Consider the following 71158-nt stretch of genomic DNA (forward strand, 5'->3'; position numbering starts at 1 on the left):
CTTCTTGGCCACTGCGGCCTATGCACAGTCTGCCGAGGACCACCAGCATCTAGTCCTGGTCCTTCTGGCGGAGGCAGAGGCAGCTCCTGCTGCTCTGTTCCTGGCGGTGGAGGTGGGAGCAGCGTGTAACCTCTTGCAATGGAGATCTGAGCTGCATGTAGTTTCCTGGTGAATGAGGTGGGAGCAGCGTGTAGTCTACCCTTGTTACAGGGGAGTGGTGTGACTCTCCCTCACTTGCAGGGGACTGGTGCAGCTCTCCCTCACTAGCAGGGGATAGGTGCGGCTCTCCCTCATGTGCAGGGGATAGGTGCGGCTCTCTCTCATTTGCAGGGGACTGGTGAGGCTCTCCCTCACTTGCAGGGGTAGGTGATGGAGGCAGAGGCAGCACCTGCTCCTCTCGTCCGTGTGGTGACGTTGGGGGAAGTGATACCAGCAGGCACTCACCCTCTGCTGGTGGAAGTGGGAACAGCTCCCTCTCGGGATTTGGATTTCTGCACTCCCCCCATCTGTGCGCTGGACTCTCGCGGTCCCCCCTTCTGGGCGCTGGACTCTCATGGTCCCCCGGCCTGGGCGTTGGAGACCCTGCTACCTGGGCTGCTGTTCTGTCTACAGCTGCCTCTAGGTAGCAGAGGACCAACTCCACACCTTCCTGCAGGGAGTTTGGGGTGAGTTCCCTCTCATAAGCCTCCCATCGCTCCCTGTCCATCAACCTCAGGATCCGGATGGCTAAGGGCATGGACTGGGCCTCCAGCCCAGCATTGTCCTGGATCCAGTCCCTCAGCCTGATGGTGTCTTCTGCCATTGCCCTTTAATATTGATTTTTTTTTTTTTTTTTTTTGTAATCCAAACACTACACTACACACTACACGCAACATACAACATAGAAATACACAGGGGCGGGTCAACATTGCCACAAGTTCTCAGAGATATTTTTAGTTTTTTGCTCTACTTTTCCCCTCGGAATATTGTAACGTGGATGTAAAGAAAGCAATCGAGGCGGGCTTTCTGGTTTCAAAAGCATGGTTTATTACACACGACAAAATAAACGCAATAAACAATAACAAACACAGGATAAATAAAGGCTTTAACAAACAGGCAGGTAATGCACATAAAGCGAACAGTCTCTATGGGTCTGAGTTGGTAATCACAAAAACAGACTCTCTATCCCATAGCTCCAAAACTCACACTCTCCAACCAGCCCCTCCCTCTGCCAGGCTTGAAATCACTCCACTCTGCATTTCGTGCAGTCATGCAGTCCCGTTGTCTGTAGGCTGAAACTGTAGGCTGTGTCCAGCCAATCCTGGAGCCATCTGGCGTACTCAGGACCAGATTTGCTGTCATCATCCAATGGCCGGCCAAACACTAGCTGAGCAGGGGTGCGGAGCTCTCATCCACACAGATCCCCTCATTGCTGGCGTCGGTTTCCAGGGTGAACGGGAGACTGATATCAGGTGGGGTGAGCACTGAGGACTGTCAGGGATCCACACAAGTTGTCAAAGGCGGCCTGCAGCTCCTGAATCCAGTCGAACGGCTCTGCCTTGCGTAGCAGCTGTTGCAGGAGGGCCGCGATACTGGCAAAGTAGGAACTGTCTTATCTACCTGTCAGTGGGTGCGACCAGTCCTGGACCGCATTGCTCTTCACCGGCTCAGTGCTGGTCCCCTCTGTGCCAACCCGATGCCCCAGGAAGGTGACCTTCCTCTGCAGGAAACAGCACTAGCCAGGTTGCAGCATGAGCCCAGCCACAGCCAGTCACTGGAACACCAGGCACAGTGATCGAGGGCAGTCTGGAGAAGGTCGTCCAAGTAGACCAGGCAGCTTTGCAGGGAATGCTGCCCAGGACCTTCTTCATGAGCCACACAAAGGTGGCCAGAGCGTTGCACAGTCCAAAGGGCATCACCTGCCATAGGCCCCTGACCATGGAGAAGGCGGTCTCAGATCGGGCTGCAGGAGTGAGGGCCACCTGCCAACACCTGGGCTTGAGACTGAGGGAGGAAAACCAGGAGCCAGCCACCCGGTCCAGTGACTCATCATTCAGGCTCCTGTAGTCCACACAGAACCGCCATTCCCTGTCCTTCTTTGGAAACGTCACTACTGGCGTTGTGCGTGTTCCCCCAATCACTGGCATGCAGTCCCGTTGTCTGCCTCGCCGTTAAAATATGAACCAAACCACGAAATGTTTACTTCCGAGCCAGGTTACTTTGTACAGTTTGTTACCGACGTGCAAAAGGACAGAGTCCAGCTGTTGTTCACAGAGAGGTTTAGCAAGCCAAAGACCGCGTCTTTAGGTGGAATCCATACAGTCAGTTTCCCAAGCGGAAAACGGAAAGCTTTGTTGTTCCCACTTCACACCAAATGTACCGAACCAACTAAACCAGGGGTGTCAAACTCGGTTCCTGGAGAGGGGGCCGCAGTGTCTTCCGGCTTTCTAATTATCTGATTAACTGGACACATTTAACACTTCTCTCCTGGCCTCAGAATGTTTCATAGGTCGTGTACCTTGAACCAAGTGCATGTTTAAAACCGTCAGCTGTAAAAGACCTTGAAAAATATTAAATATGTAAAATATTTAACAAATAACCTGATCAATTATGTGAATTGAGAGCTTAATTGGAATGGAAATCAGAAGACCGTAATTTGATTTGTTTTTTTAATCCCCCCCCAGCCCCCCCCCCGGCCGGGTCTCGCGAGACGTTGGGAGCGGAGATTCCCGAGACGCGGCTGCGGTTCAGTCCGGGGGAAAAAAGAAATAGGGTTAAGAAAAATAACAGAAAACTATTGAAAAATACGAGTAATTCCGTAATAGCGCTGTGTACACGAGTGGTCTCTGTTTCTTTCTGGTTACTGTAGAAAAATACGCCTAGGGTTTTAGTATTACTTTTTTTTTTATTATTTTGCTAGCGGACGGAGATTTATTTTGGTTCTTTTTTTTATTTTAAAATCTAGTATAAAAAGGAATCGCCCTCCGATGTTGAAGCAACAGCTGAGTGTTGGAGGCCGAAAAGCCCCTAACGGGACCGTCCCCACGGCGGGGTCGACCTCGTCCGCCAGCCCCGGGGGCAGCAGCAGGTCGGCCGCTGGAAGGTAAGTTAAAGCCGGCAAAAATGCTCGGGAAAGTCAGCGGCTTCCCGCGGCCTGGGAAGGTGAGGGGCGTGATCTGTAGTGTGTAGCTGACCAATTACAGAGCGCGTTTGCGTGACGACTATTCGTGTGAGCCAATCTGGGCTCGGGGCGGGTTTATTCGTGAGATTGCAACCAATGGTCTCCCGGGGAGGCGATCTTTCGCGGGTGGAGTGAAGAGAGAGTTGGCCAATGAGAGTGCGAGCGTTTCCTCCAGGAAGGCGTGATCTCCTGCCCGGGCCTGTGTTCACCTCGGCCGGTCCGAGTCGCAGAACAAACCGGCATTTCCTTTCTTTGTTTTATTTTTCGCTTCTTACAGGCTTTATTCTAGGGCGATGATAAGGTTTGTCGAAACTGTTTCAAAAACGTATTTTTGAAACGTGCAACACTTTTTGGTTGTGGTTGTCTAGTGTTAGAAGTGCGTTCATTTGCACAACACTGCAACCAAAAAAAAAAATACAATCTGCAGTTATTTTATTTAAAAATCAATGCTATTAACACATTAAATCCACGTGCAACGTTGACAGCGTAGTCGAACTGCCCGTTGTACAATGTCAATAATTTAAAACACTAATCACGTTGTTCACACGCTAAATGTGCCTTTAATGTATTGATTGCCGTCTTATGCATTGATTATTCGTCAAAATCTAACGTGACTTGTGCAAACGCAACGTTTTCCGGTGAAGCATTTCTCAATCGTGATAGATGGCAACACAATTAAAAGGCGTGTGAACTCGGTTACCGTCATCGCCGTACCTGCGGGCTCCGCTCCGGGTGGTGCTTATGATATAAAGTTAAGAAGCTATCTTGTTAAAAATGCAAGGATCTGTTCGGTGGATTGCGAGTACTTCAGTAGTGTTTGTATCCTGTATCAAGATGCTGGCATGCATCGCATGTTCAACACCTAATAAATAACTAACGAGGCTGAAATAGTTTCCTGGCACTAATCGGGATTGGGGTCAGTTCCCGTTACTTTTTTGATCAATTTCTATTCCTTCAAAAAAAAAAAAAAAATTCGTTTCAGTCTAGAGGACTTGGAATCGCGGTTGATTTAAAAGGGATATGGAATTGACCCAAAGCGTGACTGGGGAATGCCGAGTCACAGAGGTACACGTTCAGCACAACTATTTTACCAGTGGAACCAGTTCGGAACGTGTTTGGAAAATCCCATTGCCCTGCTGCACCCAGGCCTGATTCCATATAACTCTGACTGAGAACTAGAAGTTAGCCAAGAATCAGTTTTAACTTCAACCCATGACACTTCTAAAGAGAATCAATCAGAGAAGCGTTTCGGCCAATGCCCTGGTCAGCCTAGAGTGTGAGATGTGTGCATGAGTGGATGTCGCCGTTCTATTCTATTAACTTGATGTTTTGCAGTGAGAAGCAGGTGTCTAACGTGTATTTATTACTTTTTTTTTTCCCTAGGGGCAGAAACTCTGGCAAGGGACCTCCACAGTCCTCTCCAGTGAGTATTCCAGTCTTCAAACAGCTTCTGATGGTGTTTAATACACATGAGCGAGCTTCAGACTGCTGCAGTGTTTCACTTGCAGCGAAGCCCAGCTCGCAATTCTTTAGTTAAATGTTTTTCACATTGCTTTTATTACAGATACACATTAATAAAACTCAAATAGATTTATATTGTTAATAGTATAGTATACATGTTGTAAACAAATACATATTTTTAAATCTGCTTTTTTAAAACATTTTGACACACAAATAATTGTTATTTCTCATTAGCGACAGTAATGGTAGAGTACAGTCCCCCACTCTGACAGTAAATACTGCCCATGCCCTCTAAAAATACATTAAGATCAAATAAATATTTACACAGCCCTACTGTTGTGGGGCTGTCATAATAATTGCACATGTAGCAATGTACCCATTACAAACAAACAAAACAAGTTAAGAACTGTTTCAATCCCATTGCACTGAAGCAGTGTACAAGCTTGGGGTTTCTCAGTGTTTACACTGACACAGCAGATTAATTCATTCAAAACCACAACATTCTCTCCGTTGCAAAGTTTGCACCACTTGAAGTAAAACAATTGGCATTCTAAAACAAGCCATGTTTTCCCCCCCAAAAGGAACAAACCGCTAATGCTTAACGACGATATCTTTTGACTCCCATTCCTGCTGGCAGTTGCTCAATCTGCGCATCGTTGTTTTGTCAAAGTCTGCTGCATACATCCCTTCGTGCTCAGTCTTTGCAGTGTTGTTTAATTGTAATGCCCGCTTTAGGCATTTTAGAAACAAATGCCTCTTCTCTTGCATCGCAATCAATTTCCAAACGACTCGCTACTAATTATAGATCTACGCAAGTGCTAGTCAGAGCTTCCATTTCCCTTCAGACCGTGTCCATGGTAACGGCTGAGCCTTGACACCTACGATTGCAAGTGTGTATTTAAAGTATTTTTCTATAAACCACCGGATTTCTAAATGTCGTTCTGTGTTTGCTTTTTTTATTTCTTGTTTTATATTTTGTTTGTTTTATGTTTCATTTTAATTTGTGCTGTTCGTATTTGCTAAAGACCTGGGGCTGTCGCTATAACCCAAACTCCAACCTGTACAAACAAGGGCTTTAACCCTTTCTGTACCAAATGCATGCCTTTGAAAAAAAAATCAGAACACAAGCTGTATTTATGTAATAAAACTTTACATTTAGACATTAACTTTTGCAGTTAACAGAATTTAGAATAAGTTAATATAACAATAGAACGACAATTAAAATGACAGGTAGATGCCAATTAAAAATGCTCCCAAAAATGTATAAAGTTGCCCCTCCTCAAATGCAGAGGATGGCATTTTATGGGCACTTAATAATAATTAAAATGAAACTCGCATCGGTCCTGCAGTGCCCTTTCCCCTCCAGCTTTCATAGCGAATAGGAAATGTGATACGTTTCACCCACAGCTATAAAACACTCGAGCAAGAGAGAGCTGGAATAAAATTTTACCAGGGCTGTTTTTGACAAATGCTGTGTTTGAAGACGGCGTTATTGTTTCTTTTTGTAAAAGTTCTTGATATTTCTCTACTAGGTTTTGTGTGTCCATTGAAAAACCCTTTCTGGAGTTTGCTGGCTGTAAGAGAAAGGAATGGTTCATATTGATTTACAGTGCATTCATTTTAATTGCATGGAGTTGGGACTGGACAGATGCCGTGCAATAATACAGTGTGTGCAATTACCCGAAGTTATACTGATGTTAGTTCATGACTGTCTTTCAGAAACTAACAGTATATATTTATTACTTTAGAAATACATAAAGCGTAACGCACAGCATATACCAAAGGTTGCCGAACCGTGGCTCGCATGAACTGACGAAAGAACGAGAAACAAAAAGGAGAGAGAAAAAATAAACATGTTTTGTTTATTATTCTTGTTTATTAGTCTTTCTCCTCTTCCTTCAGTTTCTTTGAGTCTGCAAGGAGGCTGTGGTCCAGGGTTAAAGAAAAGGGCTTGTAACCAGGAGGTCCCCAGTTCAAATCCCAGCTCACTCCCTGTGTGACCCTGAACAAGTCACTTAACCTCCTTGTGCTGCATCTTTAGGGTGAGACGTTGTAAGTCACTCTGCAGCTGATGCATAGTTCACATACCTTAGTCTCTAAGTCACCTGGGATAGGCATCTGCTAAATAAGCAAATAACAACGTTCACTACAAGAACATTTCGTCACTTGATGACCTTTGGCACTGCACTGGCGCATGCTTATTTCGATCACCTTTGCATTGCACTGTTGGAAGTGAATTTCCTAATTTTGAATGGAGTGCTTGTTTGTTTCGTGGAGACAATGGCATTGAGTAAACCCTCCACATGTAATAAATGAAAGTATGAGGCTTTAAATCAGAGTGGATGGAAGAGTTTGCTTTCATTGAAAACCGTGGCAAAGCTGTGTGTCATCTGCAGGAAATCGCTTGCACACTGTAGCTGTACAAGGTGAGCAACCTCAAATATCAGTATCAAACATCGCAACAAATTTTCATCTGAGTATCCTCCTGGATCAGGCTTGAGGTGAAGCAAGCTGGCCTCTTTAAACAAACGCTTATCCTTTTCAGTAAAGAAGCTGATGTAACGACTCAAGCGAGTTTTGTATGGTATGGAATGTCGATTGTGCCAAACGTCTTTGTTCGGATGAACGAATCATTTTATAACATTGGAGTGTTGGCGCTAGAGAATGCATGTTTTAAATGTTATATTACAGGTCTAAAATTAATATTATATTTATCTTCTCGTCATGAGCAGGTACTGTAGTCCCTTTCAAAATAAATACAGTGCAGTTGTCATCCGTCAACAAGCTGTCAAATATTTAATACACGCTGCATTTTTTCAACAGACCATTCAGATCTTCAAAGGAGGAGCTTGCCAAAGAATCCTTACAAAAATATGTGTGGTTTTTGGTGGAATTGCTTCATATAACTGAATATTTTAAAGTGTTTGCTGCATACAGTATGAACAAATAGTGTTACATTTAAAGTTAATGCACTGTAGGTCTACAGTACAATACAAATGACACAAACTGTAAGGCACTGCAATGTTCTCCTTTGTGTGTTTTGCTGCCATTAATAGAACTACTGTACTGCACAGAGTGAGTGCAAAGATTCTGTTATTTTTGAGAGAATTAAAAAAAAGTTTAAAACAATGCTAGTATTTAAACGTCTTGCTCGCGCGCATCTCGTGTTTTGCAGTGTGTGTCTCGCGGCTCTCGGCCGTGTGAAAACGGTGGTATGTCATAGGTTCAGGAAGTTTGGCCACCCCTGGTATATCCATGCAGCATATTATTACTTAAGGACTTCATAACTAATGGTATGACGTCTTCTGCTATCCCAAATCTGTGTCATTTTCTGCCTAGATTTTGCTGTTCTGCCATTCGTCAATGTTCTCCTTGTACATTTGAATTGGGGAAATTGGGCTTTGATCAACATTAAACTCGGCTGCAATCGACTTCTGACTATTCTGATTTTTTTTATTTTTTAAACTCCCAACTTGGAGGTAAAGGAAGTGTGGTATACCTTCTCTTAGAGTTGAAACAGTCTCTGCTGATTGGTGGTTTTCTGCTTTTATGCAGTCTCCCAGGGCTATTGATGTGTGATCAGTGCAGATCGGGGGGGGATTTTTGTTTTTTTCTTTCATTTTTATAAGCTATTAACACATTTGTGACAGTTGAGGTTTATTTTTATTTTTTTTGCATAAAATAAGGCGCAGTTTCATGAAGGCGGTTGTTTTTACATTGCGTACCCAATTGGTGCTTGCAGACGGCTGTCTTGGCAAGTTGCTATTTCATTGGTCTACAAACAAGTACAGTTCTGTGAATTTAACCGTTTCGGTGCAGTTCTACAGTTCACATTGCAGAAAATGCCGAAAATAATAGAACGGAAGGAAGGTGCTGGTGAAAAATTAAGATATATATATATATATATATATATAAACAATTTATTAAATTTACACTTCGTGTTTCCCCCTTTCCCAGCAGTCAATGGGGGGGGGGGGGGGTTTGATTGGGGGGGGGGGGGGGGTTGATTGCGGGCATTGTTGACAAAGCCTGTAGACCCCCACTCTACTGGAATAATCCATAAATTAGGCATGCCCAGCTCGTCTTCACACCAGGAGCAGCGGCTCTGTCTTTAATGGTTTTCTGTTAAATATACTGACGCTACGCTTGTGTCTTCTACAGCAACCAAGTTTGCATATTTATTGGCCCGCCGGTGTAGCAGTTGTGAACCCCTGGTTAAGGAGCAAGAGGGTGCAAGGTGCTGGAAAGCCATATTCTCTGCAGAATACATGTAGACACATGTCAGTGTCACTAGGGCCTGCGTCGGCATGCTCTTTGTGACCTGACGTTGGAGACAAACATGGTGATCCAGCGAATTATAAAATGCACCCCGTGTTTAAACAAGGATCTTTAGAAAAATAACACTTTGCCAGACATTTGATTCCCATAGAAGACGGAGTGAAAAAGTCATTTTAAACTTCTTTTTATTATTTAATTAACAGGTATTTTGGGGTATTTTTTCCCATGGTTACATAAAATGAAGCAGCAAATGTCAGCTTTGTGCTTTTAAAGTAAACATTTACAATGCTTTGTGAATAAGGCCAATGTAGTGGCTGATTAGCTCAAGTTCAAGAGCTCTTGCCTTGTGTGTGCCCGCGCTGTAGTTTGTAAGTTCAGTGTTCTGTCTTTTTGTTATTTTTATTTTTATTAAAGCTCAAACAGGAGTGAAATGAAGGTGCAATAAAAATAGGAATTAACAAGAACAATTGAAAGTCTACATGGTTCTTCTGCCCTTTTTAATAATTGAGAGTGACTTTCTGATGTAAACAAGTTGCATTTTAGATACAAAGTAAACAAGAACATAAAGAAAACATGCTGTGTGCAACATTTATTTCAGCCCTTGTGATTTCACTTGAAACTTAAATATATATTTGACCTCAACTTTTTTTGGCAAGACACTTGCGTCAAGTTTCACAGACACTGTTTTACAGTCTTGACTTGACTCCAGTATTGGCGCCTCTGGGTTTGTGAAAGTAAAGTTTACTTTCTAATTTCCGGTGTAATCTGAATCTTAAATTCATTCATTTTGGGTTCCCGAGCAAAAAAATCCAACACGGCAGTGGATCCCAGATTCCTGCCTCCTAGCATTTTTTTTTTTACTTCTCCTCACTTTCCTCTCTGTTCTTAGAAGTCGCCAGAACTGCCTCGACAATGCAATTATCAGAACTAAATGAGCACGTACGAAATAAACTGGCTGTCTTTCATGCAATTGCCAGATCTTCGTTTGAACGGCGTGCAATATCATTTAAACAAGTCGTACATTTTTGGTACCCAGAAATTGAGGTGCAATTAAATGGAGTGTGCAGTTATCCGATGCGCATTTGAATGGAGTGCCCTGTATATATTTTAAAATTAATATTGTGATTGTTTTTGTGTTGGCAGGTCTTTGAGGGAGTTTATAATAACTCCAGAATGCTGCACTTTCTTACTGCTGTAGTGGTGAGTGACTGGCTTGCTATTAATAATACTAGTTTTATATAATATAGGCATGACTGGCTTGCTATTAATAATACTAGTTTTAATATAAAATGTGCATGATTGGATCACTGAGATTGTTTTGGTTAAAAGGTAAAACATCAGTGAGACAGCATAGGGTGAAGATGTGTTCTTACTAACTAGAAGCATTACAAGCAGGGTTGGGTGTCCTGTATTTCAATTCTATTTCCCAATTCCTTTTTAAAATCGGATCCCAATTCGATGGAACTGATATTTTAGAGACCTAATTGGGGTGATTTGTTCAACTGCTTTAATTTGAAGCTCATTTTAAACAGAATACTGCTTGTTGGAATTGATTTAAAAGGGAATTAAAAAACCAGGAATTGACCACGACCCAGAGTACCAGTAGCTATGATGTGGTCCTCTAGGTGTTATAGCTGTCATTTAATAATTAAGTGACTTGACTTTTTTATAAGTTTGCCGTGTGTAATTCAGAGAAAGATGTAGGGAAGCATCGTGTTTGATGGTCGATGCTCATTTTTTACGCTTGGAAGACTAATGTCTGGTGTGCTGTTTCTCCCTCAAGTCTCCTGTGCGCTTTTCTCCCTGTCCTCTAGGGTTCCACGTGTGATATCAGAGTGAAGAACGGAAACATTTACGAGGGGATATTTAAAACCCTCAGCTCCAAGGTAAGGGTCCGCACTGCACGGGTAATAGACAAACCGATTTAGGGATTGTGTGATTTCATTAATTGTATTCAATACTAGGGCTTGACAAAAAAAAAATATAGTTTAAAGATTTAGGGAATTAAGCGCAATGCCCTTGGTGTTCATGGTCTCTCCCTGTCTACCCACTCTTTCCACTCAGTGTGAGCTGGCAGTGGATGCTGTTCACAAGAAGCCCCCCGAGCAGGTCTCTCCGGGAGGGGTGGGGGTGCCCCCCAAGAGGGAGGACATCGTGGACACCATGATCTTCAAACCCGCAGATGTTGTCACCATGCAGTTCAAAAACGTGGACCTGAACTACGCAGCAAAAGGTACAGATAGAGAGAATGAGTATTTAAACGGGCGTATTTATATTGGGCTAGATGCAGGGCACAATTGATTATGAGTAATTAAGAAATTACTGTCAGACCCTGATTGCACTTCTCGTCACAGAATAAATAAGCTACCCCTGCGAGTTTACTAATAGGAGTTGCTCGTGTAGGACTGGAACATATATATTTAAAATCAGACTCCTGGCTCCTGATCATTTCAATAGTATGTTTAATCAAAGGTAGTTCAAAAAACCCGGGACTGGGTGCAGCAAAGCTAATGTGTGAGTTTCTACCCCTGCTCAGACTCCTGGCTCCGGATCATGTCAGTGTTAGTGGTATATGCTCCGATAATCAGTAGCTTATCGGCAATGCACCGATGGATAAGGGGATAAAAAAAAAAAAACGAATCGGTGAGCTACTGTTTTTGTTATTTTCACAGATTAATGTACACCGATGTTCATGCTTGAATTTCTTCCAGCAGAGAATTTAACTTTTGGTCAGGCATGCTTGTTATTGACACTGAGACTCGTTTTCCCAGTGCTGTGTAACGTCGATCAAAATGCAGTACATACGGCTCAAAATAGCCATGATTGGATTATTTTAATATCTGAAGACAACACTAGGACAGCGAGTTGTGTGCAGAACAGACTTGGTGCTACATTAAATCCAACGAAGAACTTCAAAGTAATTCACCCAAAGTAATGCTTTGTAGTTGGTTTCAGGCTGATAGAACTGTAATAAATATAGGGGTATTGCTGAAAAGCACTTTTTTTAAAACCAAGACTACAGTCTTCCTAACTTCCAAGGAGTTGTGAGCTCTGTAAACGTTAAGTGGGAATTAAAGTAATTTTTGCTTATCTTGCTGTTTGTCTTATCTGCATTGGTTGTGGCATTTTGAAGCTGGAATTAATTATTTTGCCGTCGCCTTTAGTAAAAACAATTCAAGTTTGATTACATATTTTTGCTTTTGATTTAAGTAACAGTTTAAGTTGGGCTGCATTTTTAAGCAGTGTATTCTTAAAATAACACTAACGAACGTTGTATTTGACATTGTGTAGGCTGTTTTTTTTTTTTTCTACTGTACAGTGTAGGTCAAAGTTATAATATGCAGTGTTTGACAGCAAGTGGCTATGAAGTCACATATTTTTGTTCTACAGAATTGTTTTTTCTAGTACAAATGCAAAGTTTTTGTGTGACTGTTGTAAAACGAATGTATAAATTGCTGACAAGCACACAACATACTACGTTATTCTTTCTATTCATTTTCTGAAGTAAATGCAACAAGTAAACAATACCTGTTCGTTTTTGTCAAATACAACAAGTGATATCCTGTTAATTGTTTAACATTTATAATTATAAAACAGTTTAAATATACGCCCTATGTCTTGTTCTAGTAGTTTACCTGCACTGTATTTATTATCTGTATCCCATTGGTATCGGCCAATATGGGTAGATAACCATCGGCTATTGGTATTGGCCAAGAAAATCTTATCAGTGTATCCCTAATAATATTAATAGACTTGATTGAGGGGAGTTCTGAAACTGAGTGCAGCAGCAGGGCTAGTGTGAGTTTCAAGCCCTGATTGTCCATTGAAAGATGTCATTCTGAATTTATGCGTTTTCTGTCTCTTCAGACAAGTTCACAGACTCGGCGATCAGCGGCTCCAAAGTGAACGGGGAGCACAAAGAAAAGGTGCTTCAGCGCTGGGAGGGAGGAGACAGCAACGGAGAGAGCTACGACCTGGAGAGTGACGCGGTAAGGAGGCTCCACCAGCAATGGAGACGAGACTCCTATTGCACAGCACTGTCACCCATAACCAGGTTTCATTACCAGCTTGGTTAGCCACAGGGTGAAACCAGGCATGGATCAAACTGCTGTGCAATGGGAATCTTATTTCCAGCCCAGGTTCACTACACCTTTACAGCTCTATATTCCCTCGCCCCATCTCTCCCCTGCTTTTTTATTCAGAACTCCCTCTCCCTTTTATTCATCTCTCCCCTCGTTTCCCTGTCAGGCGAATGGCTGGGATCCCAACGAGATGTTTCGCTACAACGAGGAGAACTACGGCATCAAGTCCACCTACGACTCTAGCCTGTCTCTCTACACGTGAGTAAAAGGCAAGGTCTTCTCAGACATTGCAGGGGCCAAGAAAGGTCTAACAAACATTGTGAGAACAATGTGCTGAAGCGCAGGTGCAACTCAACCAACCCCGGACACACAGGAGCAAGGATTTAGGTGGGGTACAGTTGACCTTGTGTAGAAGAGATGCAAGTTCTGTGTGTGCAACAGCATTGTAAACACACACCATGTTTAGATATTGTTAGGAATACAGTGCAAGCAGAGTTCACAAAGTTCAGCTTCAGACACAATTAGGAAAGATCTACAAGACTAGCACTAATGAGTGCCTGTGAGAAAAGCTGGCTCAGCCCTGTCCTGACGACGGACCATCACCGTCCCATGAGCTTTCTCCCAGAACATTCAGCAACTGATGATGATCAGATTTATTTTTGTAATTAGGTGCTACATTAATGATTTTGAAATAAAAGTAAACTTTCTAACATAGCAGTTGGTGTGCGCACTCATTTGCAGACATCAAATTAATTCTAACACAATAAGAAGGGAACATTTGGGAACAAGAAAAGGCCATACTGAGGTGGGAGGTTGGGACTAATTTTAAATCAGTCTTTTTTAAATGCATTTTAGATCCTACTACGTCACCTGCTAGGCTATTCCTGACCATGTCTCTAAATTCAGTCTGTTCAGTTTTGCAGATTTGTTCAAAACGAAGAACAGTCCAGTTCTTTCAGTGAACTCCCTTTAGCACATCCCTACAGAACAGGAGCTGGGAGCTCTTTATAAATATTGTGCGAAGTCACGTTGCACCGTGTGTTTCAGAAAGAACAAAGAGCATGCAGGCACAACAAACACCTTCCTCATCTGGGCTGCTTCAGTAGTTTTAAAACGTCACTGAACTCCTGTCTGCTTTCACTCTGTTCTTCAGCCAGTGCTCCCTTTCAGATCATTTTTGGTTGTCTTTTCATGAAGACATTTTAAATGCAGTGTGTTCAAACTAAATTGGCCACCAGGTTCCTAGATACAGTGTAACAGGTAGTGCATCCAGTAAGGCAAACGTTGGCGCTGTTTATTTACACTATTCTTTCAGAAATAGGAATTTTCACTGAGACACTGGGTACATTTCACGGAAATCATGAAATTTGTGTGTGGGGGGGGGGGGGAATGCAGCCTTAATAATTGGGCATTATGTCCCGTCCCCCGTCCACCTAAATCTTTCTTCTGTTTGTCTCTGTGTTCCTCTGGGGTATGGTGACTCGGAGGTTTTTAAAGAGTGAGTAGCGGGGTTCCGAAAATCTAGCATTGCACGTGCTGCTACAGCTGTTTCAATAACGGACTTGTCTTTTTTTGTTTTGTTTTAGTTTAGTAGTCGCCAGTTATTTGGATTATTTTCTCCCATTTTAGAATATCCAGTTTAAGCTCGGCTCACCACTACCACCCCTGCGCTGACTCTGGAGCGGCGAAGACGAACACACGCTGTCCTCCGAACCGTGTGCCGTCAGCCGCCCGCTTCTTTACGCACTGCAGGCTCACCGTGCAGCCTCCTCAGAGCTACAGAGGAGTCGGAGGGCAGCGCAGCTCTGGGCAGCTTACAGGCACGCCTGCAGGCGCCCGGCCTGTCTACAGGGGTCGGTGAGCCGATGACATCCTCGCCTACCTATTGATTTTGGTTTTATGGTATTTAGGGATGGCCTACCGCATTGTACCACTGACCTGTGCGTTGTGTGCTTACAAATCCAATCTAACGAGGCAGTGAAACCTGCAAAGAGGAAACGACACCTTGCAGCAAGGCACCTGGAGTATAAAGATAAATCCAGAGACTTTTTTTTTTTTTTTTTTTTTTTAATGTAAGAATACAATCAACAGAAAACTCAAATGACAAACATTGTCGGTTCCAGAAAAATGCTCTGAAAGTATCCTGACAGCTCATTGGATTGTAAAAAGTAAAAGATATCCCATACTATTGGAGAACTGATTCATCTAGCTAACGCCGAAATGTGCAAAGTGATGGTAAGCGAATATGCAGTGAAGAAACTGAAGGCCATATCACTTTCTAACGACACAGTTAGTAGGAGGATTGAAGAGCTTTCGAATTATATAAAATGCTAACTAACTGAAAGGCTACTTACATGCGAGCAGTTTGCAATTCAGCTTGATGAGACCGCTCATGTGGGTAATGCAGCGCAATTATTAGTTTGGCTGGGGGAGATTTTGGAAGATTCTTTTGTCAGGAGTTACCAGAACAGACAACCGTTCAGGAAACCGTGCGGCAATTAAACAGACAGAGCCTTGTAATCCAGTTTGGAACAGTGAACTTTTTATTCGAGGTCTGGTGACCTAAACAATAATCCCCAGCAATACACAACAGTGTGTAATACAGTGCGTCACCTCTAAACTTTTTGATTTGACTCATCACCTAGAGTACAAAGTAGTGACTGTCTCTCATACTATGATTGTCTTACTGACACACTTTCTGTGATAACTACGAGGAGAAAGTCGAAACCTCATGAAGTCACAATGAAATGTCTATTGTTGCTGCTCTCCTTTGGAGTACTTCAAGCCTTAGGCAAGACATAAAAACGAAGAAGTAGAATTCGGAATCTCACCTTTTCGTTGATTTCTTCATCGACGAGCTGGGAAAAGCAGACTGGAGCTGCTGAACTAAGTCCTTGTCCGTGGAACAGTGAAAATTGATTGAGGAACGACACCTCATTTTGGCGAATGTTCTTTGGTACTTTCACAACGGTGGAAAAGGGTTGTTGAATACATACACTCCGTAGTAAGAAGACGATACCGTCGATACTTCTGTTGAAGTCAGGGATTACCTCACACTCTTGCTAAATTATCAAAACGAACAGTTGGTGTGTGGTTCCTATCTGTCCCGAGACGTCATTCTTTGACCGTGTGACGGTAGAGTGTTGACATTTATGACTGACCGTCACAAAGAAACCCAGACTTGCACAACAACCATCCACTGACTGTAAATCACGCCGTTAATGGTCTGTTGTGGAACAAGGCACATTAGGGTCACAAAACCTTGTCAGTTATGAAAATAAGCCTTGAGGGTTGGAGTTTGTTTATTAAGCAGTCGTGGGTGTTATTGTGAGTATGGACGTACAACTCATCCCATTTGTTATTGCGTGTCCGGTACAAACAGTGGGTACTGCCATGGGGTGGGGTAAACAATAACGGGATTGCAGTCCCAACTAATAAATAAGATTCATATCTGACCCACAATAATACAAACATGGTCACCAGTCCTGGGTGCGTGCGGTAGTGCTCATGGTGGGTGATAGTTTATTTAGTGACTATTGCTGTAGTTATTTGAGCCATTGTGAAGACTTTCATCTAATAAGAATTGTTCTTCATGCATGGACAGGCTCTTCTCTTTTATATATTTAAAAAAATTAAGTAATCCAATTGTATTTGATAGAATAAAAGAAAACATTGACTGTTCTGGCCCTTGGCTACAGCGCCGGAACTGTGTTAGCTGTCTGGTAGTGCAAAACGAGACAATTGCATGACAAAAAAACAAAACGCTCACGGTACTTTTTTTACTTATGGAACAGGGTCTCTTACAGTCCTTCTTAGTTTATTTATAAAAAAAATGTGCAAAGGAAGAGATTCCGATTCTCCGCCCCTTTTTATGCTGTCACACATGACCCCTTGGTAAAGGAGTGCAACAGCCTCTCCAGTCTGCGGCTGCCACTTCGTTTCACTTCCGGGTCAATGCGTTATTGCAATGGAGTCTCGCTCTTCCTGGCTGGACGACTTCCCTTGAACCCTGGGAAAGAACTGTCAGGCTAGTCTGTACAAGGAACTCTGTTCTCGTTGCTTGGCGCCCTCACAGGTCGGAGGGAGATTTACAACCAAGAATCATTGTATTTCTGACACAGTATTGTATAGCTGCGTTGTCCTCAGACGCTGTAGCTCCTGGGCAGCTGCATAGTGAAGCCGCAGTGTGTAAAGAAGCGGGCGGCTGACGGCACACGCTTCGGAGGACAGCGTGTGTTCCTCTTCACCACTCCCGGTCAGCGCAGGGGTGGTGAGCTGAGTCTAAATAAATAATACTTGGGCATTTCAAATTGGGAGAAAATAACAAAAAATAATTGGCTACAACTAAATTAAAAAAAAAAAAAAGAAAAGTTTACGAACGAGAGGAGCCCATTCGGCCTATCTTGCTCGTTTTGGGTGTTAGTAGCTTATTGATCCCAGGATCTCATCAAGCAGCTTCTTGAAGGATCCCAGGGTGTCAGCTTCAACAACATTACTGGGGGGTTGATACTGGGGAGTAAGTATTTTCTGTTCTGAATGCCCTGTTATCTAATCTCCATTTGTGACTCTTTTTCAGGTCAAAAAAGTCCCTTGGGTCGACATTTGTCAATTACCTTTTAGAATTTTGAATGCTTGAATCAGGTTGCCGCGTCGCCGTCCTTGTGCAAGACTGAATAAATTCAATTTTTTAAGCTTGTCTGCATATGACATGCCATTTTAACTCTGAATAATTCTGATAGTTTGGATGTTTGCTCAATTTTAAATATTCGTTCATTTTCAAAAAGTAATAAGCCATTATATTGCTCAAAGATATCAGATAGCATACCCCAGGAGTAAAGAATACGTGGTGTAGGGCTTCCTTTACCCTGGTGAATTAACTGCAAAACAAAGGAGGCCAAATAGCAGCTCAAGTTAAACGCTGTTTTTGTTTATTTTTGAAACAAATAGTACATAAAGTTGACACTGCATTTTATTTAATTTTTACTGTTTTTGTTTTTTCATTCCTTCCCATTGGTCACCATTTACTGCAAGGAAATGGCATAGACATTTTCATAAAGTAATAACATGAGGTTTACTTCTGTCTTTTTGTATCTCAAACTGAAATCTAACTTTTTAACACTTCAGATAAAACAAATGTGGAAATGGCGTCGTAAAACGAAGGGGGGAAAACTCATGTTTGGTTCTAGTTTATTACATTCCATAAAGTCACAACAAAAGATACAATGAATAAAATGCTGTATAACAGTCACTACACATTTCCAGCACGTTGGGCAGGCACGGTGTTAGCTGGACAATAGCCTTTCTGAGGGGCGTTTAATTTTCCACTATGAGCCACGTCTGCAGTACATACTTATTTTCACGACATTTCGGGCAGGAGCCCTTCAGCTGTTTAAATGGCTGAAAAAGTGCTCTTTGTGTACATTTAAGAACCTTTTCTTATATAATTTTTTATTTTTTTTTTAAATAAAAAAATGAAGTGTGTATGTGTCTGTTTCCCTGCAGTGTTCCTCTGGAGAAGGGCACCTCGGAGCAGTTCAGACAGAGGGAAGCCCGCGCTGCGAAGCTGGCCAGTGAGATAGAGTCCAGCCCTCAGTACAGACAGAGGGTTTCAGTGGAGAACGACGAGGGCCGCTCAGAGGAAGACAAGTACAGCTCTGTGGTGCGGGAGAGAGACCGAGATAGGGACAGTCCCAGGGACAGGGACAGAGACAGCCCCAGCCTCAGCAGTAGCAGGTAGGTACAGGTGGCAGTCGGGGTCAGTTGCAGTCAGCAATATTCTGTTAACGAACCCTCTGTGGCAACGCATTACTGAACTGTTTAAATTGGTCAACAATTGTCAAATTTAAATTCAGTTCCTTCAAAGTATGACTGATTCATCATTCCAGGTGAAATGAGAAGAAACAGCAGCTTGGGTTTGTTTGCTTTACAACAGCAACACGCACAAACCCAAGCAGCTGTTTCTTCACTTTTATATTTGCACACTTAAAGTGTAATAGATGGATCTAAAATAAATGCCATGTGCAAGATATCTGTTTTCTGAGGCTGAAGTCTTTCTGAATTATTTCTTTTCTTCTCCTCAGGGAAGGCAAGTACACCCCCCTGCCTCAGCGGGCCCGCGAGAGTGGGGTTGTGAGGGGGTGTCTAAGGGGCTCCTCTGGGGGGGGCTCCCAGTCCCTGAGGGGGGCTCTGGGCAGCAGGACTGTGGGCAGCATGTCTACCCTGCCCCCCAGGTCAGGCTCTGCTCACCCCTCCACTGACAGCAGTGGCCAGTCCCAGCCACGTGGGGGCTCCTCCCTGACAGAGACCAGCCTGGCCACACGTGGATCCTACTCTGGCCACCATCTCCACCACGCCTCCGGCTTCCAATCCCACCATGCTGAGCCACGAGGGTCCTTGCACCCCCCTTCCACGGACATGGCCACGAGCCCCAGCCTTCATGGCTCTGCTGTAGAAAGTGGTGGTGCTTCCCCTCTCTCGGTGGCTGGAGGTACTTCAGGCCTGCCCCCTCTATCTGTTGCCACGCAAGCTCTGCCACGAGCCATCACAGAGCCCATGGCCCCCCAGTCCACGGGACAGCCACAAAGCAACCAGCTCTCTACTGGGAGCAGTGCAGGCAGCCCGGCAGGACAGGAGCAGCAGAGAGTGCTGAATGGAGGTGAGGAGAGTGGCACCACTGTGGCACCATTCATTGAGCGAAAATTGTAAAGGGTACTTTAGCTGAAACCTCCCGACCCAGAAGGGGTACAGTTTCAAAAAAAGTTAAACCCCCCGAGTTAAGAGAAGTAAAGAGTGACCTAGCAATAGCCAGTCGAGTGCGTTTTAACATGCAGTGCCCGCCCACTGATCTCTCAGCAGAGTGCAAAACTTAATGATGCCAAGACGGAGCCTGCAAAATTGTTTTTGGGACTGCATGTTTTCAATGGGAATAAAATTGGATTCATTTGAATACATAAAACCAAAATCCCTACAACACTGCAAGATGGTGACTCGAGGAGACAGCATCATCTTTACAGTACCGTTTTAAAAAATAAAAATAATACTAATGCCTGTAGAATCTTACTCTTGGTTATAGAGCAGTAAACTTTTTAGATTTTTTGATTTTGACTCAGATAATCTCATGCATGGCAGTTTTTAGAACTTGTCATTGTTCATTAGTTAGTTGTAATGAACACAGTGGCTCGCCGATGAACAAACCGTGAATAAAAAAAATTAAACCGTGTGAACTCTGTAATCGTGATCTAGAAAAAATAGGTGCGGTTTCGAAACCGTGGCAGTTTATACCGCGGTTTACTGTAAAACCGGTACACCGCGACATCCCTGTGAGGGGCACAGGCGACCGTAGTGGTCATTTGGTATAATGAAAATGCTGTGTTAAGTTATTTTTAATGAAGTAGTTTTATTGGCTGTGACAGTGTACTCTGTTTCTTATTAGTTACCAAATGGTCTGCATACAGTAATCGTATGGCATGCTGCAAACACTGTAAACGAGGGCACACACCTGCACTTAAATTAAGTGTCATGTTCTGTTAAATTTTTTTTTTTTTTTTATGCCAGTATGGTTAGTGCCTTCACTGTAATGCTTGTGAAGACAGAACATTGATGTGCTTCGCTTGAGTGGAGTTGGGTTTGTAATATTCTTCACCAGGTTCTGGTTTCTCTTCACAGGTGCATCACGCATGTCTCCCAAAAGCCAGAGAATTGCCAGTAGAACCATCAAACCTACCCCCAGCCCCACAGGAACCGCCACCAGCGCAGGTACAGAGATTGGGGGTTCGCTGGGGTTGGCAGTCGTTCATTTCTGCTGGTTCCATTAATCCTTTGCGGTCCATTTATTCAGCGCCTGTCAGGCACAACAGGTCCAATTTATTTTCACACGCGCTGTTTAAAGTATATATTTTTTCCAAGTAAAACTGGTTTAAAGGGCATTGCAATGCTAAGCGACATCAGTACTGCACCTCCAGCCAAGCCCCACCCCGTGTTCACTTTATTTTTCACATACCTCTTTATAGACGTGCATACTGATAAATCATCTCCTGATCACTCGTTTTATCACCAAACTCCTCAATAATGCGATCAAAGTCATTATTTTATTACTGTAACATTTCAAAAAGCTGCGATATTCTTTGAGCGCTGCATGCGGAAGCAGCTACCTCCTTTGTTTGGTTGTCTCTGTGGTGTAGCTGCTAGGGCTATTGCACACACGCCCCATTTTTTATTTTTTTTTTTTTCGGATTCACTCAGCCATTGAGTGGTTCTCTCGGCTTTTTCCGGAGAAAAAACGACTAGAGACCTGTACTTCACGTCTTTTTGATAATGTCGGACAGGATCCGACATTGCACCAGAAAGGGAAAATCAGAATATCGGACCTGGTCCGACATAGGACCGCAAAGGGTTAAAGGTGAAACAGCTTCCATGAGAAATTTAATTTTGGTGGTCTCTCATAAGCAGACATTCAATCTTATACACCCTCGTACTCCAGGGTTGGGGTCTGAGTTCCAATTCCCGTTCCTTCAACGGAATTGGAATTTATACTTTAGAGACACAGTTGTTGTGATTGGCTTCAAACGAAAGCAGTTGAACAATTTCATTGACTGTGTGGCTTCAGTTGAAGTAATTTGTTGCCACTGCAAGAAGGTCTTTAACAGAGTAGTGCTAATTGCAATTTTGATCAGTGATGTCCTGGAATTGATTTAAAAGGGACTGGGAATTGAAGTTGACCCTGACCCTGCATGTACTTTTAGCTTGAATTTGTGAGGTGAAGAAAAGTCCTATACTGTTGGAGACTTCTTTCTGTGAGGACAGTCTTTCAAATCTCTCTCTAGGTGTGGCTCGTGCCTCCTTTCCTCCCCGTTCCCTCAAGTCTGGCTCCACCCAGGATTCACCTTTGACCCCTCCCTACCTTGACAACACCCCCGTCTCCACAGTGACCAGCAAGCCCTTTGGCCCCTCCCCCACCCCCACCTTCAATGTTGACGGTAAAACACAAAATATATTGTTTACTTTTAAAGCAAAGTAACTAAAGACTTCTAACTTTGAGTGCGTTGCAAATGATATTCAGTCAAAATGAAGAAGTGCAAAAGCAGTCTGATAAGGGAACTTTGTGCTAATGAGGTGCATTTTTTAATATTTTCTTTATTGGCAAGTGTTTCTGTGTCTCTGCAGTTAATGAGATTATCAGTTCTGGAGTAAAAGACAGAACTCTGGACAGTCCTGGAAATGGCATTGACACCACGAAGCCCTGCGTGAAAGGTGAGCGGGGCCATTACAAGCACTGGGGCTACGAACAGGGCTGCAGTACCTACTGTTGAATTCGTGGCAATACCAGAGTCCTTCATCTCCAGGGTTCTCCCCAAGAATTCTGTATATCTGAATCGAAGAGCATTATAAACTTTGAATAATAAGTCGAGTGAGTAATAGTCCACCGTAATTCGTACACGGGCTACACTACTCCATTTACAACCAGATCCTTTAGGATCTTTTGTTTCTGGCAGAGCTTGCACATTGTACCGCTCAATTCCTTGTAAAGTAATCTCTATTTTATTTCCCACGTAGCATCACACGCACTATACAGATGTCTCTTTGAACACACTGTCCCCCTCTTGCGGTTCTTCTAATGTTCGTTGACTAAAGTCGGGTTGTTTTTCTTTTTCATTCATTTGTTTGGTAATTTCCACATTCATCGTCACTATTTTTGCTATGATAGTAATCGGTTATTTTTTATAGCAGTCTTTGTTTCAGCCTCAAGTGTTAACGGAAAACCCACCCCTTCAGCTCTCTAGTTAAATAGTGTCAAGAAGTAATACAGCTGTCACGTCCCCCCCTCCCCCCACCTAGTCTACGCAAGTCATCTAGTCGTCTAGCAGCAGAATCGGTCCTTATTGTTAAAGGCACAGTAGCATCTGCGAGACGATGGCTCAGGATTGTTCAGCTGGCAGGCCAGTCTGGCTAAAAAGGCCTGGGGAGAACCCTGATCTCATTTCAATCATTGTAGCTGTGGTCCGTTCTAGTTGGAAAAATGTCATGTTTGTGTCTGGAATAGATCCGTTCAAGTCTTGTAATACCTGGGACTGGGAGCCACAGTAACCATGGGTGGAAATGCTGTAAAACTACTATTGCACAGCAGTTTTACCCATAACCAGGTTTTACCAAGAGATTAGCCACAGTGTGTATAGGTAATAACAAGCTCAGGTGTCTTATTAAACTCCTGTAGTAAAACCAGGACTGGATCAAAGTGATGTGCAGTGGGAGTCTTATTGCCATCCATGTACCTTAACACTGTTTATAAACATGGCATCAGGGGTTTATTAATTTTATATTTTCTTTTCAGCCCCCACGGAACACCATCGGAACCAGTTGGAGGAGCTGAGGAAATTCGGTAAAGAGTTCCGGGTAAGATTTCGATAACTGCGCCCAAGGGCAGGCATGTCTTGCATGCTTCAGAGTTTACATTGTATCAGGTATCCAACTTCCATTGTAAATGTTACATTTTCGGCTGTCATTTTTATAGGCTGTGAATTCTAACTTAAGAGCATGTACCAGACCAAATATCTACTTCAAGTATACAGTATTGTACATTTTTAAAAAGCTGTTGCTGTGCAGATTAGTAAATCATGATGTCATTCTGTGATCAAGTATACCCACGCTGACCTAATTGGAATGTGACAAGTTTAAAAATCCACTTAAATAAATTTCTTTAGAAACGTCCAGAAGTGTAATTTACTGATCTCCTACTGAAAACATGTTAAGTTGTCAGTGGTAGCCACACACCGCAGGAACTAGAATCTGAAATCATGTATGGACTTGATTTTATACAAAATTGTTTGACAGGTGCTCATTTGTACCTGTTTGTGAAGTGACTGGCAAGGTTTTAACTTATTCGAGTTAATGTATATATCCATTTAAAGCATACAGTGTGATACCTTTTTGAAAAGCTGAGTGTCTGTAGAACCTGGACATAGCAAGGGTTACACTCTGACATTAAGTAAAATCTTAATTTAACTAAAAAGCAAAACCCAAGTAGAAAAAACACACACATCTTAGCCTTTTTTAATTAAAATAATTCATAACAAATATTGTCTGTATACTTATGTACATCTGTTAGAATATGCGCATATGAGCAACAGCAAATATATATAGAATATATATATATATATATATATATAAGTATATATATATATATATATATATATATATATATATATATATGTACATTTCTGATTTAACAACTTGTTTAAAAAAAATACTTGCAGTGCACTTTGTCTGTAAAATATTTAAACACATTTTCAATATAAATAAGTAAATACTAAATTTATAATAATTGGTCAAACCTGCTCATGCGACCACATTTATTCGGTGACCACCTGGTCTAAGTGACCACTGTTAATTTCCTCCCAATGATATTTGTGTGTGTTAAGCGACCACTTGTCTAACGCGACCAGGGACCACAATTCTCTTACCCAGCAACAGACTCAAACCTGTATAAAGCACCCTAGCACAGGACTGTTAAGAAAAATATGATTAAAAATGGTGCGTCCTAAACTCTTAAGTCTTATCCATAATCAATAAAACAGCGTTCTCCTTGAAAAAAATAAAAATAAACCACCCACTTCTCACCCACTGCTTAGTAAGCAATTGCATCATCTGTCGAATTCGATCGACGTTATAATGGGCCACCTGCAAAGGGTTAAAGCCCTTGAAAAATACGCAAATGTTTTGAGTTGTTTTGAATTGAGAAGAAAAGTATAATTCATACTACGTTACAGTAAATGTACAGAGTTACCCCATCAAATTCCCTATTTAAAGAAACACTGTACAGTGTTTTTCAGACTTCATTAATGCATTGGTTTCCTTTTGCATAGTATCTTAATACAGTAATTTATAAATTCTGTTCTATGAACCAATACAAATGTGGTCATTTTTGCCACCAAATGCACTTCAATGTTTCTTTCAATATTTTGAAAACTTCTGACCTGTTACTTTGTAGCATCTGAACTGCTGTTGTAATTCCAGTTGCAATCCAGTGGTGGTGCTGTGGATCCCGAGCCTGTTTCAAAGGACGTTGGCAGTGGTTCTGCTGACCCAAACCAGCAGAGGGATAGCAGTGGTAGTTCTGTGGAGTCGTTACCTGTCCAGGCAGTTGATCAACGGCAGCAGTCGGGCCTGTCTGAACCCCAGGCAGAGTCCTCTGCAGACAGGCAATCTCCAGGGACACCTGCAGCAGCCAGGACTCCGAGCGAGAGTGAAGAGAGACCAGAAGGCCTACCAGAGTGAGTGACAGGGGTGTACAGTATAGTGGAGCTTAAAACTCACACTCCCTGCTGCAGCCAGTCCTGGGAGTCCCCAATGAATTAATAATAATAATGAAATGATCAGGAGCCCGGAGTTTGAGTAGGGTTAGAAAGTCGCTCTAGTCCTGCTGTTGCACCCAGTCCTGGGGTTCAGAAATGTTTTCAATATAGTCTATTGAAATGATCAGGAGTTTGTTGATCTATTAATTGTTCTTCCCTTTTATAGCTGCAAATAAAGAATATTGTATGAGGGGAAGTCCTCTCTCTGTTTGGGCGACAGAACTGTGATCTAACTCCTTGCTCGCAGTGTCTAAACCAGTGTGTGTTTGTGTAGTCTGACTTGGCATTATTGTGTACGGTGTAGTTATAAAGTCACGACTATGCTTTGGAGCTCCAGTGGGCAAGCCATTCACCTGCTAATACACACACCCATCTCCTTTTCTGTTTTCAGCCAAGTGAAGAAATCCACACTGAACCCGAATGCCAAGGAGTTCAACCCCAACAAATCTGTCCTCCCTGTGGTCAGTCCTTTTTACTCCTGGCTGTCAGGTCTTAGCTTCAACAGTAACTTCAATGACTAACATTTTTAAATAAGTCTTTTCTAATGTTCAAAAGCGAAACATCTCAGGTCACATTATGAGGAATGTGTGGATGCTGACTGCATGCATTTAACATTCTTTGCACTGTTGTGAGTGGAGCTAGTTCTATTAGGTCATGTTCGCAAGGAATAAAATAAATCTTGGAAATGTTTTAAGAACATTTTAGAAATTCAAATTTTATTTAAGACTTTGAATATACAATGTTGTTTTTTATAGTATTTGTAACAGTGTGATGCAGCTGGCAATCTTGCTAGATAACTGGCAGCAGACGATTCTGTACTATTACTGTAATATAAAATTATATCCCGTTGTAACAAGTTGTTTTACTCGTGTACAATAGCCTTCGATTAGCAGGAATGCCCACTTAGTTTAGGCTTTTTTTATGTTAATTTAATGTACACGATGCATTTTCATTTGTCTGTTGGTTTAATTTATTTATTTTTGTTCTTCTGATTCCAGTCGAAGCAGACAAGCACCCCAACTCCCCCTCGACCCCAGACTCTGCCCAGCCCCTCGATCACAGTCCTGCCCCCCCAAAACCAGGGAGGCATCTACAACACCCCCTACATCTCCAACGTCTATCAGTTTCACATGGGACCTGCTGTCCAGGTGAGAGGCTGAGTGAGTGTGCAGGGTTAGAAACTCTCTAGTCCTGCTGCACCCAGTCCTGGGGTTTTGGTTTGAGAGAGGCTGTGACGGGGTGAGAGAACCAGGGGGATGTCTCCACCCCCTACTAGGGATGTGCTTTTGGTACGTTATGAACGTACAAGTGCTGTGCAGGTGTCTACGTACACGCACTCTTTTATACTATTTTGTGATGTATACTGACAGCCCTGGTTAGTATTTTCCAAGCAAAGAAACCCTAAATAAGCAAATAATGTTTTAACATTGCAAAGACTGAACTACAACGTAAAGAAAAACACGTATATATTGAAGTTAGGACTGTCGCCCAGTTTCTAATTTTTGATCGGTTAATTTTATTGGCATTAGTTGATTTAAATGGTAGTCACCCTTGCACGTTTTAATAAACTTAACGATCTTATAGTGGTGAATTGCTAGAAATATCACCAATATTTAAAAAAGCCATCTTATTTTTTTGAAACTTGAAAGCGGGTTACCTAAAACAGAAAAACTTTCGGTAAACTTAACATTAAAAATAGAATCATTAACAGGTAAACATGACTCGATAACTCACTACACATGGACACTATGTGATTTGTAAAAAAAAGAAATGTAAATATAAGTTGGTCTTGTTTTTTTGTACATTAAAGTATATTTTTAAATTATTATGGTGACGTCGATGTTACAATGGTTTTAGATAGCTTACGTGCTAAGGATGTTACAAAATCTATCGAATGCAGATTCCAATGCATTGTTTTATCAACTGTACTGTTTAGAGATCGGTGCTATAAACGGGGAAAGCAAATGAAGCATTGAACTTGTGTGGTGCAGCAATTTTGTCTGGTATAATTTTACATACCACTGTTCTCATCTGGTTCCTCAAAATAACTCAACGTGGCTTTGCCTCGTTCCATTGTTTAGAGATGCAGTTTTATTAAATATAATGTCTGAAAAAAATGCTTTCTTACCCTGTGTGGACTGAATACCATATCGTACCACGCTCACTACGGCATGAACACAGAGTGCACCAATGAAGGGCCGGTTCAACCAAGAATAAAACCCACCCCAATGTCAATCTTTCTGTTGCACCAATTAGAAAAACTATTTGAAGGCAATGCCAAATTCCTCCACTCGGTCAGATACTCGACCAACTCACTGTATGATGATAAATTAAAATTTAAAAATGTGTTTGAAGTTTGTCATGGGACTGGTTATACGTCTAGCATATTATTCAACATTTAACCACTTCAGAGTTTATACGTTTTTAACCCTTTGCGGGCCTATGTCGGACCAGGTCCGACATTACAATTTTCCCTTTCTGGTCCGATTTCGGACCCTGTTCGACATCATCAAAAAGACATCAAGCACAGGTCTATAGTCGTTTTTTTCTCCGGGAAAAAAAAGCGTAGAAAACTCTTCAATGGCCGAGGTGAGACAGATAGGAGCCGAGAAAAAAAAAGGGGTGAATCTGAGCAATACAGACCCTGTACCACGGACATAAGCAAAGAGAGCTGCTTCCACATCCAGTGCTCACACAAACACGTGCAGAGCTTTGAGATGTTATAGTAATAAAATGAGTTGGATCGCATTATTGAGGAAGATTGGTGATAAAACGAGTGATCAGGAGATGATTTATCAGTGTGCGCAACTATGAAGAGGTATGTGATAAATACAGCAAACAAGGGGTGGGGCGGGGCTGGAGATGCAGTACTGAGTGTCCTGTTGAAATGCAGTGCCTTTTAAACCTGTTTTACGTATGAAAATACTTTTAAACAGCGCGTGTAAAATAAACAGCGCTTATGAAAATAAATTGGAAACAACATGTCTGACACGCGCTGAATAAATGGACTGCTAAGGGTTAAACGTTTCAAATTCCCATCCCTACCCTTTGTGTCCCTCTCCTATCCCCTCCTCTTGTCTTTGTTTCACAGGGCCACCAGATGTACCAGTACACAGTGTCTGCGGTGAGCCAGGGGAAATACCAACGAGCCAAAGGTAAAGTATCGATGCAATGAGCCAGCGTCACCATCTCTGTTGTGTGGCCCTAGCTCGGTATTGGTGCCATAGACACCAATATTAACGTCTCTGCTGGCCCCTACTGGCTCTAGTGCTAGTTCCTTATTTCTGTAATGGGTTTAATTTCTGTGTTTTTGATCGTGCTAGTTCAGTACCAGTGTAATAGACTGCAGTGTTCTCTCGGCTCTGTAATAACTCCTGTATTATTGTAATGGACTCATTTCTGTGTTCAGTAGTGCTTATTCAGTACTACTGGAATGTTAATGCCTCTGAGGTAGCATAATGTGTAATAGTCTCCTGGACCAGTGTAATGCATTGCCATGTTAATGCCTCTCTCCTTCCCCCCTGCAGGCTCTGTGGGTCCTCAGCGCTCGGATCAGCACCACACAGCCTCTGCCCCACCCATGATGCAGGCAGCCACAGCAGCAGGGCCCCCTCTGGTGGCGGCTTCTCCCTACCCCTCCTCCTATATCCAGTACCCCCAGCAATACCCTGGACAGCAGGCAGTGATGCAGGCCATCCAGCACTACCAGTCTCAGGTGAAATGCACAGTGAGCTGTACTCTATACTGACACAATGCACCCTGCAACCACTACAGTGCACTGTACCATATACTGAATGCATTGTACACGCACACAGCACTGTCCCTAAAACCACTGCAGCAGACCCGGCAGTGACTAGAGCCGTCTCACACTTGCACACTGGAGTTTGAAGCCTGGTTTAGCACTCCTTTTAAAGGGGGGGGCAGTGATCCTGTTAATAAAGCTAGTAAGAGGTAAGAGAATGGATTTAAGAAGGGTCGTAGCTCTCATTTAAATGTGATGCCAGTGTTAAAGATTCTCCTGTATTTTAAAGCCCAGGCTTGGCACTCCTTTTGACTCCTTGTTCTTCCTCCCTGTTTTTAGCCGATGTACCCCATGCTCCAGGGAGGCAACCCCCGCATGATGACGTCAGGAGGGCACCCCCAAACCCTTGTTTCCTCTAGCACCCCACAGTACCCCTCTGCAGACCAGGGACCCCCACAGGCCATGTACGGTAAGGGAACAGCAAGGGGAGCGCTTGGCTTTCTCCGGCACAGTTGCAACCCCAGTCTTATGTTCATGTTTTTTTATTAATTTTGTTGTAATTTTTATTGATTTGTAAAGCTCTTCTGAGATGAATAAAAGGTGCTATATAAATAAATGAGCTTGCATTTTAACAAACCTCTCTCTGGCCTGGAACTCCATTCATTTGCATTGTCGTCTTTTCCACAGCCACCGTCCCCCAGCCCTACCCTCACCACAGCACTCCCCTGCACCCCCACCAGCCCCAGCCAGCCACCACCCCCACTGGGAACCAGCAAGGAAGCCAGCACCCGGCACCCAGCCCAGTGCAGGTGAGAGGGAGGGGCATGAGCAGCACTGACCCAGTCCTTATTACTGCAGCCTTCGTATTGCCTCTAAGCTGTGCATCTCCTATGTCTTTGTGCCTGTGCTGTGTGTATGTGTGTGTGTGTCTGCATCATATCTGTCTTTGTGTTAATAGATGTGTATGGTATTTGTCTACTGCTGCACTGTGTGTAATATTTTGTCTGTCTGCTTTGTGCATCGTATGTGATTTATATAAAATAAATACCTGTGTGTGTGTGTGTGTGTGTGTGTACTGTCTCTGTCTGTATGTGTGTGTCGCACTCACAAATAGTTATCTGTGTCTTTGCAGCACCAGCCTGGTCTGGGTTCAGGGCAGCCCCCTCAGCAGGGCCTGTATCATACGGGGGCCCTGACCCCCACACCCCCCTCCATCACCCCTGGACCAAACTCCCAGTCCCCCCAGAGCGGCTACAGCCAGCAGCAGGTCTACGCCATTCACACACAGCTGCAGCACGGCTACCCTGGCTTGGGGCAACTAGCGCAGGTAACCACACCCCCTACTCCCGCCCTGGAGCAGCTAGCCTGGGTTCACTGTTTGGGCTTGACTTGGTTTCTTTGAGTTTTGACTAACACTGATGAAGGCTGCTTGACTCTGTTTCTTCCAGCTTGATCCTTTTCTCCCTGTTGCTGCCTGTGTTGCTCTCCCTGTGTCTGACGGGTCTCGTTTTGTTCCAGGCTCATGTTCAGGGTGCTCTCTCTCAGGGTCACCCTCACCCTCACCCCACCGGCTCCCACGGGCACCCCCAGGTCATGCTGATCCATGCTCCCCCCCAGCAAGGGCATGGGGCCCCCCCCAATCACCCCGGGCAGGGGGGGCAACAGAGTGGCACGCACTACACCTACATGCACCAGGGTAAGAACCAACTCCTGATAATACAGCACTGAGCAGCTTTTTAATTCTCATTCCCTTTTAATCAATTCCAGCACATCAATGATTGAAATTACAATTGGCAGTACTGTTAATTAGCTTCCAGTGGCAACAAATTACTTTTGTCAGTTAATTAAATTTGCTTCAAATGAAAGCAGTTGAACAATCAGCAGGCTGAAACATTGGGTTTTAAATCTAAATTGAAAACCTTTTTTTTTTTTTTTTTTTTTAAATGTGCTTTTAAATAATTGGTTATAACTGGAGTGTATTGTATACATGAGCTGTTTTATTTTGTTTAACTTTGTACAGTGCTCTGGGATGCCTTGAAATGAAGTGTGCTGTATAAGGTTGTGTTATATTGATCTGTGTTGCTTGTTTTCTTGTTTCTCTCAGTTCCAGTGCAGCCTGTCCCCACACAGCAGCTGTCCTTCCATCCTCCTGGGAACTGAGGGTGAAGAGATAAGGGGGGGGTGATAGGTGTGGACTGACGAGAATGCGCTAGAGTAACACCCCCCCACACACAGCCAGCCTACCCAGAGACCTGCACCCAGACTGCTTAAGGAACAGGGACCCTCCCTGCTGAGGAAGGGAAAAACAGACTGTGCTGCCCTTGCAAAACTTCAAAGCAGTTTGAGATGACTTATTTTACTTATTTATAAACTTCAGACTCTTCCCCCCTCCTCCCCCTCCCCTCCATCCTTCTCTTGAACTTCCCTGTTTCGATCACCCCCTTCCCTTTCTCTCCTCATCCTCTTGAGTGAAGTTCTGGTCTGCAGACACCCAGGCGGATGGGAAAGACAAACCTGAAAAAAGGACTCGACAGAAATACAAAACTGACTTCTTTTACTTTGTTAAAATAATAAACAAAAAATACAAAAAAGGACAAAAAAAATAAATAAAGTTTTAAACTTACTAAACTAAAACCAAACAAACAGAACTGCCTTTTCATTCAGTGTGTGTTTGTTGAAGGACACAGGGTGGGAGGAGGTGTTGGAGATGCTGCTTCACACAGAGGGGATGAAATGGGCTACCAAGGACTACCTAGCTACGTTGTTGATACAGAGATCCTTTAACACTTGACAAAGATCAATCAGCTGCTAGGAACTGGACGAGCACAGATTGGGCTGAACAGCTTCTTCTCTCTATCGGGGAATTTTCTTTTCTAACCCTAGAATTATTCTACAGTCCCTTTCACACTGTCACTCCTACCAGTGTTCTGGCTACTTGGGTCACAGTCCCATGTAGTGTGAAACCACATACCTGGGTCGTACCCGGGTCCCAGCGACCCACCTCAGGATGTGGGTCGACACACTTTGACCTGGGTTGAGCAAGACAAAATGCGTGATGTCCGTTTGTGAACCGATGCAGTAACAAACGGCCATGCCTGTGTGAAGATTTCACTTTCGAAAGGAACATTTCTGTTTAGCCCTATTTTTGTTGATTGAGACACCGCGCGCGCGTGCGCATGTGAAATTAGGCAGTACAGATCATTAACCCATGCAGAGATGGAAGTGATTCTTTTTATTTATTTAAGAACACAATTTTGGACATAAATAGTACCAGGTTTTCAGATATTAAAATCCCAATGTCTCAGCGTTCACTGTATTTTATATTTTCCATTTCCAGGATTGTATAATTCTGGGTATTTAACCACTTCAACAATGATGTCTCCATAATTTATCTGCTCTGCTATCCGTCAGAGGATGGGGGAGATGTGCTGATGCTGCTTGCTTCTGTGTTCTCATTGGTTGAGACAGCGCAGCAACCAAAAAAAAAGCAGCTTGGAGCTGCAGAGCAGATTTAATCTGTGATCTGAGTGAGGTCATCAATTCTCCTGAGTCGCTCGGTTACTTAACGCACCCACTTTCTCATAATTATGACTTTGTCTCGTCATTGATTTTTATCTCGTAATTATGACTTGCTTTCTCACAGCCTACGTCTCCTACTGGCTTTCTGTAGCATAAAAATATGTTGTATGTGTGCAGTCTGTTACACTATTCAAGAAGCCAGGCAACTGATAACATTTGTGTTTGTTTGATTCTATTTTGTTCCACATCCCCAATTGGAAATATTATATACTCTGTTGCCCTACAGAAAAGTGCATCTGACCTCAGTCAGTATCTTTTATAGAAGACTGACAGATGCCGAGTCTGTCCCCTGGATGGCACCCTTTGCATGAAAGTGAAGACCTGCTGTAACCTGTAAAGTACAGGTACGGCGTGACTGGGGGTTGTTTGTGATTCGAAATCAAGACTTAAGAAGATGGCACAGCTGTTATAGTGCCTATATTCAGTCTGTTGCTATGCATAACTTGCATTGGTGTTAGATTTAGAAATGTCTGACGGGGGTGAAATATTCTGGGTTTAGTGTTGGGTCATTTTCTCCTCCCCTCTTGTGCTGCAGTCAAAGAATTGGAAGTGCTTCGATATCCTCCAATGTAGATTACTATGGAGGACCATTTGTGCCAAAACTATTTATCAATTAGTCAATTTGTGCAGAAATACGCCAGTTTAATTAGGCAATTCATAAAGGTGTCCATCAATTCATGAGTTAATTTGTCAGTTCTTCCATGAATTCAAATTAATTTGGCAATTCATCCATATGAAAGGCCTGACAGGCTTCTGGGTGACTCGATTGCTCCACAATTGACCTACAAATTAGTGAATTGAAAGATGAATTGCCAACTGTCAATCTAGCACCATGCCAAAAAGGTGTAACCGTTTCTAGCCAATTGGAGCAGGTACTAAAATTGCAACCAATGGTAATGCAGTCTCAAGCAAATCTTATTCAGCCAATAACCTTGCATCTTACTAGAAAAGGTGTTTCAATCACCTCAGCCACTACAGTAGCAGAAAAAGAAAACAAACACTTTGATGCCTACCGAAACTCTAAAATAAGAAAACAGATTATACTTAGTGATAACATACATGGAAATGTCTTGATGAGTATTATTTTATTATTATTCATACAGCAGAAGTATTTACCCAAGATTACTTTTATATACAGTAAGTTACAAATAAAATAAATAAACCAAATATGGTAGAATTACAATAAATGTATTTTTAAAAAAGCAATATTCTAATAGAAGTTTGCAGAATGCATCAGTCCAGTGGGGTGGCAAGATATAGCTTGTGATGCAGTGCTGGATCTAGGCTGTTGGGAATCAGTGTGCAGAGTGAGATCAGAGGGGTACGTACATCAGTACAAATTGAGATCAGAGGGGTAGATCAGAGGGGTAGATCATTGTGCAGAGTGAGATCAGAGGGGTAGATCAGTGTGCAGAGTGAGATCAGAGGGGTAGATCAGTGTGCAGAGTGAGATCAGAGGGGTAGATCAGTGTGCAGAGTGAGATCAGAGGGGTAGATCAGGGTAGTCATCAGTGTGGGTCTCCGCCCACTAGTCAACAGGGCGTCGGTCAACTCATAGTCAGAGTGAAGATTTCAGCAGTGTGCAGAGTGAGATCAGAGGGGTAGATCAGTGTGCAGAGTGAGATCAGAGGGGTAGATCAGTGTGCAGAGTGAGATCAGAGGGGTAGATCAGTGTGCAGAGTGAGATCAGAGGGGTAGATCAGTGTGCAGAGTGAGATCAAAGGGGTAGATCAGTGTGCAGAGTGAGATCAGAGGGGTAGATCAGTGTGTGGTGAGATCAGAGGGGTAGATCAGTGTGCAGAGTGAGATCAGAGGGGTAGATCAGTGTGCAGAGTGAGATCAGAGGGGTAGATCAGTGTGCAGAGTGAGATCAGAGGGGTAGATCAGTGTGTGGTGAGATCAGAGGGGTAGATCAGTGTGCAGAGTGAGACCAGAGGGGGAGATAATTATGCACAGTGAGATCAGAGGGGGAGATTAATGTGCACAGTGAGATCAGAGGGTTACATCAGTTTGTAGAGTTAGATCAGTGGGGTAGATCAGGGTATACAGTGAGATCAGAGGGGTAGATAAGTGTGCAGAGTGAGATCAGAGGGGTAGATCAATGTATACAGTGAGATCAGAGGGGGAGATTAATGTGCACAGTGAGATCAGAGGGTTACATCAGTGTATACAGTTAGTTCAGAGGGGTAGATCAGTGCCCGCTGTTGTCTGGATGACACTTGTTGCATGAAAGTGAAGAGCTGCTGTAACCTGGAACCTGTAACCTGTAAGGTACAGGTATGGCGTGGCTGTGGGCTGTTTGTGATTCTAAATCAGACTTAATCTGATGACACAGCTTTGTTATAATGCCTACAGACCAAAAAGCCTGACTTCTATTATATGTAAACTATAATAAGATCCAAAATGGAAAATTAGCCAGGTGCCACGGTGTTTAGGATAAAGGTCATGTAAAATGATACTGACAGCATGTCGAAGTCTTGACCCACATGTGTACCGTTAAATGACATTTAATAGAGAAAAGTGTAAGGTACTGCACGCAGGAAATAAAAATGTACATTATAAATATCATATGGGAGATACTGAAATTGGAGAAGGAATCTATGAAAAAGACCTAGGAGTTTATGTTGACTCAGAAATGTCTTCATCTAGATAATGTGGGGAAGCTACAAAAAAGGCTAACAAGATGCTCGGATACATTGTGAAAAGTGTTGACTTTAAATCAAGGGAAGTAATGTTAAAACTGTACAATGCATTAGTAAGACCTCATCTTGAATATTGTGTGCAGTTCTGGTCACCTTGCTATAAAAAAGATATTGCTGCTCTAGAAAGAGTGCAAAGAAGAGCTACCACAACTATTCCGGGCTTAAAAGGCATGTCATATGCAGACAGGCTAAAAGAACTGAATCTGTTCAGTCCTGAACAAAGAAGACTACATGGCGACCTAACAGGAAAAGTGTTGAATTTAAATCAAGGGAAGTAATGTTAAAACTGTACAATGCATTAGTAAGACCTCATGTTGAATATTGTGTGCAGTTCTGGTCACCCCCCCCCCACCTACCAAAATGACAAAGACCAGTGGAACGATGTTTTTCCTATAAGGACGAGATTCTTTCACCACGTTTCTCGTGACAGATTTGCTTGTTTTCGGTGGTAATAAGGTCTTGGGGACATTGTATCGTAAGATTCTTATATATATATGCATAATGAATTATATAAATATATTGAATCCACGACGGTTGTTCCACGATAGGAGCCGAGAGGATACGATTGACGCGTGGTCGTGGGGGACATCAGACAGGGCCCGCGGACGCCCGAACAGACATTCCGACAGGTTCGACGCAACAGGAGTCTTTTCTGGCCCGCCGACATCGAGCGACCCGACGCGACGTACCACCTTTGTGCGTTGCCCATTTCTCGCCGCCGACTGCGTGGTAGAGAAACCTTCCGTTTGCACACAGAAAGCGGCGGGCGGCATGAACACTAGGGGACTCTTTGGAGCACGTCCGTAGGTCTTTTTTAGTTTTTATGATGGCCAAAAAAAAAAAAAAACAAAAAAAAAAAATAAAGCACACTTCGGAGTCACTCGGGTTAACCCGTGAAAGGTAACAGGTTTTATTTTGCCGCGGTTTTGAGTTGGCTTGAAACTAAATAATAATTGGGCATTTCAAATTGGGAGAAAAATAACAAAAATAATTGGCCAAAAAACAAAAATAAGGTGCATGTAGGGGGAGCACACCGCTTCCTCTTTCCTGGCAGCCCCCAATTGGACTTGACCAGGGGCCTGCCATTCCACCTGCAAACCCTAGGCCCCCTCCTGATCTTTCAGCGACCTCAAAGGGTCAGATAGCAGCCTACATGGTTAAAGGGTTGCACAACTAACTGATAGATTAGGATTCAGGATTCACCTGTTTAGTTAATAAATAGCTGTTATGCTTTTAAGGACTGTCGTGGGATTCAGGACCAGGCCCTAGCCAGGTGGTTTGTGTTTCTGGCTGAAAGGCTGTAGAGAGAGACGGCTAAGAGAGTGTATGAAAAACACAATAAGATGAAGTTAACAGTTACGTCAGACTCCTGTGTTTTCATTATATCACAGGGCTGGTTCTTTATCTTCTCTGTGCTTTACTACACTGTACTAAGCTAACCAGTATCGCCATTAGCACACCAGTAAGGAATTAAACTAACAAACCACCCACTAAAAACAGGCCTCCCTGTATAAAGGCCACCTCGATATTAGGACCACAGGTTCTTTTTATTGCAAGGGGAAGAGAAGAGAAGAGAGGGGCAGGGAGTCGGGGAATTGGAGGAGAGGAGAAAGAGGACTGGAAATAAGGAGAGAGAGGAGAGACACTCCTTCTCTCTCTTGCTGTTCTGCTTGACTTTAATTTCAATAGCCTCTCTGATCAGTCTCCTTCTTGCTCGGTCATCCAGTTTGGAGGGACAGCCTGATCTAGGCAGGGTCTTGGTGGTGCCATATACCTTCCACTTCTTAATAATCATCTTGACTGTGCTCCAAGGGATATTCAAAGCCTTTGATATTTTTTTTATACCCATTCCCCTGATCTGTGCCTTTCAACAACTTTATCCCTGTTCTTTTGAAAGCTCCTTGGTGCTCATGGTTAAGTCTTTGCTTTGAAATGCACTACCAAGCAGAGGGAACCTACAGGAACTGCTGAATTTATCCTGAAATCATGTGAATCATTATAATTTAACACAGGCGGCAGCCACTTAACTTGGTGTGTGATTTTGAAGGCGATTGGTTACACCTGAGCAAATTTAGGATTGCTATTACAAGGGGGGTGGACACTTACCTAACCAAGCTATTTCAGTTTTTATTTTTAACTAATTTTCTACAAATTTCTAGAATATTTTTTTCACTTGAAAGTTGTGGGGTAGGATGTGTAGATAAATGAAAAATAAACTATTTTAATGCATTTTAATTCCAGGCTATAAGGCAATAAAAGGTGAACATTTTGAAAGGGGGTGTAGACTTTCTACAGGCACTGTGTGTGTGTGTGTGTGTGTGTGTGTGTGTGTGTGTGTGTGTGTGTGTGTGTGTGTGTATATATATAATATATATATATATATTATCTAATATCTATATCTATCGAACCATTGTCACAACAAGGACTGTTAGTTCTTTGGAAAAAATGCTTTATTGTGGACCGTAAAGACGGAGGAAAGGAACAAATTGAGACTAGAAAAAAATGTAAAGTTTGAACGGAAATTTTTTCCGCGGCATTTTTTTCCTTTCATTGTTAACATCCTGACATCTTTTTACACTTTCAAACTGCTTTAAAGCTGCGCTGCTTTCCTAGAAAAAGGAGAACATTTCGGTGTGACGTTTTCAATCTTTGCAAATTGAAATGTCTGTTGATACTGTACCAAAGAAACAAAAAGCAGCACATCTAATGGTGCCCCTTCAGCTAAGTATTTGACACTGTATTTGTTTGTGTTCCCTGAAAAACGGACAAGAGTTTGAGCAACAGAATGAAATAAACCGATATCTGCCACACTCTGTTTAACTGACACTGCAGCCAACATTTTAAAGGGTTGTAAATGCAAGTAGAATAGAAGATAAATATGCTGGAATGCAGCAGTACAGAGGAGGTAGAAACTGGTGGCTCCTACACCCAGAGCTTCACAGCAGATGTAAGCTCCTGCCCCCTAGAGGACAAAAGCTAGCCTGTAGGTGTTTGAGCTCAACAGGCCAATAGTAAGCCAGTCCTCAGCCTCCCTAACCCTAATCCTAACATTCTCTGAAAACCAGGGCCTGCCAGCTGTCCAGGTGAGCTAGAATACAATTAAGAGGCAGTTTTACTTTTTAAAACAAGGCACGTTTTATTTATGTGTACAAAAAGAACCAACTTAGTTAATCTTTTATTTTATAAAAGCATCTTTTTTTTTTCAAAGCAAACAAGCAAATATGCTTTTTTTTTTTTTTTTTAATGTACCAAAGTAAATAAAATGAAATAAACATATCTCTTGGTCCTAGATATACAAGTTTTGAGGTTAATGGTTAAAAACATTAAGGCTAGACCCAGATTAAACTTCCCTATAGATTTTTTTTTTCCTCATATATCTCACCTTAGCACCACCTTCTGGCTAAATACTGTTACTGCACTGTTGTTGCATTTATTAAAGGGAATGTTTTTCTTAAGGGGGATGTCGTCACTGTGCTTGTAAACCCTGATCCCCTGTTCAATCTGATCTTTGGTTAGATTGCATTCCAGTGTATTACCCAAGAAAATACTTTAAGGCAAATAAAATAAAATAAAATAATTCTTTAATACTGCATTATATATGATACTAGCTGCCTTACACAACAGTTCTACCCATTCAACTGAGTTACTACATGGTTACTCCAGTATTGCTATCACAGTTGACATCCTGTACTTTGAAAACTTTCTGCTCTAAGACATTTAGTTTGAATTTACTTCACACTGAATTTAATACATGAAATGGCAAATGTTTTGCCTAGAAGTCTTTGCAATGAATTCTGTTTATTTCAGCATGTCTGAATTCAGCACTATTTAGTGTTGAATGGTTCTGGATGGATTTAATTTGAATCAGAGCTGCTCTAAAGAGCCATGCTGATCACCTGAGAGACCAAGAAATATTAATAAAGACAAAGACCCTCGATAGTAGTGACTGCACTGAGAATCTGCAGTGTTTCATTGTGAGTTTAAACTGGGATCGCAAAGTCTTTTCAATCTGAACCCTTCAATAAGAGAGCTGATTGGGAGCTCTGTGGGGTCATGGCGCTCGAGAGCCATTCGCTGGATAGTTTTAGACAGTAACTCAGTCAAAAGTGTAGTAGCACAATTGTGAAGTGCTTTCCTTCCCCCCCATCTCTATTTCTCCACTTTCTTCTCCAGTTCACAGATTCTCTTGTTATGTTCCTCCACGACTGTCTTCAGCTTCTTCAATTCATCAATCACACTCTGCAAGTCCTGGAACAGAGACAGAGGTCAGGCAGAGGTCCAGGTGGGGTCTTGTTGACCAGTGTGTTACTGGTTTTACTGGACTGTTACTGGTTATACTGGAGTGTTACTTGTTTATACTGGCATGTAATTGTTTATACTGGACTGTTACTGGTTATACTCACGCTGGCTTCGATGCTTGGCCGCGCGGTAGTTGTGGTTTTGGCGAGCAGCGTCTTGTTCACTTTGAACTCGCGTGTTTTCGTCGCCACGAAGCCGTCCCTCAGCGAGATGAGAATCCTCCCCCCGTCCCGCCCAGCGAACCAATCGTCTGCCTCGACCGAGGGCTCCGGCCCGGCCGTGTCGGGATAGAGGTCCTCCTGGAACAGGTCCGACTGGAACGGGACAATCAGTACACCATCAATACAGGATCAGTACACAGTCAATACAGGATCAGTACACAATCAATACAGGATCAATACAGAGTCACTGTCGGGATAGAGGTCCTTCTGGAACAGGACACAGTCACTAGGGAGTCCCTACACAGTCACTAGAGAATCGCTACACATTTACCTTGCGAGGGACAGTCATCACAATAGGCTCGCACTTTCTCTCATGGAGTTTGTAAAACCTGCAGAGAGAACAGATTGAACTGGGAATCACAAATCCACAAAAACACACATTTAAAGCTCACTCTCTCTCTCTCTCTCTCTCTCTCTCTCTCTCTCTCTCTCTCTCTCTCTCCTCTCTCTCTCTCTCTCTCTCTCTCTCTCTCTCTCTCTCTCTCTTTCTCCATGTTCCTCCCTCTTTCTTACCTAGCAATCTCACACTTGTTGACTTCTAGCCCTCTCTTGGGCATGTACCCCAGGCCTCTCTGAGACTCCTTGCTGGTGTACATGGAGAGGTAGTGAATGTAGGGCTGCTCGTCAGTGATCTCAAAGTACCGGATACTGCTGTCCCCCTGTGAGAGGAGAGAGAGAGAGAGAGACATACATCAGACTTTAATTAACAATACAGAAAAAAAAAAACTTTTTACCTTCAAACTGTCGTGTGTGTGCTTCAGTGTCAGTGTATCTCAGTGTGTGTGTCTCACTCTAACTGTGTGTATCTCAGTGTATATATCTCAGTGCGTGTTCGAGTGTTCTTTTAACCCCTACCTTGCCACACAGATATACGATGCCAGTGTCAGGGTCAAAGAAGGGCAGCAGCACTCCACTGCTGGTGTCCAACTCCTGCAGAGTCAGAGGCTCCTCCAAGTTTTTCTGAGCAAGAACAAAACATTGAGAAGTGCAATATTGCAGTACAGAGACTGTGCAGTGCAGTAGAGACAGTGCAGTTCAGTACAGACAGTGCAGTACAGTGCAGTGCAGTTCAGTAGAGACAGTGCAGTACAGTGCAGTGCAGTTCAGTAGAGACAGTGCAGTACAGTGCAGTGCAGTTCAGTAGAGACAGTGCAGTACAGTGCAGTGCAGTTCAGTAGAGACAGTGCAGTACAGTGCAGTGCAGTTCAGTAGAGACAGTGCAGTATAGTGCAGTGCAGTTCAGTAGAGACAGTGCAGTATAGTGCAGTGCAGTTCAGTAGAGACAGTGCAGTGCAGTGCAGTTCAGTAGAGACAGTGCAGTACAGTGCAGTGCAGTATAGGCCAGTGGTTTTCAAGAAAAATCCTGTAATGGCGGACAATGCTTTTTTTTTTTTGTTTTAGTAGTTTGTGAGTGACTTAGAAATGAAATCAGCAAAGTTGACTCTCCTTTCAAATAAAACCATAGCCGTACTGGTGCGCGTTTCCTTTCTGTTGGGCGAGGGTAACTCTTTAAAGACCCAGCTGGCTGCTGACAGTGAGTGAGTGCTGAGCGCACACATGGCTAACTTACATATTTAAATATAAGGTGGTGGTGACAGAGACTACAGGCTAAGAAAAACCAAAAAGGACACTCAAAGATTGTCAGTGCATGATGATGCTTCTTTTAACAATGCGTAGCATTTACAGGTTAGTTTACTTACTGGAGTTTAATCATTGTTAGTAGTTTAATTAGTTCAGTGTTTTATCTACCTTTCCGTTTTTAAATAACCGTATTATTGAGTTGCGCAGGCAGCTGTGCAGCCCTGCTTAGACAGTGACGCCGATAAGAACTCCAGTCTGGACAGATGTTTCAGGAAGTTACTGTGTGGGTACGGTTCCATGGCGATGCTGGTATAACAATGCCAGTGTGAACAGGGCAGAAGACTGTGAAATCACTCTCTCGTTCTGCGCTGGAGCGACACAACTAATCTTCACTTGCGATGCTTTTATGTGTTTTTTCATTATTATTTGATTCATTAAAGACCTCCTTTGCCGCTGAACGCATTACCTTACGCCTTTGTTTGAAGAAATGCCCGAGTTTTGTTGGCAATATCTTTTGATTTTATTTGGAACTAGTTCTGTTTTTCAGAAGCATAACCTGTTTTTGGACTCTTAATTTGGTCTAGTTTCGGCATACTTATTGGAGACTTATTGGGATAATTTTACACAGCATTTTTAGTTTGGTGCTTTTGACATTTTATTTTGTTCGTTTTTAACAAGGGTTTTCCATTTACAGTACTTAATCTAGAAATTTAAAAAGTTACTTTGTCCTGTTTTCATAGGTATATTATGACTAGGGGTCTACTTAAATCGCTGACAGTTTATAGATAGGTTAAGGAATAAAACTAGGATTTTGCGGACCTGTTTAAACATTATAAACCGAAGTAGATAATATTTCAGAGCACTATAAAAAAGCCTACAAATAGTGGTACTTGCTTCCTTACTAAAACAGAGTGCTATCATTTGTTAAAGGCAAGCATGCTATTGCTGCAGACGTTCTCTGACTCTGTGGTGTGAAGACTCATACATTGTACCAAATCGAAAGAAAGAAATGTGCCTATTCAGGTATAAAATCCTAACTGCGCTTAAAAAGTAAGCAGCAGGTTGTTTGAAGCGAGGAGGCTGTGCTGGATCGTACCAGCAGTGCTGATTTAACTTGAATACAAGCAACAGGAACACATTGTCCTCGCTGACGTTCAAGGTTGTTTTCTGAAAGCAGTTTTGTTTTACTTTGTTTAGCAGCCTCTGTAGTAGCCTTTTGTTTAATGTGAGATTCTGAAGCTTTTCTCCAAAGTTGCATTGCAAGACGTGCAAAACAATTCACCTCCATCTGCATGTAAAGTTTCTTTGGGGAAATTTGTTGACACGATCCTCCTTTTTTTTGCTTTGCCATTCGTTTTAGGTATTTTACCTCCAATGCTGGAAGCCAGACTTTAGCAACCTAAATCAAATTAACAATGCAGCGCTGACTTTCCCACCTCCTGCTGTACAGCACAGGACACAGAAAAGCCAGTACAGACGCACCGATAGGCAGATTAAAACATCACTGTCATGTGAACAAGAAATTTATTGTCGAAGTAATATTTATTTATTTATTTATTTATTTTATGTTCTTTGTTTATTTTTTCCCCCCCAAAGTGGAATGCACACAGGACGGCGAAAAAAAAGCCTACATGCAGAATTAAGACCGGTAGTGTGCGTTGCTGGTGAGGTGCAGCAGTTCATTTAAATTGGGTTTCTTCTCTTTTTCTCTCGGTACTAGTCCAGTATGCATTAGCCCCCAGAAAGACTAGAATTTCACAGTGACCCCTCAATTTCCAGATTTCCAGGAAATCCCTAATTAGGTAGACCCCTAGTTATGACCCTAAATCAGAGCGGTAGGCTACATTATTTGGAAGGGGGTACGAGGCCTAAAACTTTTCAAAACCAATGTTATAGACAATACAATGCAGTGTAGTAGAGGCAGTGCAGTGTAGTAGAGGCAGTGCAGTACAGAGACAGTGTGTGTAGCTCAGTACTCACTGGGTCCCACAGCGCCACCTGTCTTTCACTCATGCGATTGAAACCAGTTGTCAGGATCTTCCCCTCCGACACAAAGATCGCGCGCACAGGACGACTGCCCTCGTGGGGCTTGTCTTTCTCCTGGAGAGGAAAGGGGAGATAGAGAGAGCAGAGGGGAAGAGATGAGGAGACAAACATTATTCCTGCTCCCACTGTATTACAATGTGCAGTAAATGGACACACATTGTTACACAAGTTCTGAATGATCTAGCGTTGAATGTCTTTCACATATTCGATGCTGCTAAGTGGATATTTAATCAAACCGCGTTGCATAAAGCAGAGGCAGATGGGTAATTGTGGTTCAAAGAGGGGCTGTCGAACTGTGTCTCCACTCACCAGCACCACACTGTGAGTGTGGGCTGTGTCTCCACTCACCAGCACCACACTGTGAGTATGGACTATGTCTCCACTCACCAGCACCACACTCCCTTTGCGTGGATCGATGATGCGAATCTTCTTGTCCTTGCAGGCCGTGACGATCTGGCTGCCCGTGTCGTTCCAGCTGGCACTGTAGATCATGTCGGTGTGCATGGAGTCCAGCGTGATCACTGGCTCACCACAAGCCACATTCCAGATGATCACCACGTTATCACAGCCTGAAACGCACGCACTGACAGAGTCAACGGCACAATACACACACACACACACTCACGCACACACACTGCCAGCCACAGCCCTATAACAGAATGGCTGGGACATTTATCACTCCTTTTATCACACTCCAACCCCTCACTTGTGTATCACAGTGTGTATCTCGGTGTTCATCTCATTAATGTAGACTAGGAATAGCAGAGGACCTAATACTGATCCCTGTGGAACTCCACTGGTTACCACACTCCATTCTGAGGTTTCTCCTCTAATCAGTACTTTCTGTTTTCTACATGTTAACCACTCCCTAATCCATGTACATGTGTTTCCTTGAATCCCAACTGCGTTCAGTTTGAGAATTAATCTTTTATGCGGGACTTTGTCAAAAGCTTTCTGGAAATCTATATAAACCATGTCATATGCTTTGCAATTATCCATTATCGATGTTGCATCCTCAAAAAAATCAAGCAGGTTAGTTAGACACGATCTCCCTTTCCTAAAACCATGTTGACTGTCTCCCAGGATACTGTTACCATATAGGTAATTTTCCATTTTGAATCTTATTATAGTTTCCATAAGTTTGCATATAATAGAAGTCAGGCTTACTGGTCTGTAGAAACCAGGTTCAGTTTTGTTTCCCTTTTTGTGGATCGGTATTACGTTTGCAATTCTCCAGTCTGTCGGTACAACCCCTATACCAAGTGACTGCTGCATGATCTTGGTTAGCGGTTTGTAAATTACTTCTTTCATTTCTTTGAGTACTACTGGGAGGATCCGGCCCAGGGGATTTGTTTATTTTAAGAGCTCCTAGTTCCTTTAACACTTCTGCCTCAGTTATGCTAAAAGTTATTTAAAACTGGATAGGAATCTCTGTTTCATACCTTCATAGTTTGCTTTTCTAAAATTATAAACCTTAGCTTTAGTCATTACTTTTGGGGTTTTAAAAAAGCACTTCAAATGAGACCATGTTGTGGTCTGAGTTTGCTAGTGGTTCTCTGACCTCTGTTTTAGTTATTCTGTCTTCATTATTTGAAAAGACTAAATCAAGGCATGCCTCCCCAGTGTTTATCTCGGTGTATCTCAGTGTATGTCTCAGTGTGTGTCTCAGTGTATCTCAGTGTGTCTCAGTGTATCTCAGTGTGTCTCAGTGTATCTCAGTGTGTCTCAGTGTATCTCAGTGTGTCTCAGTGTATCTCAGTGTATGTCTCAGTGTGTCTCAGTGTATCTCAGTGTGTCTCAGTGTATCTCAGTGTGTATCTCAGTGTGTGTCTCAGTGTGTCTCAGTGTATCTCAGTGTATCTCAGCATGTCTCAGTGTATCTCAGCATGTCTCAGTGTGTCTCAGTGTGTCTCAGTGTGTATCTCAGTGTATCTCAGTGTATCTCAGTGTGTCTCAGTGTGTGTCTCAGTGTGTATCTCAGTGTGTGTCTCAGTGTATCTCAGCATGTCTCAGTATCTCTCAGTGTGTCTCAGCGTGTGTCTCAGTATGTGTCTCAGTGTGTCTCAGTGTGTCTCATCGTGTCTCAGTGTGTCAGTGTGTCTCAGTGTGTCTCAGTGTATTTCTCGGGGTGTCTGTGTATTTCAGTGTGTATCTCAGTGTACCTGCACTCAGAAGCACGTTGTGAGCTGTGGGGTGCCAGCTCAGGATCCCCACACGTTTGGAGTGCCCCTCCAGTGTGACCACGGGCTCTGTGACTGGCCGAGTCAGACCCCCATCCGGGATCTCCCAGATCTGAAGAGACAGGCAGGCAGGCAGACAGACAGGCAGGCAGGCAGGCAGACAGACAGGCAGGCAGGCAGGCAGGCAGGCAGACAGGCAGGCAGGCAGGCAGGCAGGCAGGCAGACAGACAGGCAGGCAGGCAGGCAGGCAGGCAGGCAGGCAGGGACAGGCAGACAGGTAGGCAGGCAGACGTCCGTCCGTCCGTCCCTCTGTCCGTCCGTCTGTCCCGTCGTCCCAGGCAGGCAGGCAGGCAGGCAGGCAGGCAGGCATGGTCTGTCCGTACGTCAGTCCGTCCAGTCTGTCCGGCCAGTCTGTCTGTCCGATCTCATCAGGCAGGCAGGCAGGCAGGCAGGCAGGCAGGCAGGCAGGCAGGCAGGCAGGCAGGGAGACAGGCAGGCAGGCAGGCAGGCAGGCAGACAGGCTCTGTTATTTAGTATTCATCGTCATTGTTATTGCAGATACACTGTACTGGGGGGTATGGTTGGGTGGGTTTATAGGGAGTGTCAAAAGGGTCTACAGGCTGTCTTTATGGGTTGTTTACAGTGCCTATAGGGGTGGGCTTCATATGGTCTATAGGGTGTGTCTATAGGGGTACATATGATCTACGGGGTGTCTCTATAGGGGTTCACGGGGTCTATAGGGTGTGTCTATAGTGTTCACAGGGTCTATAGGGTGTGTCAGTAGGGGTTCACGGGGTCTATAGGGTGTGTCAGTAGGGGTTCACGGGGTCTATAGGGTGTGTCAGTAGGGGTTCACCGGATCTATAGGGTGTGTCAGTAGGGGTTCACGGGGTCTATAGGGTGTGTCAGTAGGGGTTCACGGGGTCTATAGGGTGTGTCAGTAGGGGTTCACGGGGTCTATAGGGTGTGTCAGTAGGGGTTCACGGGGTCTATAGGGTGTGTCAGTAGGGGTTCACGGGGTCTATAGGGTGTGTCAGTAGGGGTTCACGGGGTCTATAGGGTGTGTCAGTAGGGGTTCACGGGGTCTATAGGGTGTGTCAGTAGGGGTTCACAGGGTCTATAGGGTGTGTCAGTAGGGGTTCACGGGGTCTATAGGGTGTGTCAGTAGGGGTTCACGGGGTCTATAGGGTGTGTCAGTAGGGGTTCACGGGGTCTATAGGGTGTGTCAGTAGGGGTTCACGGGGTCTATAGGGTGTGTCAGTAGGGGTTCACAGGGTCTATAGGGTGTGTCAGTAGGGTCTCACCATGACGGTGCAGTCCTCTGAGCCACTGGCGATGATGTTGTCGTTGTGCGGACACCACTCAATATCAAGAACAGGACCGGTGTGACCACAGACCAGCGGCTGAGACATATCAACACGCCCCGTCTGAGAGAGGAGAGAGGAGACAGGGTTAAACACAGAGAGAGAGAGAGAGAGAGAGAGAGAGAGAGAGAGAGAGAGAGAGAGAGAGAGGAGAGAGGGTTAAACACAGAGAGAGAGAGAGAGAGAGAGAGAGAGAAGAGAGGAGACAGGGTTAAACACAGAGAGAGAGAGAGAGAGAGAGAGAGAGAGAGAGAGAGGAGAGAATTCTGTTGTCCCAATTTGTGTCTCTCTCTCTCTCTCTCTCTCTCTCCTGTCCCAATTGGATGTCATAGAGAGAGAGAGAGAGAGAGAGGAGAGAGGAGAGGAGGAGGAGAGAGAGAGAGAGAGAGAGAGAGAGAGAGAGAGGAGACAAGAGAGAGAGAGAGAGAGAGAGAGAGAGAGAGAGAGAGAGAGAGAGAGAGAGACAGAGAGAGGGAGAGAGAGAGAGAGAGAGAGAGAGAGAGAGGAGAGAGAGAGGAGAGAGAGAGAGAGACACAGAGAGAGAGAGAGAGAGAGAGAGAGAAGAGAGAGGAGACAGGGTTAAACACAAGAAGAGAGAGAGAGAGAGAGAGGAGACAGGGTTAAACACAGAGAGAGAGAGAGAGAGAGAGAAGAGAGAGAGAGACACTCTCTACTCTTTCCTCTCTCTCCAATTTGGTGTGACGTCAGGGTTAGATAGAGAGAGAGAGAGAGAGAGAGGAGAGAGAGAGAGAGAGAGAGGGTGTTATTTGTACAGAGAGAGAGGAGAGAGAGAGAGAAGAGAGAGAGGAGAGAGAGAGAGAGAGAGAGAGAGAGAGAGAGAGAGGAGAGACGGGTTAAACACAGAGAGAGAGAGAGAGAGAGAGAGGGTTAAAACAGAGAGAGAGAGAGAGAGAGAGAGATGAGACAGGACCAAGTTTTTGTGTCTCTCTCTCTCTCTCTCTCCTATCTCAATGTTGTTGTCCCAATTTGTGTCTAAAAACACAGAGATAGAGAGAGAGAGAGAGAGAGAGAGAGAGAGAGAGAGAGAGAGAGAGAGAGAGAGAGAGAGAGAGAGAGAGAGAGAGAGAGAGAGAGAGAGAGGAGAGAGAGAGAGTCCCAATGGTGTGTGTCTCTACGCTCTCTCTATCTCTCTCTATCTCTCCCAATGTTGTGTCAGAGAGAGAGAGAGAGAGAGAGAGGAGAGAGAAACACAGAGAAAGAGAGAGAGAGAGAGAGAGAGGAGACAGGGTTAAAGTGTTCCTCAAATTGTGTTCTCTCTCTCTCTCTATCTTCCCACCTCTCTGTACAAATTTGTGTCTCTCTCTCTCTCTCTCTCTCTATCTCCTCCTATGATACCAAAAACACAGAGAGAGAGAGAGAGAGAGAGAGAGACACAGCCAATCTGTTAGCTTGTGTCAATTTTTGTGTCTCCTCTCTATCTCTATCCTCTCATCTACCGCTCTCTAATTCTTACCCCATCTCAGCTCTAGTACTTCTGGATCTCATCTCTCTGTCTCCCTCTATATCATCTGTCTTCTCCCATATGTGTATCTCTCTATAGAGAGAGAGAGAGACGAGAGAGTTTTTATGTGTGTCTCCTCTCTCTCTCTCTTCTCTTACTTATCTCCTCACTTCCCTGACTCCATGGGTGTCTATCTCTTGGACTCTACTCTCCAGTTTATCACATGGTCTACATTTTGTAGGTGTGGTGTCTGGAGAGAGAGAGAGAAGGAGAGAGAGAGAGAGAAGGAGACTGAGGTTCACACAGATACAGACACGGGTAAAAGGGGTCAAATACACAGATTAACTTCCAGCATGGCCTGTTTGGAGTAATTCATTATTAAACTTAGTCTAACACACACACACACACACACAGATAAGATGCACACATTTCACATAGAGTCAGTGAGTCTCAGAGTATTCAGAGTCACATAGAGTGTAGAGTTCGCACAGGGTGTCAATCACAGAGTCACACCAGAGTCACAAGGTGCTCATAGAGTCAGATTCAGAGTCACAAGTGTGTCACAGGTGTTCAGTGTCAGAGTAAAGAGTCACACAGAGTCCCATGGGCAACAGAGTCTCACAAAAGTCTCATAGAGGTAAACATAGAGTCCCATAAGTCACACAGGTCTCACAGTGTCTCCAGTGTAGTCACATAGGGTCACTCAGAGGTCTCAGGTGTATCTCAGTGGTACAGAGTATCAGAGTCACATAGAGTATCATGAGTAGCACACAGGTCTTCACACAAGAGTCACATAGAGTCACAGAAGTACACAGAGTCACACAGGTAGTTGTGTCTCAGTGTGTCTCAGTGTGTCTCAGGGTGTCTCAGTGTGTCTCAGTGTGTCTCAGTGTATCTCAGTGTGTCTCAGGGTGTCTCAGTGTGTCTCAGCGTGTCTCAGTGTGTCTCAGTGTGTCTCAGTGTATCTCAGTGTGTCTCAGTGTGTCTCAGTGTGTGTCTCAGCGTGTATTTCAGTGTATGTCTCAGTGTGTCTCAGCGTGTCTCAGATCTCCTCGCACAGAGTCATAGAGTACACAGTGCACAGAGCAACAAGAGTGTAGAGTCTCAGTGTAGAGTCTCATACACAAAGAGTCACAGTGAGTCGTCCAGAGTCGTAGTGTCTGCAGAGTACAATTCAGTCGTAGTCCCATAAAGTCATACAGAGTCTTACAGGAAGTCGTCGAGTGTAGTCTCAGTACAGTGTCTCAGTGTATTCAGTCTAGTGTAACCATCTCGAATTTTCTGTATTTTCGATAGGGAAATGTCTCAGTGTGTCTCAGCGTGTCTCAGTGTATCTCAGTGTGTGTCTCAGCGTGTATTTCAGTGTATGTCTCAGTGTGTCTCAGCACACAGAGTCAGATGAATTTAATTTAATTTTAAGAAAGCCTTTCAAACATGCCGGCTGCTTCCTCCTCCCCCTCCCCCTCCCTCCGTCCCTCGCTTCTCAGCATCATACAGCTAACAAAACCACTTCATCTTTTCAATATTACCACTTCCTGTACCAGAGCCACAAAAAGCTTATCTCCTTTTAAGGTAAAGCATAGTAAAGCTGAGACAAGCATTGTAGAGCACAAAAAACAAGGGCTTATTGTAAGAGGAAGGAGAGGGAAAGGAGGGAGGAGGAGAGGGATAGCTGGAAAGGTAGGGAGGGAGGAGGGGGTGGAGTGTATTTTGGTCTCTCTCTCACCTTGCTCAGCGGCAGCACCATGAAGGCCCCACCCCCGCTGGCCTCCACGATCATGGCCACAAATTTGGGGTTGACGGTGCAGAAGTTGCTGTCCCACGTCATCTGAGAGATGCGGACGTCATCGTAGCACTGATCAGCCTTCACCGCCTGACCAAACACATGCCGGAACTTACTGGAGCGCACCACCTTCGGAGCCATCGTACTGGGAGCACTCTCTTGTGTACCACTGGACTGTAACACTGGTGCGCCCTCGTGACCATCTCTTTAGACTGCCAGCCCTGTGTTATACCTGACCCCTAGTTGACCTCTCTTTGGTCCCCTTGTGTTTAATCCTGCCCGTCATGGTGACACGGGGGAACACATTAGGGACCGGGAGCACTGGGAGAGAAACACAGGGGAACACATTAGGGACTGGGAGCACTGGGAGAGAAACACAGGGGAACACATTAGGGACTGGGAGCACTGGGAGAGAAACACAGGGGAACACATTAGGGACTGGGAGCACTGGGAGAGAAACACAGGGGAACACATTAGGGACTGGGAGCACTGGGAGAGAAACAGGGGAACACATTAGGGACTGGGAGCACTGGGAGAGAAACACAGGGGAACACATTAGGGACTGGGAGCACTGGGAGAGAAACAGGGGAACACATTAGGGACTGGGAGCACTGGGAGAGAAACACAGGGGAACACATTAGGGACTGGGAGCACTGGGAGAGAAACACAGGGGAACACATTAGGGACTGGGAGCACTGGGAGAGAAACACAGGGGAACACATTAGGGACTGGGAGCACTGGGAGAGAAACACAGGGGAACACATTAGGGACTGGGAGCACTGGGAGAGAAACACAGGGGAACACATTAGGGACTGGTGTACAGCTGTGACCAAAAGTTTTGCATCATCTAGAATTTTAGGATTGAGGTAAACTTTAAAATATATAAAATATATATATATGAACATAATTTAGATTTTTATTTAACATCATGTAATCAAATAAACGAAAAAATAATTTATATATTTTATTTCACATCAAAAAAGAAACGACAAAATACGCAAAAGGAAACCATAATACTGGTACAGTATTTCATGTTAGATTTTGAAATGTCACATGTTTCAATTTTTGTCAGTTTTCAGTTAAGTATATGGAAAACTGCAAAGCGGTGTGTAACTCAGTGTTAAGGTAACATTATTCAGCAGGGTTCATGCGACTTTATGAAGCAAAATGAGTTCATTTTATAGCGTGATGCAAAACTTTTGGCCAGAGCTGTAGACTAGGAGAGATGGTCATTAGAGGAACAATTTTATTTAATTTTTTTCTGAATCATCAAAACACAGCACTAATTCACCAGCCTCTCAGTCCTGCCTTTCACCTTTCTCTGGAACCTGGGTTCCAATCTAGAGAGGGTAGGTGATGCAGAGAGAGACAGGCTGTATACCCTTCACTCTGTACCAGGAGACTGATGCTCCAATGAAATGGCGACGTTTTTAGTTTTAAACTTTAGTTTGCTTCTTGAGAAATTCAGCGTGAAACTTTACAAAAAAAAAAAAAAAAAACAGGAAGTTTGCAGCTGAGTGTCTCTGCAGGACTAAAGTTAGAGCTGAAACTGATAAACCAGAAGAATAAACCTCAAGCCTTCCTGTGAACTGCACAGCAAAACCAAAAACGTTTCTCAGACACCAGGAGATACTGCAAACATAACAGAAAAGAGAGAGAAAGAAACAAAACTACTTATAAGGACATAATCTGGCAGATGAATCAAACCTCCTATTTCCGTAATGAAAGGGACAACTTTCACAGTCAAATCCAGTGCGGGGTGGGGTCATTAAAACAGGTCAATAAGACTCTAAATAACACCTCATTTTAAGGCCACATCACTATTAAGACAGTCCTGATTTGCTCCTGTTGACAGCAGTGTAAAGCCTCCTTCATTAAGGTCATCCCTGTGTATAGTTTTCCCCCATGCTTTTTCCATGGTTATACGATTTACTGTAGTTTACCCTGGTTTGCCATGTTTTTTTTTGTAATATGCTTTACCAGACCTCTCTGTGCTTTACAATGCTTCCCTATGCTTTACCAGACCTCTCTGTGCTTTACAATGCTTCCCTATGCTTTACCAGACCTCTCTGTGCTTTACAATGCTTCCCTATGCTTTACCAGACCTCTCTGTGCTTTACAATGCTTTCCTATGCTTTACCACACCTCTCTGTGCTTTACAATGCTTCCCTATGCCTCTCTGTGCTTTACAATGCTTCCCTATGCTTTACCAGACCTCTCTGTGCTTTACAATGCTTTCCTATGCTTTACCAGACCTCTCTGTGCTTTACAATGCTTTCCTATGCTTTACCATACCTCTCTGTGCTTTACAATGCTTCCCTATGCTTTACCAGACCTCTCTGTGCTTTACAATGCTTCCCTATGCTTTACAGACCTCTCTGTGCTTTACAATGCTTCCCTGTGCTTTACTATTCCTCTCTGTGCTTTACAATGCTTCCCTATGCTTTACTAGACCCCTCTGTGCTTTACAATGCTTCCCTATGCTTTACCAGACCTCTCTGTGCTTTACAATGCTTCCCTATGCTTTACCAGACCTCTCTGTGCTTTACAATGCTTCCCTATGCTTTACCAGACCTCTCTGTGCTTTACAATGCTTCCCTATGCTTTAGTATGCTTTTCCTCTTTGGGATCTTTAACCCCTTCGTCTGGGGGAGACCCGAAATGTACTAGACTGTTTACGAAGGGTTCGATTACGATAAATGGAGGGTCGTGTCGAAGGATACGGACACAAATTTTGTTGGAGATTTTTTAATTTGAAATGTTACGATTAGGGGAAAAGGACGGAGTACGAAATGGTTGGTCTCTGAGAGGAAGACACGAAATGTTGTTACGGAAGGGATACGAAATCCGTGCAATGATCCTAAATTGATACCCTTTGGACGATTGTTCCGGTGGAAATGACCGCGCTCTTGTCCTTGGAAATGTTCAAGACGGTACATGATTCTAGACAGTCTACAGGATGTGGTAGGTAGTTTCCTGCTTTCTGAACCTATGGTTTGCAGCTACTTTCAATTCTGCTGTTTCTTACTGAAAGGCCGCAAGCAACGCTATGAACTCAACTCGCCAGAAGAACTCAACTCATTTCAATATACAGTGAAACGCAGCTTTAAGGCCACCTCGTAAAAAGGCAACCCCTGTATTCAGTATTAAAGCCAAAATTAGCAGAGTCACAAACCGCCAAATGCCTGACAGGTAGCATGTAACAAGATTCCAGTTTAACAAAAACAGAATAAATCAAGCTTCCTCCCCCTTAACCAATCATCATGACATGTGAGCCAGTCTGTGAGCCTAGCAGAGCAGAGCAGAGTGGAACAGAACAGAGCAGAACAGAGAACACAGCAGAACAGAACAGAACAGAACAGAGCAGAGCAGAGCAGAGTGGAATAGAACAAAGGAGAGCAGAGCAGAGTGGAATAGAACAAAGGAGAGCTGAACAAAGCTGAACAGAACAGAGCAGAGCAGAGTGGAACGGAGCAGAACAGAGCAGAACAGAACAGAGCAGAGTGGAACGGAGCAGAGCAGAGCAGAATAGAACAAAGGAGAGCTGAACAGAGCTGAACAGAACAGAGCAGAGCAGAGTGGAACGGAGCAGAACAGAACAGAGCACAGCAGAGTGGAACGGAGCAGAACAGAACAGAGCAGAGCAGAGCAGAACAGAGCAGAGCAGAACAGAACAGAACAGAGCAGAGCAGAGCAGAGTGGAACAGAACAGAGCAGAACAGAACAGAGCAGAGTGGAACGGAGCAGAACAGAACAGAGCAGAGCAGAGTGGAACAGAGCAGAACAGAACAGAACAGAGCAGAGCAGAGCAGAACAGAGCAGAACAGAACAGAACAGAGCAGAGCAGAGCAGAACAGAACAGAACAGAGCAGAGCAGAACAGAACAGAGCAGAACAGAACAGAGCAGAGCAGAACAGAACAGAACAGAGCTGAACAGAACAGAGCAGAGCAGAACAGAGAGAACAGAACAGAACAGAGCAGAACAGAACAGAGCAGAACAGAACAGAGCAGAGCAGAGTGGAACGGAGCAGAACAGAACAGAGCAGAGCAGAGTGGAACGGAGCAGAACAGAACAGAGCAGAACAGAACAGAGCTGAACAGAACAGAGCAGAGCAGAATGGAACGGAGCAGAACAGAGCAGAGCAGAGCAGAACAGAACAGAGCAGAGCAGAATGGAACGGAGCAGAGCAGAATGGAACGGAGCAGAGCAGAGCAGAGCAGAGCAGAACAGAACAGAGCAGAGCAGAATGGAACGGAGCAGAGCAGAGTGGAACAGAACAGAGCAGAGCAGAGCAGAGTGGAACAGAGCAGAGCAGAGCAGAACAGAGCTGAACAGAACAGAGCAGAGTGGAAGGGAGCAGAACAGAACAGAGCAGAGCAGAGTGAAACTGAGCAGAACAGAACAGAGCAGGCAGGCTCCTGTAGCAGTATCTGTTACAATTCGGGATGAAAAATTAAAACAGAAAAACAATATGTAATTATTATGCTAGTAGTATTTTACAGGAAATCTTTACCCTAACAGCACCATCCCCCTTGTTCCTCTTTTATAACATTTGTTTTGCAACTACCTGTATATCTGTACAAGCAAATAAATACACTCATACACTGTGAAACTGATTTCGCTGCAGTGTACAGTTTGCACCAAGATTATTTTCTGAAAGGAAATTTAAAAACAATGTCTAGTTCTTTTCATTTTCCTTAAATAATGTTTTTAGATTTATAAATACAATCTGTAGGAACAAGCACAGACCGACCGGCTCTTTAACAGGAAACAGGCGAGTTTCTTGTATGGATTACTGAGCGGGTGTAACTGAGCGCTTCAAGAAAGTAATAATGAAATATACATTAATTTTTGCATTTTGCTTAACACAGTTTGCATAAAATTTAGAACTGCAGCTGTTACTTTACACATGTTGTTTACAGGAATCGCCTGCACAGAGCACACCAACATAGCAGTACTATAATAATAATAATAATAATAATAATAATAATAATAATAATAATAATAATAATAATAATAATATGTACTGTAATTTTGTAAAAAGTATTTTAGTAACGCAGCCTCCTTCGCTGCTCACTATCAGTATCACAGTCCTATGATACACATTCTGCCTATAATAAAGCTCACGGGCTCCTGCTTATTTGAGTCTATAATTAAAATCAATGATCACACACTATTAAAGAAAGCTGGTCCTACCTGTATGTAGATTATAGAAAGCGAGCTGTGCCGGGTTCAGGTCGTGGCCGGTGCACGGAAGTATAGTGAGAGATGCGTTATCAGTAACGGTGACTTTTTATTTGAGAGAGAGAGAGAGAGAGAGAGAGAGGAGAGAGAGAGAGAGAGAGAGAGAGAGAGAGAGAGAGAGAGAGAGAGAGAGAGAGGTGAGAGCTACTTCCCCTTTTAGTATAGGCAGCGCGCTCTCTTTTTCCACTCCTCCCACCCCGATTGACAATCAATCGATCAATCAATCAATGTTTATTTTATATAGCGCCTTTCATAGTGGACCAAAGCGCTTTACAAGATAATGAGGAAGGATGCATTAGTGAGATACAGGGCATAGCACTTTCAATACACACAGTAAAACACTGGATGCGTGTGTCATACAGAATCGTAGGAATAAGATACAGACTGAAATGACAGTTTAGACAACAGCTAATAACAGATATCAGACTTGAGCATTGAAAGCAAGAGAGAACAAGAGTACACAATAATAACAATAATAATAATAATAATAATAATAATAATAATAATAATAATAATAATAATAATAATGAGAGCATGTGCTGCGTACTTTTCCATATTACTAATAATGGGTCATTTCTGATTATTAATTAAGATTTTATTTATTTTTTTAATCTTGCATGCTTTGTCGACAGGATCTATTTGTATCTTAAGCATTATAAGGGTGCATGTTTATTTAAACATTGTAAGGGTGCATGTTTATTTAAATATTATAAGGGTGCATGTTTATTTAAACATTATAAGGGTGCATGTTTATTTAAACATTGTAAGGGTGCATGTTTATTTAAACATTGTAAGGGTGCATGTTTATTTTAATATTATAAGGGTGCATGTTTATTTAAACATTATAAGGGTGCATGTTTATTTAAATATTATAAGGGTGCATGTTTATTTAAACATTGTAAGGGTGTGTGTTTATTTAAACATTGTAAGTGTGCATGTTTATTAACACGATGAATTATAACAGTCGTATAAGTATTGGTTTTTGATGTTCGAGGTTCCAGAAACGCCCGGTCCCGTGTGGTGTTATTCTGCGCTACGCATTACAACTGTATTGTGCGCAAATGATTTTAGCTCAAAAAACAACGACACGCCCACCTTACATTAAAGTTATTTTTAATAGCACGTTTTCACAATTCAAATGTATGTGACAAACTGACAAGCAACACATCTGGTTATCTAAAACATGTATGATGTTAACTCCAGTTTCTCTGCATCCTAGTGATTTGTGCAGTCGGCAATCACAGCACTTCCCAATCAAAGGCCCTCATTTTTTTTCCGGTTCCAAAAATCGTCCTTACGAATGGATTTAGAAAAGTTTTGTTTCTGATTCGTCAAAGACGTGTTTTGTGTTATAGACAACCGCGTGACGTCATTTCACAGAATCCCAAAGTTTGGCAGAACCACTCGTTTTATAATCTGCGCTTCATTGACTGTAAAAGTCGGAAAATGGCAGTGATTCGTCAAATGTTTTTTGAGTAAGCGGCGATCGTTTTCACAGTCTGCGTTAACACGACTTCTCAAATCTTCTAAACACGAAGGCAGCGTGGCTTTGCAGTTTCAGCGCTGGCTAATGTAGTTAGAGAACGCCCTGTGCAGGTTGAGGACAATCGGGCTCAGCAAAGCAGTCAGACTGTGCTAGATCCGTTTTAGGATTTTTAAGGAAAAATTTTCATTCGTAAACATCACAGATGAAGAGGCTTCAGACTGGGTATAGCCGCAATTATTAACATGTGCAGGAATTAAGAGAGGGTAGGCTGCTAGAAGTCATGTCTTGCCAGCAGGCCTACACTTTAAGATTCATCTGTGGCTGGGTTTCATAAGAACATCAGAACGTTTACGAACGAGAGGAGGCCATTCGGCCCATCTTGCTGGTTTGGTTGTTAGTAGCTTATTGATCCCAGAATCTCATCAAACAGCTTCTTGAAGGATCCCAGGGTGTCAGCTTCAACAGCATTACTGGGGAGTTGGTTCCAGACCCTCACGATTCTCTGTGTAAAAGTCCATCCATAACATCCAGCTCCTCTTCACCAAAAACAAGTACAAGTACAGATTAAAATAGTGTAGGCCTGTTATATATATATTTTAATACATTATATTTCTAATGTGTCCGTTTCGTGTGAGTTGAGTTGATAATCTGATTATTTAAATTGAGACACTTTTCTTTTACCTTGACATATTTACCTTTTGTTTTATAGGTACGGTAGTTTTCTCTTATGTTTCTAGTAAATACACATTGGGCAAGTATTTTCTTTTGTTTTATAACTTTTGTTTTTCAGATCAGTCATGGTTGCCAGCTAAAGCTAAAGGATGCTTAAGCACCCCTGTGAGAGGAGCCTGTGTGAGGCTGCAGGCACCCCTGTGAGAGGAGCCTGTGTGAGGCTGCAGGCACCCCTGTGAGAGGAGCCTGTGTGAGGCTGCAGGCACCCCTGTGAGAGGAGCGTGTGTGAGGCTGCAGGCACCCCTGTGAGAGGAGCGTGTGTGAGGCTGCAGGCACCCCTGTGAGAGGAGCGTGTGTGAGGCTGCAGGCACCCCTGTGAGAGGAGCGTGTGTGAGGCTGCAGGCACCCCTGTGAGAGGAGCGTGTGTGAGGCTGCAGGCACCCCTGTGAGAGGAGCGTGTGTGAGGCTGCAGGCACCCCTGTGAGAGGAGCGTGTGTGAGGCTGCAGGCACCCCTGTGAGAGGAGCCTGTGTGAGGCTGCAGGCACCCCTGTGAGAGGAGCGTGTGTGAGGCTGCAGGCACCCCTGTGAGAGGAGCGTGTGTGAGGCTGCAGGCACCCCTGTGAGAGGAGCGTGTGTGAGGCTGCAGGCACCCCTGTGAGAGGAGCGTGTGTGAGGCTGCAGGCACCCCTGTGAGAGGAGCGTGTGTGAGGCTGCAGGCACCCCTGTGAGAGGAGCGTGTGTGAGGCTGCAGGCACCCCTGTGAGAGGAGCGTGTGTGAGGCTGCAGGCACCCCTGTGAGAGGAGCGTGTGTGAGGCTGCAGGCACCCCTGTGAGAGGAGCGTGTGTGAGGCTGCAGGCACCCCTGTGAGAGGAGCGTGTGTGAGGCTGCAGGCACCCCTGTGAGAGGAGCGTGTGTGAGGCTGCAGGCACCCCTGTGAGAGGAGCGTGTGTGAGGCTGCAGGCACCCCTGTGAGAGGAGCGTGTGTGAGGCTGCAGGCACCCCTGTGAGAGGAGCGTGTGTGAGGCTGCAGGCACCCCTGTGAGAGGAGCGTGTGTGAGGCTGCAGGCACCCCTGTGAGAGGAGCGTGTGTGAGGCTGCAGGCACCCCTGTGAGAGGAGCCTGTGTGAGGCTGCAGGCACCCCTGTGAGAGGAGCCTGTGTGAGGCTGCAGGCACCCCTGTGAGAGGAGCCTGTGTGAGGCTGCAGGCACCCCTGTGAGAGGAGCGTGTGTGAGGCTGCAGGCACCCCTGTGAGAGGAGCGTGTGTGAGGCTGCAGGCACCCCTGTGAGAGGAGCGTGTGTGAGGCTGCAGGCACCCCTGTGAGAGGAGCGTGTGTGAGGCTGCAGGCACCCCTGTGAGAGGAGCGTGTGTGAGGCTGCAGGCACCCCTGCGAGAGGAGCGTGTGTGAGGCTGCAGGCACCCCTGTGAGAGGAGCGTGTGTGAGGCTGCAGGCACCCCTGTGAGAGGAGCGTGTGTGAGGCTGCAGGCACCCCTGTGAGAGGAGCGTGTGTGAGGCTGCAGGCACCCCTGTGAGAGGAGCGTGTGTGAGGCTGCAGGCACCCCTGTGAGAGGAGCGTGTGTGAGGCTGCAGGCACCCCTGTGAGAGGAGCGTGTGTGAGGCTGCAGGCACCCCTGTGAGAGGAGCGTGTGTGAGGCTGCAGGCACCCCTGTGAGAGGAGCGTGTGTGAGGCTGCAGGCACCCCTGTGAGAGGAGCGTGTGTGAGGCTGCAGGCACCCCTGTGAGAGGAGCGTGTGTGAGGCTGCAGGCACCCCTGTGAGAGGAGCGTGTGTGAGGCTGCAGGCACCCCTGTGAGAGGAGCGTGTGTGAGGCTGCAGGCACCCCTGTGAGAGGAGCCTGTGTGAGGCTGCAGGCACCCCTGTGAGAGGAGCGTGTGTGAGGCTGCAGGCACCCCTGTGAGAGGAGCGTGTGTGAGGCTGCAGGCACCCCTGTGAGAGGAGCGTGTGTGAGGCTGCAGGCACCCCTGTGAGAGGAGCGTGTGTGAGGCTGCAGGCACCCCTGTGAGAGGAGCGTGTGTGAGGCTGCAGGCACCCCTGTGAGAGGAGCGTGTGTGAGGCTGCAGGCACCCCTGTGAGAGGAGCCTGTGTGAGGCTGCAGGCACCCCTGTGAGAGGAGCGTGTGTGAGGCTGCAGGCACCCCTGTGAGAGGAGCGTGTGTGAGGCTGCAGGCACCCCTGTGAGAGGAGCGTGTGTGAGGCTGCAGGCACCCCTGTGAGAGGAGCGTGTGTGAGGCTGCAGGCACCCCTGTGAGAGGAGCGTGTGTGAGGCTGCAAGCACCCCTGTGAGAGGAGCGTGTGTGAGGCTGCAGGCACCCCTGTGAGAGGAGCGTGTGTGAGGCTGCAGGCACCCCTGTGAGAGGAGCGTGTGTGAGGCTGCAGGCACCCCTGTGAGAGGAGCGTGTGTGAGGCTGCAGGCACCCCTGTGAGAGGAGCGTGTGTGAGGCTGCAGGCACCCCTGTGAGAGGAGCGTGTGTGAGGCTGCAGGCACCCCTGTGAGAGGAGCGTGTGTGAGGCTGCAGGCACCCCTGTGAGAGGAGCGTGTGTGAGGCTGCAGGCACCCCTGTGAGAGGAGCGTGTGTGAGGCTGCAGGCACCCCTGTGAGAGGAGCGTGTGTGAGGCTGCAGGCACCCCTGTGAGAGGAGCGTGTGTGAGGCTGCAGGCACCCCTGTGAGAGGAGCCTGTGTGAGGCTGCAGGCACCCCTGTGAGAGGAGCCTGTGTGAGGCTGCAGGCACCCCTGTGAGAGGAGCCTGTGTGAGGCTGCAGGCACCCCTGTGAGAGGAGCCTGTGTGAGGCTGCAGGCACCCCTGTGAGAGGAGCGTGTGTGAGGCTGCAGGCACCCCTGTGAGAGGAGCCTGTGTGAGGCTGCAGGCACCCCTGTGAGAGGAGCGTGTGTGAGGCTGCAAGCACCCCTGTGAGAGGAGCGTGTGTGAGGCTGCAGGCACCCCTGTGAGAGGAGCGTGTGTGAGGCTGCAGGCACCCCTGTGAGAGGAGCGTGTGTGAGGCTGCAGGCACCCCTGTGAGAGGAGCGTGTGTGAGGCTGCAGGCACCCCTGTGAGAGGAGCCTGTGTGAGGCTGCAGGCACCCCTGTGAGAGGAGCGTGTGTGAGGCTGCAAGCACCCCTGTGAGAGGAGCCTGTGTGAGGCTGCAGGCACCCCTGTGAGAGGAGCGTGTGTGAGGCTGCAGGCACCCCTGTGAGAGGAGCGTGTGTGAGGCTGCAGGCACCCCTGTGAGAGGAGCGTGTGTGAGGCTGCAGGCACCCCTGTGAGAGGAGCGTGTGTGAGGCTGCAGGCACCCCTGTGAGAGGAGCGTGTGTGAGGCTGCAGGCACCCCTGTGAGAGGAGCGTGTGTGAGGCTGCAGGCACCCCTGTGAGAGGAGCCTGTGTGAGGCTGCAGGCACCCCTGTGAGAGGAGCCTGTGTGAGGCTGCAGGCACCCCTGTGAGAGGAGCCTGTGTGAGGCTGCAGGCACCCCTGTGAGAGGAGCCTGTGTGAGGCTGCAGGCACCCCTGTGAGAGGAGCGTGTGTGAGGCTGCAGGCACCCCTGTGAGAGGAGCGTGTGTGAGGCTGCAGGCACCCCTGTGAGAGGAGCGTGTGTGAGGCACCCCTGTGAGAGGAGCCTGTGTGAGGCTGCAAGCACCCCTGTGAGAGGAGCGTGTGTGAGGCCGCAGGCACACTCCGGCAGTCGGCCCAGATCCCGATGGTAGAGTCCCAGACGAGGCTGCAAGCACCCCTGTGAGAGGAGCGAGTGTGAGGCTGCAGGCACCCCTGTGAGAGGAGCGTGTGTGAGGCTGCAGGCACCCCTGTGAGAGGAGCGTGTGTGAGGCTGCAAGCACCCCTATGAGAGGAGCCTGTGTGAAGCTGCAAGCACCCCTGTGAGAGGAGCGTGTGTGAGCCCCAGGTGCTGTGTGCACACTCGCTGTGTTTAGACGAGTTGCCTGCGGATCTGCTGCATACACCCACTTGAGATGCGTTTCCATCACCTTGGACTGAGGGTTCGGGCACGAAGGGTCTTTAGCCAACCCACCCACCGGCGGGACCGTAATCGGGGCTGCGATGGGGGTATAGCAATTGGGGCTGCAACGGAGCTGGGACTGCGGCTGGCGTCGCAGGTGCCTGTTTGGCCAAGAGCTCCAGAACCTAAGCCATCTGGGCTTTGAGGTCCATAATGTCCCTCGCCTGCCTGGAACGCTTCACTCTTCTCACCTGCAGAGCTTGGGAGCGACTATGGGAGGCCTGCGCATTGGGGATGTCCAGCAGGTGGTCCTGGGACAGTCCATGGAGGAGGGGCTCTGGGGCTCCAAGAGCCGCTGACAGTCCGGTCACCGAGGACGCGGAACTCGCCTTCATGGCCCTCTCCTACCTATTTTCCTTCACCTGGGGCTGAAAGCCACACAGATGCTGCAGGCCATCGTCCTCTTGAGACCTAAGGCATGTTGGACACCCAAGCACTGCGCACAGAGGGCATGCTTATCCTCCTGCGTGATATTTGCATTGCAGGCCGTGCAGGGGTGGAACCCTGACTTGCCTGGCATGAGTTTGGTGTTCTGCATCGGCTGTGCACCAAACACTGCTTGCACTGGTTGTAACGGCCCTCAAGCACTGATTAATAGTGTGGCACCTTGCGTTCAACCACTAGTGCTGTAGCGGAGGGCACTGAACGTCTTGTGCACCGAGTACCGTAAGCACTATATGCACAGTGTAGTGTGCAGCACTGTGCGTTCTTGCAGTAGCGTTGAGCAGTGGGCATCAAGCACCATGTGCGCCGCGCGTACTGAGTACCACGCAGCACCATGCGCTCTTGCACTAGCTCTGTAGCAGTGCGGAAGCACTGGGCACCGTGCACCACCACACCGAGTACCAAGAGCACCATAGTATGTGCGCTGTGTCTGTGCACTGACGCTGTGGCACTGAGCACCTTGCACGCTGAGATACCAAAGTACCAAGGCCTAGCCCAGTGGAGGAACAGTGTACTCTCAGAAAGAAATAGACAACCACGCGCGGGTGACTGCACAGGCAGTCGCTCACACACGACAGACAGATAACAAAGAGCGGCCCACCACGCAAGCGAGGAGGCCGCTGAAAGACAGAAAGGCAAAAGGCTCGGTCTTTTCAAAGTCGCTGATTCTGGGAAAGCAGTGAGCCAGCTTTCAGCACCAATGCAAGGGAAATACAATCGACTCGAGGAGCTCTTTTCTGTCAATACGCTCAGCTCAGCACAGGTCTTACCATACATAATGTCGTTATTATTTTTCATCGTTTTGGTTTAATATAATATAGCAGGCTAATGTTCCTATTGAAGTAGGCTACAATATATATTTTTTCATTAAAAAGTTGTCGTTATTCTTTGTTGAAATGAATGTTCAGCTTTCATATTTTGTTGTGTACTGCTCCTTCAATCAAACCAAGTAGTGTAAGAAGTTGCTTGTATCGTTAATGACGTTTTTCAAATCAAGTAAGCTTATTAGTGTATAAAAAAACGATAGAGTTGCAGCCAGCATCTCAAGCTGAAATCGTAAAGTAATTCAAAGCAGGCTACAAACGTGGCAGCGGACTGTCTCGCTTCAGCATGCAACTTACAGGCTTAATACAACTGGGAGAATTTCGAAAGAAAGACCAAATTCGGCCCAAATTCTCAAAATAATCTTTATATAGCGCCTTTCATAGTGGACCACCATCACAAAGCGCTTTACACGATACGAGACTAGGGCGTGTGGACTATGCATCAGTTGCAGAGTCACTTACAAGAACGTCTCACCCCAAAGACGCAGCACAAGGAGGTTCAGTGACTCGCTCGGGGGCACATACAGTGAGTCAGTGGCTGAGCCGGGATCTGAAGCTGGTTACAGCCTGTTTCTTTAACCACTGGACCACACAGCTTCCTATAATAGGTAATGTTACGGTTACTTATAGTGTATGCAATCTGTTACTTTTACCCTACTGTAAACAGGAATTGTCCGTTCTCATCTAGCAAGACTGCATAATTGAAAAGCTTATATTCAATTTTATATTCTATTTTATTTTTATATAGCGCCTTCTGCATGAGGTTGCCTTCACAGTGCACACAGTTCATTATTGATTCGCTGATGTGTGGCTTTTCTTTTGTTTTACCATTGTTGCTTTTTACCACTTTTCACGATCGGCTCCCGTTCTAATTTGATTAGGCTGTCTGTAGGTCCACAGCGAGCGTCTAGTTTAATTTATGCACGAAACAGTTGGAAAATCCGACAGAAAAGGTGTTCCGAATGTCGGTGTTTCAAAGTGAGTGAATTCTCAGTAAACATTTCTAAACACCGACACTTTGATGAATAGAGGCCAATGGGCCAATACTCATCAGGTTTAAAAATGTGTTGTTATGAACAGATTAAGAATGCTGTAGGAACTGTTTGTGATTTATCAAATACGTATTTCGTCGTTTCCGACAACTAAGTGACGTCACGTCATACCAAAAAGCGACGGTTTTCCACAATCCAACAAACCCTAGAACCCATCAGTTTACTAATTTGCATATAATTGATGTTAGTCAGAAAGGGAAGAGCTTCATCGTGCACTTGTGGTGTAAAGAAAGATATTTTTTTCAGTTGGAGTTTAACATCACGTCTCAGCTGCTCTTAACAGGGGCGAAACGTGGGCAGGGCTGAGGTATTGGCAGCATGCCAACACAAATGCGTTTGCAATTGTAGCCCTGGCAGATTCTGACTTAGAAAACGGGGCTGCTCTGCAGCACGCTTTCTTTTCTAAACATGCGCAATGATGAGGCGAAAAGAAGATTCAGACTAGATACAGCTGCGATTTTCAACCTGTGTGAGGAACTGAGGTTTTGAAAGCCAGACGACTAGAACTCATGCTTTACCAGTGCACATCTCCGTTTAAACTGCACTGGGGTTCTACGCCACTGGATCGTTACTATAGACCCGGAGGAGAACAGTAAGGAGCGCTGCCATAGCCAGAACATTTTTGCCAAAAATACAAATATCTCTAGAACCATTTTTGCCAAGCATTCCTGTTCTGAGTCATTTTTAAGTACAGCACCTAGAATTTTAGGATTGAGACATAAATGAAAAAAAAAAAAATGAACATAATTTAAATATTTTATTCATAAACTATATAATGTCAAAAAATCGTAGTACAGCATTTCATGTTAGATTTCGAAATGTCACATTTTTACATTTTTGACCATAGGAAAGCATTAGTATATACAATCGAAACCGTGCCAACAATCCAATAGGACGGTCGCTGCTTAGAGAGGGCTTGACCTCAGGTCCTTTCACCATGACAGACGAAGAGCTGGTCAGACTGGCGCAGCGCTCTCCTCCGATCCACATAGCATCTCAATGCCCGAACTGGGCAGAGGGAATTCAATCTCCTGTCTGTCTCATCTGCAAAAGGAGGGGGACGGAAAGCCTCTAGTTCCACGGTTTGATTCAAGTGAAACGCTGTAATCACCTTAGGGAGGAAAGCAGGGTTCGTGTGCAATGATACCCTGTTTCCATCGTCCCAAACGCGCGTACAGGAACTGTGCACTGACAGTGCCTCTAGCTCCAGACCTGCTTAGCGGAGGTGATAGTTGACAGAAAGGCTGTCTTCATAGAAAGATGCTTCAGCTCTATGGAATGTACGGGCTCAAACGAGGCTTTAGTGAGACCCTCCAATACCACGTCTAGACTCCATTCTGGGAGGACGTCTTTTATAGGAGGACGTAACCCGAGCACCCTTTAGAAATCGAGTCGCTAGTATAAGAGCGCCCAGGGATACTGAGTCAGGGGGGCTGTGGCACGTAGATATGGCTGCTAGGTACACTTCCAACATTGATAGGGATTTACCCACCTCTAATACATCTTGCAGAAACTGCAAAATAATCGCTGTAGGGCAACGGGATCATGGGCTCCGGCCATGCACCAATTTTGAAAATATTTCCACTTGTAGGGGTACAGCGCTCTTGTGGAAGAAGCCCTAGTGTTCTGCAGTGTACTGAAGACTGTGTCTATGAGCCCGAAGGCAGACAGATGATCCCATTCAGGGGCCAGACGCACAGTTGTGGCTACTTGGTTCTGGGTGCCAGAGGGTGTCTTTTACCTGGCTGAGGAGATCCATGCACAGCGGGATCTCCCAGGGCTGGCCTCGCAGTAGCTGGCAGAGGTTTGAAAACAAGATTCTGGGGGCCACCAAGAGAACTGTCGCCTCGTCTCTCCTGACCTTCTCGACGAAGGCAGGGAGCAGTGGTATAGGCGGGAATGCCGGGGCATGGGGGGGGGGGTATTGCAGCCACCTATCGACAGTGTTGCAGGGTCTCCTATACCACTGATCCAAAAGTATGGCCAGGGGAGATAGGCGGACTTGTCTGCATCCAGGACCTTCGCATGAGACAGCCACAGCTGTCTGTGTTTGGCCGGCTTCTGCCCAGGGCTTGCCCTTGGAACCCCGATATTTGCAATAAAGTGCCCAAGACAGTGCGTTGCTCTGAAACTAGCGGCTCGGGAAGGGCTACAGATCGTAGCATCTCTAACGTCAAGAGGCCTCCCGTGTTTGCAAGGCGTGTCGCCTGCGCTTCAGCCGCCGAAGCCTTTTTCAGGTGGGGTTCCGTGATCCTGCATTGGCTGTTAGAGCATACAGGATCCTTAGACAGACCTCATACTGAGGGGGGCTCACACTAGAGCCACTATGGTGGAGTCCGCCGGAGGGAAGTGTGCCAGACCTACCGTCTTGCACCTTCTATGGTGGCAAGTGCGAACACGCTCCTGGACACACTGGGCACTGAGGCCGGGTGTTGCCAGGAGGCTTTGACCTCCAGAAAGTCTGGGGACACTGGAAATGGCTGGGGGGGGGGGGGGGGTTGAAGTCTGTGCTGGTCTGAATACAAACCTGCGCTGTTCAAAAACTGCCTTTCAGGGAACCGTTACTTGAGTCATGTCTGGGTCTCTCCCCATAGGAAAGACTCCTCATCCCAGGAAGCCGCTACAGACAACACATCCTGTTCCCCCTCGCTCATCATTACACCCTGTTCTGAAACCTCTGGGATGGTATAAACACACAGACACAAACATGCAAGCAGTGAAATACAGTTTATTCGTGCACAGTGGTGAAGTGCTGTCCGGGCTGGTGCTGGCCTGTGGCTACAGCTCCCGGTACATGGTAGCTGTCTAATAAGAACAAACAAGTACAATTAGAAACAACAAAACAAACAAACACGAAACACTCACAGTTACTTTTTATTTTCCTTCTGCAGTTCTCTCTCAACCATAAAAAATGAACAGATCGCTTAGCCATGCCCCCTTTTGTACCGTCAGTCTCACCCCTTGCAACGTTTTTTCCTATAATCTGCGGTTGCCACTTCTCTTCCCATCTGGAGCGATGGCTTGGTGTACTGTAACTCCTCCCCCTTTCTAGATAGCCGACTTCAACCTTTCCCTGGAATGAATTGTCAGACCATCCAGTCCGGGGCACTGTTCCCTTTACACAGCACCCTCACAGGTCGGGAGGGAGATTTATAACCAAGATTCATTCTTTCTCTGTCACACACCAACACTTGCCTATCTGGCATAATAGAACGCTTATGTCTGGTAATCAAACCCTTGTTTTCAAACCATGGTCTAAAAAAGACATCAATGCATTTAGTGACATATACGATAAGGACGGGCTCATTAGCTTCAGGGTTTGACCTCACTTTTCAATTTAGCAGGATCCTCTTTTTTCTTGTATCTTAGACTGTTCTAATCAGCTGATTCATTTCAAAGTGTGCTAGAGGACATAGTGCCATGTGGGAATTCCCTCAGACGCTCTTACAACTCCAGGCACCTTAATGCACATGCTCTGGGAATGTCCGGAGGTTAGTTCTTTTTGGGGCCAAGTGACGTCTATACTGTCTAACAACGTAATTGAAGGAGACTTTTCATTTGTGCTATTAATGATGATTTGAGACTTTACTGCTTGAGCGCCAGTGGAAAATTTGGCTGCTGGACTGACAGCCGCAAAGAAAGTAACAGTACTGCGCTGGCTCCTTCCCCTTAGACTACCTGTGTGGCAGTGACTGTCATATTTCAATGACATGGTTATGTTAAAACTATCCTCTGCCAGGATAAATATGGCAAAAAATGCCACCTTGGAGACTTGGAGTGGAGCAGCAGCTGAGATAACCGAGCTACTGACTGCTGCCTAATTGCTATTGGGAGGGTGCTTCTAAGGACCAGCAGTAGTATCGCATTCAATAGAACAAAACAAAGTAGTTCAACAAAAAAAAAAAAAGAAATGAGTTTCACATCCTTTACTTCTTTTCGGGTTTTGTTTTGTAGCGAGAGAATCAAACACTATGGATCTGAACCGTGCAGACATACACATTTGAATTTCCTTCAGCCTCCCTCATTGTACACGTTTACCTTAACCAGCCTTTTTATTCTAAGATTCCAACCCCCAAATGAAAAAGGAACATTTCTAAAATGTAAAGAGGCATACTGTGCACATCTGAGACGGGACAGGATTTTAACTGAACTGAAATAAATGAATCTGTAAACTGAGCCTGAGTCATACATCGCATCCTGCAGATTGATGCCTCTGACGTAGAAGGACTAGGGATGGATCTCTCTTTTATCTTAACTGTCTCAGGGAACACTTTTTTTTTTATCTTAACTGTCAGGAGTAAAAAACCATAAAGACTCTCAAGAGTTTTTCTTACAGAAACACCTCTGTTCCGGAGGAGGCCCTCGCCCGGTTCCCAGCAGCTGATTCAACTCAGAATGTTGTCAAGTCGGGTCTTGAAGAGTCCCAGGGAATCAGCATAGAGAGCGTGGCTAGTGACCCCAGTTCACCCCCTCACCACTCTCTTTGCCTCCTGCCCTCTGTCCACTTTATTTCCATATATAAGGGTGATTCGTAGCAACACAAAAGGGAAAATATTATTAGAAGATGTCCTTTACATGTAAGGTGTTTGTTTAGTCAGTCTGAACACCATTGTTAAACCCTAGCACTGCAAAACTACAAGCTTCCGATAGTTTGAACCACCAAACTCTTACCATCGCACGGCAACAGGAAACCCAGACTGACAGTATATCTCTCACACACACACACACACACTACGTGAAAGGAGGCATTACCCAAAACGTTTGTCTGCGTCTGCATTTTAGTTTTTACCTGTGTTTCTGATTAAAGTTCTGGGTGAACTACCTATAATATCACAAGATCCGCTCAAGTTAGAAACAGATACTTCCAATACCTCTCTCACACAGTACAGTGATGAAGGCGCTAGCTCTCTCACACACAGTACAGTGATGAAGGCGCTAGCTCTCTCTCACACAGTACAGTGATGAAGGTGCTAGCTCTCTCACACACACAGTACAGTGATGTAGGCACTAGCTCTCTCACACACACAGTACAGTGATGAAGGCGCTAGCTCTCTCACACACACAGTACAGTGATGAAGGCACTAGCTCTCACACACAGTACAGTGATGAAGGCACTAGCTCTCTCACACACAGTACAGTGATGAAGGCGCTAGCTCTCTCACACACACAGTACAGTGATGAAGGCACTAGCTCTCTCACACACACAGTACAGTGATGAAGGCGCTAGCTCTCTCACACACACAGTACAGTGATGAAGGCGCTAGCTCTCTCACACACAGTACAGTGATGAAGGCGCTAGCTCTCTCACACACACAGTACAGTGATGAAGGCGCTAGCTCTCTCACACACACAATACAGTGATGAAGGCGCTAGCTCTCTCACACACACAGTACAGTGATGAAGGCGCTAGCTCTCTCACACACACAGTACAGTGATGAAGGCGCTAGCTCTCTCACACACAGTACAGTGATGAAGGCGCTAGCTCTCTCACACACAGTACAGTGATGAAGGCGCTAGCTCTCTCACACACACAGTACAGTGATGAAGGCGCTAGCTCTCTCACACACAGTACAGTGATGAAGGCACTAGCTCTCTCACACACAGTACAGTGATGAAGGCGCTAGCTCTCTCACACACACAGTACAGTGATGAAGGCGCTAGCTCTCTCACACACACAGTACAGTGATGAAGGCGCTAGCTCTCTCACACACAGTACAGTGATGAAGGCGCTAGCTCTCTCACACACACAGTACAGTGATGAAGGCGCTAGCTCTCTCACACACACAGTACAGTGATGAAGGCGCTAGCTCTCTCACACACAGTACAGTGATGAAGGCGCTAGCTCTCTCACACACAGTACAGTGATGAAGGCGCTAGCTCTCTCACACACAGTACAGTGATGAAGGCGCTAGCTCTCTCACACACAGTACAGTGATGAAGGCGCTAGCTCTCTCACACACACAGTACAGTGATGAAGGCGCTAGCTCTCTCACACACAGTACAGTGATGAAGGCGCTAGCTCTCTCACACACAGTACAGTGATGAAGGCGCTAGCTCTCTCACACACAGTACAGTGATGAAGGCGCTAGCTCTCTCACACACAGTACAGTGATGAAGGCGCTAGCTCTCTCACACACACAGTACAGTGATGAAGGCGCTAGCTCTCTCACACACAGTACAGTGATGAAGGCGCTAGCTCTCTCACACACAGTACAGTGATGAAGGCGCTAGCTCTCTCACACACAGTACAGTGATGAAGGCGCTAGCTCTCTCACACACAGTACAGTGATGAAGGCGCTAGCTCTCTACACACACACAGTACAGTGATGAAGGCGCTAGCTCTCTCACACACACAGTACAGTGATGAAGGCGCTAGCTCTCTCACACACACAGTACAGTGATGAAGGCGCTAGCTCTCTCACACACACAGTACAGTGATGAAGGCGCTAGCTCTCTCACACACAGTACAGTGATGAAGGCGCTAGCTCTCTCACACAGTACAGTGATGAAGGCGCTAGCTCTCTCACACACAGTACAGTGATGAAGGCGCTAGCTCTCTCACACACAGTACAGTGATGAAGGCGCTAGCTCTCTCACACACAGTACAGTGATGAAGGCGCTAGCTCTCTCACACACAGTACAGTGATGAAGGCGCTAGCTCTCTCACACACAGTACAGTGATGAAGGCGCTAGCTCTCTCACACACACAGTACAGTGATGAAGGCGCTAGCTCTCTCACACACACAGTACAGTGATGAAGGCGCTAGCTCTCTCACACACAGTACAGTGATGAAGGCGCTAGCTCTCTCACACACACAGTACAGTGATGAAGGCTCTAGCTCTCGCACACACACAGTACAGTGATGAAGGCGCTAGCTCTCTCACACACACAGTACAGTGATGAAGGCGCTAGCTCTCTCACACACACAGTACAGTGATGAAGGCGCTAGCTCTCTCACACACAGTACAGTGATGAAGGCGCTAGCTCTCTCACACACAGTACAGTGATGAAGGCGCTAGCTCTCTCACACACACAGTACAGTGATGAAGGCGCTAGCTCTCTCACACACACAGTACAGTGATGAAGGCGCTAGCTCTCTCACACACAGTACAGTGAT

General features: G+C 45.1%; 2 protein-coding genes across 3 annotated transcripts; one reads left to right on the forward strand and one right to left on the reverse strand.

Annotated features, from left to right (window-relative positions):
• The first annotated feature begins 2720 nt into the window (after positions 1-2720).
• Positions 2721-31668, forward strand: LOC121307344 (ataxin-2-like protein). 2 transcript variants are annotated; one of them, XM_041239521.1, is made up of 23 exons: positions 2721-3082; positions 4544-4583; positions 10043-10099; positions 10714-10785; positions 10964-11132; positions 12767-12888; positions 13148-13239; positions 18484-18714; positions 19062-19636; positions 20647-20736; positions 21804-21956; positions 22144-22230; positions 23309-23370; positions 24991-25247; positions 25720-25789; positions 26327-26476; positions 28420-28483; positions 28856-29043; positions 29410-29539; positions 29758-29879; positions 30203-30397; positions 30589-30766; positions 31175-31668. In XM_041239521.1, exons 1-23 carry the CDS (start codon positions 2967-2969, stop codon positions 31228-31230), a joined length of 3276 nt encoding a protein of 1091 aa, XP_041095455.1. In that variant the 5' UTR covers positions 2721-2966; the 3' UTR covers positions 31231-31668. The 2 variants fall into 2 exon arrangements, with proteins under 2 accessions (XP_041095455.1, XP_041095456.1); XM_041239522.1 differs by lacking the exon at positions 2721-3082 and adding an exon at positions 3417-3461.
• A 7462-nt stretch (positions 31669-39130) lies between these two features.
• Positions 39131-55585, reverse strand: LOC121307348 (coronin-1A-like). The gene is made up of 11 exons (XM_041239526.1): positions 55486-55585; positions 50232-50442; positions 46984-47106; positions 45661-45790; positions 43886-44067; positions 43433-43552; positions 40727-40831; positions 40385-40530; positions 40143-40200; positions 39755-39964; positions 39131-39599 (listed from the first exon to the last, which is right to left on the reverse strand). Exons 2-11 carry the CDS (start codon positions 50427-50429, stop codon positions 39501-39503), a joined length of 1371 nt encoding a protein of 456 aa, XP_041095460.1. The 5' UTR covers positions 50430-50442; positions 55486-55585; the 3' UTR covers positions 39131-39500.
• Positions 55586-71158: the final 15573 nt, after the last annotated feature.

Source organism: Polyodon spathula, chromosome 55, assembly GCF_017654505.1.
Source record: "Polyodon spathula isolate WHYD16114869_AA chromosome 55, ASM1765450v1, whole genome shotgun sequence".
In the NCBI taxonomy this organism is placed as follows: Eukaryota; Metazoa; Chordata; class Actinopteri; order Acipenseriformes; family Polyodontidae; genus Polyodon; species Polyodon spathula.

Excerpts from the sequence above, each read along its gene's own strand:
- LOC121307348 (XM_041239526.1), bottom strand. The coding sequence starts at position 50,429 with ATGGCTCCGAAGGTGGTGCGCTCCAGTAAGTTCCGGCATGTGTTTGGT. Across the intron at positions 45,791-46,983 it reads CAGAGGACTGCACCGTCATG|ATCTGGGAGATCCCGGATGG; the intron begins GTGAGACCCTAC and ends CTGTCTCTTCAG. Across the intron at positions 39,600-39,754 it reads GGCCAAGCATCGAAGCCAGC|GACTTGCAGAGTGTGATTGA; the intron begins GTGAGTATAACC and ends TCTCTGTTCCAG.
- LOC121307344 (XM_041239521.1), top strand. The coding sequence starts at position 2,967 with ATGTTGAAGCAACAGCTGAGTGTTGGAGGCCGAAAAGCCCCTAACGGG. Across the intron at positions 18,715-19,061 it reads CCCAGCCTCAGCAGTAGCAG|GGAAGGCAAGTACACCCCCC; the intron begins GTAGGTACAGGT and ends TCTTCTCCTCAG. Across the intron at positions 19,637-20,646 it reads GCAGAGAGTGCTGAATGGAG|GTGCATCACGCATGTCTCCC; the intron begins GTGAGGAGAGTG and ends TTCTCTTCACAG.